Source organism: Taurulus bubalis, assembly GCF_910589615.1.
Source record: "Taurulus bubalis genome assembly, chromosome: 17".
In the NCBI taxonomy this organism is placed as follows: domain Eukaryota; kingdom Metazoa; phylum Chordata; class Actinopteri; order Perciformes; family Cottidae; genus Taurulus; species Taurulus bubalis.
In genome coordinates this window covers 17,126,758-17,198,846 of record NC_136605.1, presented here as the reverse complement: position 1 = coordinate 17,198,846, position 72,089 = coordinate 17,126,758, and the positions used below count along the sequence as shown (strand labels likewise).

Below are 72,089 nucleotides of genomic sequence, written 5' to 3'. Positions count from 1 at the left end.
AGGTGCGGATATCCGTCCTGCACGATGGCACACTCAACTTCACGAATGTCACTCTGCGAGATACGGGCCAGTATACCTGTATGGTCACCAATGCTGCTGGCAATACCACAGCAACTGCTGTCCTTAATGTCACCGCTGCTGATTCCAGTGTCAACTACACCTACTTCACAACAGTAACAGTGGAAACAGTGGAGACCCCAGGAGAAGAAGATTCTGCGTTGGTAGCCATCAACGAGACATTCATCGGTGTCCCTGGGCCCACGCCCTCAGGTCACTTGTGGCGAGGTGTCTCAACCACAGCCTCCTCTCTGTCAGCAGGCTGGCCCTCCTCTCCTCGGACCACCCGACCTTCGTTCACTGTGCCCATCACTGAGCCGGGCTTCTCGGGCCTGGATGACGTGATGAAGACCACCAAGATCATCATAGGCTGCTTTGTAGCAATTACCTTCATGGCAGCAGTGATGCTGGTGGTGTTCTACAAGCTGAGGAAGCAGCACCAGCTGCATAAACACCACGGCCCTGCTCGTGCCATCGAGATCATCAATGTGGAGGATGAGCTGGGGGCGGGGGCCAGTGGTCGGGGCAGCGGCATCTCAGGAGGCTCCACAGTGACGCAGAGCGGAAGCAGTGGATTAGGAGGGGGCCAGAGCCTCAGGCTGCACCACCCAGAGATAGTCAACCTGCCAAACCTGGCCCGATCGGAGCACCTCAACCACTACTACAAAACCCATCACTTCAACAACAACATGATGGGCCTGGGCATGGGAACAGGCTCTGGTGTGGGCCTCAACAACAACAACAACCCCTCACTTTGCTCTCAGTCTCAGAACACGTCCATATCCTGTTCCCAGGTTCCAACCAGTGGAGGAATGGCCACAGGTGGCACCCTGTCCTCTTCTGGGCCCCTGCCCCAGTTGGGTCTCCACAGTTCTCTGAAAGGCTTTATGGGGAAAAGCCAGAAAGAGCCCCTGCTTTTTAAGAGCAGCTCCAAGGAAAATGTGCAAGAGACTCAAATTTGAGTAAAAGTGAGAGCGAAAGTAATAGGTAAGAAGGAAGAGATGCTAGTAGAGAGGGTGAGACAGAAAGAGCCTGTGAGACCGGGTGTATGAGACTGATTGTAGCCTCCTGTCTTCATGGACAGATTTCAGAGAGGATTATATTTCACATAGACACTGCTTTGTGTTGTCAATCTGTTGACAAAGAGAAGCAGATACGAAGGAGGCAGAGTTTGATATCTGATCAGCACTAGTCACACCAACAGCATTCACACGTCATTTTAAACTTACTCAGACACAAACATATACGATGTAAGCCACAAACATCCGAAGCATTCAGTTTACTGTGCATCCTGCTATAGTCTTTGCCAAAGTCAAGATCAAGAACTCTTTTCATTTGCATCCACAATCAAAGTGGAAAGCTATGAAATGAGCGATGAGCATCTCTAGGTTTTCTCCTGATTGCTTCGTATATTTCCAGACACATTCAGTGTATATATTTGGAGGGAGACACAACATTGTCCATTGAACATGTTGTCAGATTAGTGTTTGGCACAGACACTGAACAGCAAACAATGGTTTGGGTGAGTGGTACGGTCCCAGGTTTCCAGGAAGCACTAAAACAAAACAGAGAAAGCTAAATTAGAGCCGGGTAGCAATTCGGTCCGAGACACACGCGTCAAACTAATATTTCGCAGGGAGACAGAACAACAACTATTGTTTTTTTTCAGAGCGGTTTCACTCTCACTTTCTCACTTTTTCCCCCTTTTACACCTTACTGTCTTCTTTGAAGGAGGAGAGAAACAGAGTGGTCATCATGGGAGGAAAAACATCCCATGGTATATGAAAGGACAATGAGAGATATGAAAAGGACCGAAAGTACATATTATATATACCGTAAATATATTTTCATTCAAAGAAATAAATTATAAAGAATCTTTATCAGGCTTCTGACTGAAAACTACAACGTCTGAAGAATATATATATATATAAAAAAATAAAAAAAGAAGTACACACAGCTGTTGTAGTGGCCCTCCCGAACAACTTTCCAAACTTGGAACAAGATGGCCGCTCTGACTGTGCTGCATAAGGACACGGGTAGGACAGTGGCATCTGTTGAGAGGGAGCTAAAACAAAAAAACCTGGCAAAATGTTTGAGTGAATTTATTTTGGTCTCGACTTTTTTTGTAGCCACACAAAGTGTTTCCCCTCTCCTGTCGCATTCACATGAACAGGGTCTTTGGAGGAGGGAGAGCTCTGACGCGAAAATATGAAATACGACTATAGCTCTTCATCATTTGGTATACAGCATAGCTATAGCATTAATAATAATGAACATAATGGTAATAATGATAACAAGCTTAAGCTTTATTTGGCATTATGGTAATTTATTGATTGACACAGTGAATGATCAATGTTACAATATTTTACTGTACTAAAAAGTAGCACATGCTAGTTCAGCATGCTCTTGAAAAAAACATTCGGTTTCGACATATAATGTTTCACAATAATGATATGGCACACTATTGTTATAATGTTATAATGTTATCATTATTATCATTCATGTGACTATTATTATTACTACTTGTGCCTACAAATAGCTGAGAAGTACTGTTTTTTCATTTGTATATGCCACTGAAGTAGTTTTGTGACTGATCCTGTTGGACTTTGGCTAATGAATGGTGGTGGGACGGACTCAGCGTGACACTAAATGAACTCCACATGCATTAACAGGAAATAACCTGGCCCTCAAAATGGATTCCTCAGTCCGGCCCTCGCTGACTCGTCTGCTCTGATGTCTCAAGCAGACAGGACCCCTCATGTTATCATGCATTAAAGACAGGACATGGACCTTTGATGAAGACTGCTCCTTTGCAGGGGATTATTTCACAACTGTATCTCAGTGTTATCGTGTATGAGTGGATTTCATGGCAGCAGGGAGCTAAATGGACGCCAGGCATTGCCAAGCATTTTTAAAGGTAAGCGAAGCTCGTTAGTGAAAGAGAAGGTGGCATACAGTGCAGTATATAGTGGTGGGTGGATTTTTTTCTAAAGAAAAAGGACAATTAAATGAAAAAATATAGAACCTTATAGATCTTTTTTGAAAAAAAAAAAATATTATGATAAGTGTTTTTCATTTTGGGTTTTTATCTAGTTTGATTATTTCAGTTTTTTTAAATCAAGTGATATCTTTATTGTAATATTGTTATTGTTATTATAATTAGCTAATTACACTGGTTATAATTATGAGAGATGTTCTGTTAGCAGAGGTCACTTTGAAAATTAAAAAAACCTGGCACATAAAATGGCAGTTGAAGTCTGTGAAACACGATGGTTATTTTTTTTTTCCCTTCCTTTTTGTTATGATCAACTTTAATTGTAGCATCACTGTTTGTCTCCCTTTGGCTTGAGAGGAGACGGAGCGGATGTGGAGTGGTCGGCACTGGGTCCTTCTTTCTCTGCACAGGGGGACAGGAAAGGCCCTGCTCTGGTTTACAAGCTCACCCACACTCCCTCCTGTGCTTTCCTGAATGTCATCGCCATCACAGTGTTCAGAATGCGATTGCGCTATGTCAACACCTCGTTGCCATGACGACACACTCAGACAAATGCGGCAAACGGCGTCACCGGCAGGCGCCTCTCTCGCCGGGCGCCCCGTTGCCCCCTTGGCTGTCACGTTCCTTTTAGGTTCGCCATATCTCGACGAGCCGGGCCAGTGTTCCTTCAATGGTAGCAAATCAATCAACCTGAGCATTGTACCATGTCCTCACATAAACCCCAAAACACACACACACACACACACACAAAACCTCAACATCCTGCCATCAGGTTTCCCTGGCAACTGTTGCCTCTGCGACAGCCCTTATCACAGCGTCTTGCTTTGGGTTTCAAATGCTAAACAGACGGGAGCACACAGTATAGAGTTTCCTCCATGTGTGCACGTCCACCTCAAAGATCTGTTCCTTGTTTACTCGTCAATGTATTTCATTTGTTTACACCGGCAACTATATTTTGCACCACTGACTTTCTGCCAGTGAATCGTACAATTCACATGCCACCATCCCCTCTGCATTTAATTTGCAAAGACCCCACACCACTGCTAAACGCATTTATGCACCCTACACTTGTGATTACCACTCATACCCTGCATCAGTCATTAACATATTCCTTTCCCAGCACAAGGGATCCATATTCCCCTCACAAGTTATTTCCATATTCATCTGCCTCTGTGTGTGCAAATAACGGAGAAATTATAATGTGGGGATGCTGGTGTGTGTGTGTGTGTGTGTGTGTGTGTGTGTGTGTGTGTGTGTGTGTGTGTGTGTGTGTGTGTGTGTGTGTGTGTGTGTGTGTGTGTGTGTGTACATCAACGACTGAAAGCAAGGACTGTTACAAAAAGCTATTTCCCCCCTAATTCCTCAGATACTGCGTTCCCTGCCTACCGGCTGTAGTAGCTCATCACATTGGGAAGCATTGTGTAGCCCCTATAGCACCTGTGAAGTGGCACAAACCAGAGGCCATGTGATTGAGGCTCGGTGGTAGAGAGAACAGCGGTTGAGCCGGAGACACGCAGTCACAGTGCTGCAGTGTCTGAGTCACAGAGCAATGAACACACTCCCAACACTCTAATGGAAATGCTGTGTTTACTGTGCAGGAAGGGACCCGCTCGTTCACCCATTCAGGGAATAGGTGAAAAACACCAGAATGTGTGTGTGTGTGTGTGTGTGTGCATGTGTGTGTGCGCGTGTGTAATGTCTTCTTGGGTTCTGGATTACTAAATGCCTGTTGTACTGTTGAATAAGGCAAGGAAATGGCAACAGATACACCATTGTTGATGCAATGCTGCTCAGTGTGTGTTTGAGCATGTGTGTGTGTATGTGCGTGTTCAGGTGGGCTCACGCTAGCTAGGTTGTGTAAGGAGGGGAGGAGAGAGGAGGGGCGGTCAGACCTCCATTTTAAATCCCCAGTTTAAACCAGCTCTGTCTGTCTCCCTCTGCTCGAGGCTACTTTTATGATCCTCTCACTGACAGTTAAGTAAAAACAGGATTTTTGTTTCTCTCTCTCTCTGCTTATTGGGATAAACCAAACTGATGAAAGGTCGGTCTCCTTTCAAGCGAACATCCCCAACCTCGTTTTGTTATCTCTTTGTCAATCTGCAACAACTAATCTCGGGTCAAGGGTCAAGTCGAGTGGCAGTTTCTGTCTCGCGCACAACCTCAGCTAGCTAATTAAGGTTAGCGTTCGCATTTTGAATTGTGCCATTTGTTTTTATTGTTTTGCCCCGGCTCAGCTGTATACGGGAGTAACACCTGTTGGTGAAGCTAAAGTGATTTTTAATGTGCATTTTCAGTGGCTGTATTTATGGTTAATCGCCTTGACAGTGATGTGACTTTTAGTCATAATCATAACGATGCACATGAAATGATTTGTTGCTACTCTCTCATGGCGCGTGAGGTTTTGCGTTAGCACAGATATCAGGGCGATCCGGGTTCAGCCTGCCGCTGATTGCGGCCCCACTTGCTCCCCCCCCCCCCCCCCCGAGGGGCGGTGTCGCACACATGTTAACCTCAGCGCTACAAGGCTGTGCGAGCTCCACACGTCTACATTTCTTTTCCATCACCCCCCCTCCCCCTTTTAAAAATAGCAGCGAAGCGACAGTAGAGCTCAATGCATTATTGATACACATGGTGTCAATGATGCATGGCACTCGTGCTAATTTTCTCCCCGTAGCAGAGGCCAAGAAGATCAAACCGCTGTGAAAAGATGTGCATCTTTATTGCTATTATTTCTCACGCGGCCATCAAGACGATGCGTGAGAGCCGAGCCAAACGTTGCAGCTTGTCTCCTCGCATGATGGCTGCTGTGATTCTGTTAAGTGCAGCAGTGTTTTATGCGCCACTGTGTCACCGAGCTCCCCCCCCCCTCCCCCCACCCACACCCCCATCAGCCATGTCTCACTACTGGCTGTGCTTGTGCTGTCAGGGGCTGGTTTCATCACCATTATGCTGGTCTGAAGGCCGATTTGATGGCACCAGTTTTTAGACGCCCGGGTCATTCTGTTATGAGAAAAAAGAAGAGTTTTTTTTCTTCTTTTTGTCACTGTAATGTTGCTTCTGCTGGGGCTTGAGATGAGATGTGAACAGACATTTTTCTGTGTCATCACTGTGAAAACCCTGCCCTGAAGCCACTTATCAAAGCTTACCACACACACAAGCATGTGCATGTGTAAGAAGCACACACACACACATGCACACACACACCGACACTGACTGACTGAGTGATTTATTGATCGAGGTGGTGCTTTCTTAAACAATTTGCAGCTGAGTGCATTGGAGGTTAACACAAACCTCTCAACCGCTGCCACCGTGCTTCAGTTTTATGCGTGTGTGCTTTATATCCTGTGAAGGTGTCCTTAATTTGAGAACGGCCGGAACATTAGCACATGGCTTATTTCCTTGTTGCCTTGGCAACCATGTTGTTGGTCACAAGATGTCCGTTGTGGCCGTCCCGCGAACTTTTGCGCTGCGTGGCGTCGGAGGAGGTTCGTTAGCGTGTGTGTGACGTAAGACTGATGAGTGGAGTCTCATCCCAGATGACTATCTCCTCTGTGTCACTCAGTCGTGGGTCAGCGAGCCTGTGAGCTGCTGCTCTGAAGAAAACGGAGAAAAATCCACACACAGTCATTGAAATAGTCAAATGGGGCACGCTCACAGTGTGCCATCAGTGTAAGTGTAAAGTACCGATTAATGGGAATAGTAAAGCCGGAGCGCTGCTAAACAGGAAGCTTCTCATATTGGAGGATATCAGTGTCGTCGTGTGAAAACTTTGTCACTGATTACATTTCATATTTGGGCTGAGAAGCTCTTACAAACCCTTTTGCGGGAGGCTGTTTTTCTTCGGTCCCTGAAAAGCTGACATTTGGGTACGATGCAAGGTTTTCACCCGGCAGCGACCATATTGCGCTTTCAAATACAGATTTGTGTTTTGAGAACAACCTGGGATGTCGCGGCTCACGTTGTGGGAGTCGGAGACACTCGTCTGGAGCAACCTCATGCACCAAAGCACTTTGGAAAACTCCCCTCCAGTTTGGTGATGTGATGCGGACTCGGGGACTTGTATCGGGATGTCCTGAGCCATTCGTAACTATTAAAGGATGTGCTGACCCAGCAGCTGCGCTCTTCTCAGAGGACAGGCTCACAGTTAAGTTTCCAAAGGCACATCCCATCCTATCCACAGAGGCCCGGCTCCCAGATTTACTGTTTATGGGCACCTTGGCTCAGCATCATAATCACACTCTGCTGTGTCTGATGTTTGTTTGAAGCTGGGCGGGGGCCATGGAGTACATTTCAGTGCTTTGAAGTGTAAATTCAGGTCTGGTTGGAGCACCGTATGGAGGGCAGCGGGGAGATAGCGACAGCCATATGGATATAAGCTGGTGGTTTGACAATAGAGCGGTCTAACCCTTATCTGTCTACTGAGGTGGCAGATGCCTGGGAGGACGTGAGGTCGAAACCCAGAGAGGACGTCAACAGCGAGGGTCAGAAGTCGCCTGGGCTCAGAGAGGTGAAATCAGCCCTGACCTAGATACGCCTCCCCAGCTGAGCCGTGAACCAGACCTGCAAAATTCTCCCTGTGAAAGAAGTTTTTAAAAAGCAGGAAACAGTTGTAAATAGTCATCAATATGAAATACATTTTTACTGGAAGATATTGATTTTTCTTTACCCTTTTTTGTCTCCACCCCCTCATGTCAGCCAGTGAGGCATGCCGCTTTTCTCATCTGTGCTGATTTATTTATCCGTTCTGGCCCTTAGTACCCTCATTTCATGTCTGCTCTCGTTTCTGCTCCCGGCCTATGTGACACCAACCTTAAAGTTTTATTTTTACCCTTGATGCTCATGAACGACGTTCAGCCGGCGTGACAGCGGCCTCCGTCGCGCTCGAGCTGCAGCGTTCCTGCGCGTCCCGTCGCGGCGGGGCCACGCTCACCCGGCTCAGCCGGCAGTAGGAGCCCGCTTTTCCACGCAACAGCTTCAGTCGCCTCAGGCCTCTCCACCCTCTGAGCCCAAAGGAAATAGAGTGACAAGGGAGGACAGGGCGGACAGAAATAGAGAAAGAAAAAGAAGAGATAGATTGAAAAGAGACAAGGATGACAGGAGGAATGAAAGATGACACATCCTGTCACTCCATATCTGTGTAGGTCTTAGTCTGGGTGTATTTGCATGTGTGTGCATGGATGCAATATGGCTTACACACAGAGGGCCCCGGCTCTGTGCGCTCAGTGTGTGTTTGTGTGGTATCTGCATGAGTGGTATAAGTATGCATATTTATGCATACGTCCGAGTGGGTTGCGTGCGTACTTGTGTGCACTCGAGTGCGCACGGTATCCGTGTTTGTGTATCTGTGTGCAGCCGAGATAAAGACATGAAGGAGGAAGGGCCGCCATGGTGCTTATATGTCACCCAGCGCTGGAGGGGAAATGACTCCTCTCTGTCCCCGACACAGGGGAGGCAGAGGAGGAGCACAGCTGACTTCTCCTGCTTCTCTGCCTTTTTCTCACTCTCTCCTTCAGAAATGTAGCTACAGCTTCTCCCTCTCTCTCTGACTCACAGTCACACACACACACACATACACACATGTTCGCTCGCTCATGGGGGTGCGTCTCGCATTATCCCCCTTTCCTCCACTTGTGCTTCTCATCCCGTTAAACCTCCTGTTCCCCTCCTCTGCTCTTCTCTATCTACCTCATGCTTCCTGGTTCACCCCTCCCACCTCCTTCTTCTGCCATTTTTCACCCCCCTGCAGCTAGATGTCAACTTGTGATTCTGTATTAACCCCTTGATCCCTACTAATACACACACACACAGACACACACACACACACACGCACACACACGTTATCCCACGCTGTTAGCCCCCTGCACTCCGATCCCCTCTCAGGAAAATGGAAAATAAACCCAACAACAAACCAAGGCTTCTGATATTTCCTTCCCTCTGTTCAATTAAACATGGCCTCCATCTGCTACTTTGTTTCACTTCAGCTTTTCTTCTGCAATATTGACTATGGTTGTTCTTGTAATTGTTTCTTAAGAATGTGTTTTAACCTGTTATAACCACAGATGTACGTGTTAACACTGGAGGAACATGTCATGGGAGTGTGTGTGTATGTGTGTGTATGTGTGTGTATGCGTGGAGTAGGGTGGATTTGTTCTGCTTCAAGGTTCTGTGCCAAAACTTTTTCAGAACATTCAATCTTTGTTCATGTGCCATACTGAGAAATTTATGAAATAAAAATAACCTTTTTCACAAAATTCAAAGTGCAATTGGGGTGCTTGTTTTTTTTCTACTGTAGGTCTGTTAACTTAAACCCGTGTGTGTCAAATCACTGGAGCACAACAGCAGCAATCCTGCAGGTCATTGTGCCTGCATGTGTGTGTGTGTGTGTGAATTCATTTACGTGAATTTGTTATGTGCATGTTCTTCTCCAATCACGTTATTTTCCCGGAGAGCCTCCCCTTCCTTTAGTCAGCATCGGTTTGTCCCTCAGTGTGCCGCAGCAGTGTTGCAGTGTGTGTGTGTGTGCGTGTGTGTGTGTGTGTGTGTGTGTGTGTGCGTGTGAAGGCATTGTGTCAGTGTGTTAAAGCTGATTTGACACTGACGCTGTGGACCGGCAGGCTGCAGGGTGTGTGTTGTGACCCAAGAACGCCTGCGCCCCACGTCTGCCCATATGCGTGTGTGTCTTTGTGTTCATGTGGGTGCTTGTTTGTGTGTGTCAGTGTGTGTGTGTGTGTGTTGTTCGTGGGATGCTGTTTAGCCTGCGGTGAACACTTAGCTTGTGCTGGCTGGGGCTTTGCCAAGAGGTCAGCTTCTGAATGCTACTGACTCAGGGTTACAATTATTGGCTTGTGTGTGTTTATATATATGTATATTTATACACGTGTGTGTGTGTAAGCAGGGATAGAGCTGCAGGTTAGGGTCAGTTGAGGGGGGGTGACATGGATTCATTGTATTTTATTCTTCTGTAATGTTTGGGGCATGAATTGTTTCATTCAACTATTTTAATATCTCAGCTCTGCAACAAAGGCATTACGCTCTAAAAGTGTTCAACGTTATTTCAAGGAACCTTTCCAAACCCATCACTAAACTTTACTGCAAACCTGCTGACGGATGAGCACAATTTATGATAGAAAGATTGAATTTGTGTGTGTGTGTGTGTGTGTGTGTGTGTGCATGTGCGCGTGTGAGCTCAGTGTCCTTTTTGAGACAATGCATAATATAAAAAATACCCGGGTTTAAACTGTTCAATAATGTAATCTGGAATGAAACATAATCAATGACATAAAGTACGACTTTGCTGTGAGACTCGATTTACTAAAGAGTTGACTGACTAAACTCTAAAAATGTTCAAGTCTTAATTAATGGTTTTTGTTTTGAATATCATATTGTTTGGTCTAAACAGTGAAAGGACTCTAGGATTATAACTACAAAAGGACCTTCCCATACAGATAAACTGAACTCTCACTTAGGTTTCTATTTTTAAACACATGGTTCGCCGCCTTTCATGTTGACTTCCAATCAGGGCTGACGGTAAATGTAGTCCACTGAGGAAATAAATTCCCCAGTGTGTGAGCCGTGGCACCAGGATGCTTTACATGTAAGCGGCAATTTTGCTACGTCTGACAGATTAACCAAATCAACTCATAAAACATCAATGGAGATAATACTTAGCAACTCTGGTTTTGGTCGAAGAAAATATTAAATTAACCGAGTATAATGTGGAAATATGCCGACTCTACGTGCTTTTTTTTGTGCTCAGCTTCCCGCTGCAGCAGCTCGTTAGCGGCTCTCACTCTTCGCTGCTTCAGAGGAGACCATTAAATAAATAAAAAAGACACAATTTCTCTGTCGGTCTTGGTTGTCTCTTCCAGATTATTTTTGGGATCCTGAAAAAAAAACGTTCATGCAATGCACACACACGTCTCTCTCTCTCTCTCTCTCTCTCTCTCTCTCTCTCTCTCTCTCTGTCGTGGTTGTCGACGGTGACAGAATCCAACAAAAACTGCACACGCTGACATTCATTCCAGCAGAATGTCTCCGTTTCTGTTGGCATCGGAGGCCGAGTCGGTGTTTGCTCTCAGCAGCTCAGATTCTGGACGCTCCCCGCCGTCCGTATCTTCCCAGCTGCAGCCTCGAGTGGCCTCTCTGCGGCTGAATACGGCCGAAATCTCAGTGACAGCCAAAACATCGTCAAGTCTACAGAGAGAAAGAAAATCCTCGTCCATAACATCGCCCACACTGTTGCGGTTGGAAACGTAACACAACCGATGACAACTGGGATGAGGAAGAGCACAGACACATTGGAGATCGGTCACGGTTGAACATAATTGACTTTTCCTTTCCTGAAACAAAACAAACCAAAAACAGAGATGAAACACTTGTTCATGTTCGGTAAAAACATCGTAGTTTGGCTTAAAATATGTTATTTAACTAACAGTGTTGTGTTAGTGCAGTGTCTCGGTTTGGGAACCGAAGGGTTGCTGGGACATTTATTTATAGATGTAAATCAAAATAAGTACTTATAGTTTTAACTTTTGGTTTCCCGTGGGACACAAATAACACCTGGGTCATCTGGGTGAAACATATTTGTTTTAGGTCTAACTAGCATCATTTGGGAGAAAATAAGTACGTATCCTTGCATGAAAACGTAACTTGGATGAAATCAGGCTGGTTTAACAGACTAAGACTCAAGCATCCAAACCCAAATAGGTTGCATTAAAACCTGAGAGTCCGGATTTCTTGAGGTTTTGACACTTGACCCCCAAAAACAACTCTGCTCTTACTTGCATGTGTGATCTGTTGTGATAGTCAGTTTGTATGGGACAATGCAATTTACAACAATCACACCGCACATCGCACACCAATAGGGAGAAAGAATCCAAGCCATGATGTTTCATCATTACAAACCAGTTATCCTACATTTATAAACTGTAAATGTTAACACTAATGCGATACAAAATCTCCTGCATAAACTCTCCAGCTTTTACATGTAAACCAGGATGCATTTATAATGTTTTTCCCAAGCTGGTATTCTAGCAATTTAGCTTTCTTTTTTTTTTCTCTCTCCGAAAAATTCTGTAAATTCTGTAATCAGATTATTGTAATCCAGTTACACATTATGTATCACTCCTCCAGCCTTTGTGTGGGTGTGAGCATGAGAAGCAGCAGCAAAAAAAAAATTAAAAAAAGAGAGCGCAAACAAACACTGTCCTGTTTTGCATGAAGTCTGCGCACAACCCATGTTAATGCAAACAGGTTTGAAATGCATAAACATCACATCATTTGCATTACTGTATATATTTATTAAAGTCTTACATATTCTCTTGCATGGCTGCATAAGCTGGAAGGTTGTCAGTGAGCGGGAAATATAAGTGCTCTTTCTCCAGGAGTCATGTGACGGAACTTTAAAACCGCTGATGCGACACCACCTCCGTTCGCACACGTGCTATCCAGTCTACGCTCACGCTGAATAGATTATGCAAAACCACCTAACAATTCTCACTTTCACCTCACCGACACGAGTATCTACACGACTCAAGGGTAGAGCAGCGAGCACGTACTTAAGATTGGAACAGACTGCATGAAATCCAGGGCAATTTATATGTGACAAAACAGTGAGGCTAAAGCATGCAGCTCAATCACAAGGCTCTATTTCTCTCTCAGCTCTAGTTAGGTCAAAATAGTGGTGATGGAAGGTGGGGGGGAGATGTCAGGGGGGGAATACAAGCTGATGGAAGGACAGCGGGATCTGAGGAGGAGGAAGAGGAGGAGGAAGAGAGTCCTAATGATGAGTGGCAAACAAGTTTCCATTTTCTCCCCCGCCCCCCTGCTCATGAAAAGGCCAATTCTTTCAGTTGGCTGAAATCTAAGTGATTTCTCCCTCTGCTTTCCCCTTCTGGGGCCTGTCGCATGTCAGTCTTCCCCTCGCTGCCATTTGTCTCTGCTTTTCCGCTCCGGCGCTCACGCGACGTTGGCGTCGCGGTTACTCTGGTGAGGTGAGCTTCGTCTGGAGGTCAGGGCTGGCATTATAGTCCTGGATGTGAAGGTCAGAGCCAGAAAAAAAGGAGCTTCTTGTCGTCTTTAATTCGGCCCTGTGTGATGAACGGTCCATGTCACCCCCTTCCACAGCCCCCACACACTCTTCTTCTCGCCACTCTGCCGTTCTGCGGTGATACAGTTGTAAAGTGTAACCTTGGAGACAGGAGCTAATCATCCATCCCATAGCTACCCTTTCAATCCTTCTCCCTCCACCTCTCTGTCTCTTTACACCTCTCCTCCTTGCTTTCCCTTCTCACCTCCTCTGCACCTTTCCGCTCCTCTTCATCTGCAACAGGCTATTTAGGTATTTCATTGGGTTTACAGTATTTTCTCAATTATCTGCCTCCCTCGTTACCTCCTCCCTCCTTCTCCCCCCTCATCCTCCCCTCTATGTTTGTCCTGTGGAAGGACGTTTGTTTTCCTGTGGGGGTAGAGGGGAATCGACATCGAGAGATGAGTTATTGATTAGAAAGGAGGTTGCAGGGGAGAGGTAATGCGGCTCAGAGAGAGAGAGAGAGAGAGAGAGAGAGAAGACAGGATGACACGTACAACCTATGACAGATCCTGCATACTGTATCAAGGCAGCATACCCACGCATGCTGATGTAACACATATATAACATGTGTGCAATGTGGTGATTAAAGGTGACACAAATTGTCACTGAAAATGTGCAATTAATCAATGTTTAACAGATTAAGAGATACATGGTTATCTCTGGGTGGAAATCAGCATCCCATCAGATTCTTAAAAACACTCACTGTTAATGCGTCCCGTACTGTGTCATGACTACAAACCCTTCATTTTGATGAGCTTATTTATTTAGATTAGTACTTCATTATCAGTGGGAGCAGACCAACATGACGTTGCAGGTGATTGGATCACCCTTTGAACGAACCAACTGGTGATTGACACGCAGACGTTAGAGTTTGTGAGAACAAGTTGTATGAACACGCCACTCATTGGCTCATCCTCACGTTTTTTTTAATTTTTTTATCGGATTTTAAAACTGGAAATCATGACAGCTAATCAGGAAACTATTTCATTCAAATCATTTCTGAACGGATTTGAGTTGACAAACAGGATGCACAGAAGATACATCCCGCTTTATTCTAGATCTGCACTGCTCAGGACTTGAGATGCAGTGAGTTGGCGCTCAGTTCAAATTGCTGCTGGTTGTTGTTATAAACCACTTTCCATAATTTGTTGATTTGCTCGACTCTTAGCTGCCAGAAATGGATTCTCAGTGGATGTTTTCCAGACTAGTATCACAAGACCCAGGGTAGCTTTGCATGTTGGTCAAGCTCAAAACGAGGCCGTTTATCTCCATTCTTTAACGGCAACACACAGGGGACATCATTTTCCACCTGACTGTGACACATTTTAACTGCGCCGTTAAGCTCGCCATAACATAATGAAAAACCTACACGCTTTGGGCCACATGTGGCTCACATACAAGGGCAGGTATGACACCAGCAGATTTGCCATTAGACGGCACAGAAAATATGTCATCCCAGGAGAAGGTCGAAAAAATACAGCAAACAACACAAGATGTAATTTATAACAAGGATTCACCCAGGGACACTATTTCATGCACAGTTATCCATGAAGAGATGTCTTTTTTTTTCCTCCTAAGAGCAAGCATATGTTCTGTCAGACACCGGTGGAGGCATCAACATAACACCAGTCTACCAGCCAACGTGTATGTGTGTGTGTGTGTGTGTGTGTGTGTGTGTGTATGTGTGTATGTGTGCAGCAGAAACAGCTCTTTAAAGAAGGTGCCAGAGCCGTCTCTGTGGTGCTGCACAGTGTTTGCAGCATGTCGACTTGTGATTCGACGCTATCGCAGACTCCAGTCTGGACCCTGCGATGGGCTGGCGTCCACGCATCCGCTTTCCGTAGAGCTCCTCAAATCCTGACATCCGACAGGCCTCTGACAGAGGAGATGAGAGCGGCCCGATTGCAGCCCGCTATCTCAGATAATTATCTCTGATATTCGGCATTCCAGACTACAGCAGAACAACCCGGGAGGGTAACTGTACAAACAAACACGATGCGATTATGAACGCATTAGCATCCAGCAGACAGGCAATCAACACGCAATGTCTTGTCGCGCAACCCTGCAGAATCCTGAGTCTCCTCCGGTTTCTAACCCACTAGAGATGATTGACATGCAAACAGACGCCGCTTGTGTCGGTTGGCCTCACCCCTCCCACCATCGCCCTTTCACTCTGACTCTATGTGTCTCCTGTTTACATAGAAGGTGCTGTGTATGTTTCCCAAGGTGAATCGGCCGGCTTGATGGTGCACGGCGAGACGTGATTGTGCACTAGCAGTATATTTTAAGATCCGTGTGTACTGTGCAGCGGTGCAACCTTCGCTTGTGCACATGGTCACTGCTGCCACCACTCCCTTCCATCCCTGTGCTGCAGCGCTAAACGATTCAAGTAGTTGCAGTAATGACTCGAGGCGAAGGAGGCAATAGTTGAGGTGGATCTCTCTCTCTCTCTCTCTGTCTCTCTCTCTCTCTCTCTCTCTCTCAGCGTCTTAAATCCATCGATTAGCTACAGAGGAGTACTGACAGGCAGCAGCCACTGCGGTCCTGCAGGGTTGCCTCTCTGTATGTGTGTGTGTGTGTGTGTGTGTGTGTGTGTGTGTGTGCGTTGGCCAGCGAGTGTGAACAACAGATAGGGATGCAGACAGCAGACACGGGGGCAGAGCCTGCAGTTGTACACACCTATGTGAGGGAGTGCGAGAGCCTTATTTACTCCACTAGCTGGTTTATTGAGTCTGGCTCTGCTGCAGCTGCCTGCCTGCCGGCCTCTGCCGCCTCGGCCCAGTCAGCAGTCACCGGCGTCAGCAGCGTTTGTGGCCCCCTGCAGTCCAACGCAGCCACAGAAAAACACTTTCCTGTGCACACGCGAGTGCCATTGACCATGCATAGGCACGCCACCTGTGCGCCCGCACACGCCGGACCCGTTAAAGCTCGGCAGCGATGGTGTCTAATGAGACGGCATTATTTATAGTCCGGCGTGACAGAAGCGGCCTCGCCATTAGACTGGTAATGAGTCACTGGGATATTGATGGATTCTCGTCTATATTGGTATTCACCAAGGAACCAGTGCCACTTCTCCGGGTTGCCGTGGATACCAACGTCGCCTGCTAAATGACCCAATAATAATAATGATAACAATGACTGCACTGTGTGGAGATTGAGTTTTTAAACCACAGGGAGAAGGACGCCGGCCAGAGCGTGAGAGTAATGAGGATGGAAAGAGAGTGATACAAATGGGAAAAGGGATATAAATGTGGGGAGGAGGGGGTGATGGAGGGAGGGGGTGGGTTGGGGGGGGGGGGGGGGGGGGGGGCACACACAATCGATGATCAGTGAAGTAGCATTAGCATTGTTCACACCACCCCTTCCTCTTGCGGCCTCTCTGTCTTTCTTGCTGCAGTAGCGTTGCTATGGCGACCGAGAAATGTGGGAATACCTCTGTCCTTCAGAGAGAGAGAGAGAGAGAAAGAGAGAGAGAGAGAGAGAGAGAGAGAGAGAAGGAAGAGATGGAATAAGACAAAGGGAGCGAGGAAGGAAGGAAGGAAGGAAGGAAGGAAGGAAGGAGAACCTCTGTCCTTTAGAGAGAGAGAAAGAGATAGTGAAGGAAGATATGGAATGAGACAAAGGGAGCGAGGAAGGAAGGAAGGAAGAAATCAGGATCAGAATCATTTATTTGCCAGGTATGTATGAGAGAGAGAGAGAGAAGGAAGGAAGAGATGGAATGAGACAAAGGGAGCGAGGAAGGAAGGAAGGGAGCGAGGAAGGAAGGAAGGAAGGAAGGAAGGAAGGAAGGATGAAACCAGAATCAGAACCATTTATTTTCCAGGTATGTTACACATACGAGGAATTTTCCTTGGCGGGTGGTGCATACATAGACAAACAACAACAATCAACACAGTGCAAGAAATAGATAATACATAATTTACAATTGAATATAAAAGATAAAAGGGAGGGGACAGAAGATGCAGGGTGCTCGGGGGTCGTGGAGCAGACGTTAAGAGCCTCGTTTGGCCCTTGAAGGAGCAGCGAGAGTGAAACATTGTGATCTTAAACACTCGTGTACACACATAAACAAATGTGCGTCAGAGTCGGCGCCGCACTAATGCATTCAGCTCCCCTCCGCTACCATGAAGGAGAGTTAGTGGAAAGTGTTTTGAGTGAGTTTGTGTATGTAAACACACACAAATGCACACACACACACACACACACACACACACACACACACACACACACACACACACACACACACACACACACACACACACACACACACACACACACACAGACAAGCATGTTTGTGATCACACACATGTTAATCAGTTCCAGGCTCCTGTATTCACCTGCTCTGTGTTGTGAAGCCATGGTTACTATGACAACACATTTAGTCTACGTGCCTTCTGCGTGGCATGTTCCCCTCTTCCTGTTCTCCTCTTCCTGTTCTCCTCTTCCTGTTTCCCTCTTCATGTTTCTCTCTCCCTGTTTCTCTCTTCCTGTTCCCCTCTTCCTGTTCCCCTCTTCCTGTTCTCCTCTTCCTGTTCTCCTCTTCCTGTTCTCCTCTTCCTGTTCTCCTCTTCCTGTTTCCCTCTTCATGTTTCTCTCTTCCTGTTTCTCTCTTCCTGTTCCCCTCTTCCTGTTCCCCTTTTCCTGTTCTCCTCTTCCTGTTTCCCTCTTCCTGTTTCCCTCTTCCTGCTCCCCTTTTCCTGTTCCTCTCTTCCTGTTTCTCTCTTCCTGTTTCTCTCTTCCTGTTCTCCTCTTCCTGTTCTCCTCTTCCTGTTTCCCTCTTCCTGTTCTCCTCTTCATGTTCCTCTCTTCCTGTTCCCCTCTTCCTGTTCCCCTTTTCCTGTTCTCCTCTTCTCCTCTTCCTGTTTCCCTCTTCCTGCTCCCCTTTTCCTGTTCCTCTCTTCCTGTTCCCCTCTTCCTGTTCTCCTCTTCATGTTTCTTTCTACCTGTTCCCCTCTTCCTGTTCCTCTCTTCCTGTTCCCCTCTTCCTGTTCCCCTTTTCCTGTTCTCCTCTTCTCCTCTTCCTGTTTCCCTCTTCCTGCTCCCCTTTTCCTGTTCCTCTCTTCCTGTTCCCCTCTTCCTGTTCTCCTCTTCATGTTTCTTTCTACCTGTTCCCCTCTTCCTGTTCCTCTCTTCCTGTTCCCCTCTTCCTGTTCCCCTTTTCCTGTTCTCCTCTTCCCCTCTTCCTGTTTCCCTCTTCCTGCTCCCCTTTTCCTGTTCCTCTCTTCCTGTTCCCCTCTTCCTGTTCCCCTTTTCCTGTTTCCCTCTTCCTGCTCCTCTTTTCCTGTTCTCCTCTTCCTGTTCCCCTCTTCTTGTTTCCCTCTTCCTGCTCCTCTTTTCCTGTTCTCCTCTTCCTGTTCCTCTCTTCCTGTTCCCCTCTTCCTGCTCCCCTTTTCCTGTTCTCCTCTTCCCCTCTTCCTGTTTCCCTCTTCCTGCTCCTCTTTTCCTGTTCTCCTCTTCCTGTTTCCCTCCTTCTGTTCCCCTCTTCCTGTTTCTCTCTTCCTGTTCCCCTCTTCCTCTTCCCCTTTTCATGTTTCTCTCTTCCTGTTCTCCTCTTCCTGTTCCCCTCTTCATATTTCTCTCTTCCTGTTCTCCTCTTCCTGTTTCCCTCTTTCTGTTTCTCTCTTCCTGTTCCCTTCTTCCTGTTCCCCGCTTCCTGTTCCCCTCTTCCTGTTTCTCTCTTCATGTTCCCTTCTTCATGTTTCTCCTCATTTCTCCCCCTGACCTCCTCATGGCCGTCTGTCCATGCAGGTGTCTCTCCTGTTGTTCCCTCCTCCCGCATCGCTCTCACCTGACCGCCGACCTGCTGCACAGATCCTCCTCCAATTCATTTTATTGGCAGCTAGCATTTCCATGGAAACATCTCGAAACCATGGCAACTATTTGACTGGAGCCAAACGCTTTCAAAACCCGCTGCACTCGTCCCCCTGCTCTACCTCTTTTCTCCCTCTCCCTCATGTTATCTTCACTCGCTCATTTTTTCTCCTCTTCAGTTGAGACAATGTTGCTGTTGCAGTCAACCTGCACGAGTGTATGCACATGTGTGTGTGTGTGTGTGTGTGTGTGTGTGTGTGTGTGTGTCAGTGTGTGTGATAAAGTACACATTCAATGTTTAATGCAACACAGCATACTAGTGCTGCCTCTGTGTGCTTCATTGTCCTCATGCATGGATCTGAGCTTTGATGGGTTTTGGCCGTGTGGCTGTGTGAGCCGATTGTCTTCAACACACGCGTGTGTGTATGTCCATGCATGTTGCTCCTCTGCTTGTGCACTCTCTGCAGGAACCAAGCATGATTATGGACGAGTGCCTAATGCCTAAGCCTCCTCTCCTCCTCTCCTCTTCTCCTCCTCCACTACTTACCTTGAGCTTGTCCTTCCAAGTGTTTCAGTAGCATGCCTGTCTGTCAAACTTCTGACTCCTCCCCTGGGATGCAGCCTGATGATGTGAATCGGAGTCAGACTGGATTGACCGGCTGCCTGGGAGTCGAGTCTCAGCCGCCCTCTCCTGCCTCGGCCCGGCAGCGGCTCCTGTGGTGGCGGACAAACATCCAGCCAGACCGAGGTTTGATTTCAGAGCTGCAGCAGATCACGCTACTTCAAATCAAGTGCGACACAACAGATTTGCCGTATTTGAAATATTTTTTTTATTTGCATTTTAAAGATTTATTTGTAAGTGAAACAGTACAACATATGTATATGTTATGATAGCCAATATACACATTCATTTCTTTATTTAAATCTTTTTTAGTGATTTTGCAAACATTTTATACAGGAATGAAGAGCAGTACCAAGGAAGTAGGGGTATACAGAACATTACAGTGCTTGGAGTGTAACTGTAGCACACTGTCACTATATACAGAGATTGCAAATACAACGAACAAACAACCACGATAACAGTAACTTAAAACACATTTAAATATAGTATAAATTAAGACTTGGTACATGCAGAGCGATAGGGGAGTTAATGAAAGGTTTCCAGGTCTCTTCGAAGGATTCACTGGAATCTCTGAGTGCGAATCAGATTTTTTTCTGAGTTTTATATGATTTAGGATCACGCATTTATTTTTTTGTTCAGGCACACCTATCAAAAACAATGCTACAGTCCTGCAATTAATCCTCCTTTCATGAAGGCTATAATGTTTAGTTGTAAAAATGTTGCGACAGGTGTTGATTGAACCATATGATGATTTTGAAGGATGTAGTTTATAGACCTATTGAATTGTTTTGCATTAAACACAGCGGTTTTTCTGTTATTGAGCCTCCTCTCACTGTTATGAATGGGGTGGACAAAATATTTTAATAATTTATAACCAACCATATATAACTTTTCCTACAGGACTGTAGTATTGGACTGGCAAGGTGTCTAATATACTATATCAGAAAGTTGAGGAAATATGTGAATGTAATTAAGCAAATATATGTAATTTAAAGAAAGAATGCTAAGAAAGATATACAAAACAAAGTTGGATGTCAGTGCCATGGATGGATTACTGTACGGGTCCAGACCCAGGGGCCCAGGGTGTCAGGAGCACCTTTGACCTTCATCCACAAAATGTTGCTCAAAGAGACAAGTACCAACCAGGAAGAGACTTAAAACAAGGAAACAAAAAAACAATTACAAAGAGATTTAAAATAGCTGCAAAGAGACTTTGAAACTGGTCAAAACAACCACGAGCAACATAAGACGACTACAGAGAGACACAAAAAGACTACAAAGAGACATAATGCTACTCTAAAGAGACACACAATTACTACAGAGACAGCCAGCGACTACAAAGAGACACAAAAGACTACAAAGAGCCAGAAAGCTACTACAAAGAGACACAAAAAGACTACAAAGAGCCAGAAAGCTATTACAAAGAGACACAAAAGACTACAAAGAGCCAGAAAGCTACTACAAAAAGACACACAAAGACTACAAAGAGACAGAAAGCTACTACAAAGAGACACAAAAGACTACAAAGAGCCAGAAAGCTATTACAAAGAGACACAAAAGACTACAAAGAGACACAAAAGACTACAAAGAGCCAGAAAGCTATTACAAAGAGACACAAAAAGACTACAAAAAGACACACAAAGACTACAAAGAGACAGAAAGCTACTACAAAAAGACACACAAAGACTACAAAGAGACAGAAAGCTACTAAAAAGAGACACACAAAGACTACAAAGAGCCAGAAAGCTACTACAAAATGACACACAAAGACTACAAAGAGCCAGAAAGCTACTACACAAAGACACACAAAGACTACAAAGAGCCAGCAAGTGACTACAAAGAGACACAAACGTACTACAAAGTAACACACAAAGACTACAAAGAGACAGAAAATGACTACAAAGAGACACACAAAGACTACAAAGACACATAAAGCTGCTACAAAGATATATAATAAAATAATAAATAAATAATATAAACTATAAAGTCTATGTATCTAGCCCCTATAGAGGTGGTGGGGCCCATCGTCTTATAATCTGTCTCTGGTAAATGCCTGTAGGTGGATCCGAATGATGTTCTGATCCGGTGAAGTCATACTTTGCGCATGGAGAGTGCGCCAATGTCAACATGACGGTGCCATGTGCGCTTATAGACAATGTGCTGCATGATTCCCAGGTCGCTGAAACGGATCAAAACCTGAACCATTCGTTATCCTTTGGATCTGTCAATGCGCCAATGTGTACCTTAAAAGCCAAAGCTGCAGCAGTTGGCATGAGAACCAGAATATGTTGTTCCAGTGAAAGGCAATGCTCACTTCATGACACTAGAAATGTCTTTCACTTCGATTCAAACATATTTATGAACCAACTCCTCTTCAGAGGAGACAGGGATGTAGAGTATATAGCACGTCCAACAGCATAACTATGTATGTAGCTGGAGGTTGTATGCAATGACGTACTGGAGCTTTTCCAAAAGAAGTTTAACAACAGACGTCACAGCTTGACTGGACTGCACGACTACAGTGAGCTGGATCTGTCTTATCATTTGAGAGCCGTTGAAAGTTGTTTATTTCAATTTTTTTGAGGAACATATCAGAGCAGTTCCATTAACACAGGGGGCTTTGAATGCGACAGTACTGACTAAAACAAGAGATGTGAGGAAAACATTTACACAGGATTGCAACCAACAATGCGTTGTATGCCAAAAAGGGAAAAGGAGAAAAAAAGGTGCCATAACTGTGAAATTTAATCTGTCCTATTTTAGACCCGTCTGTAATAATTGATATCTCACCACAGCTCTGATGCGACAGAAGGCTTTGATTGTTATCTGAAGGATCTAATTGTAAGGCTGTGGTCATACAAGTACAGGGAAGCTAATAACATCACTCTCAACACGAAACTTGCCGATAAAATAATTCCCATCCTTAATGAGTGCAGATATGTGGAGAGCAATCTCTCTGCATCCCTTTAATGTTGAGCTGCCCTTATTGTCTTATTGAATTACGCCGTGCAACATATATATAAAGCTTCACTATTCTGCTTGAATCGGGACAATCTAAGAGTTGTGCCTCAGCTTGTCTTCTTTCTCACCTTCCTTTTCATGTACATTTTTTTCTTTGCTTGCAATTTTTTACCGACCCTGGGTTCCTTAAAATAAAACATTTCAATTTTTTTTTCCTCAGCGAGTGAAGTGAAATTAGCGTAATTGTTTTAATGAAAAGACCTCAAGGCATTTCTTTCTCCAACCTGTGATAGCAGATGAGTCCCTCTCACCTAAAGCACAGCGCTGTCCCCAAAAACCAGAGAAGAAGCAGAAAACAAAAACCACGGTAGCAGCAAAAAAAATATATAACAAATAGTGGAAATTTTTTTTTACCAAAAACAATACCTTCAAATAATAATACTATTACTAAACATAATGCAGATGAAAGCACAGCCATATACACAAGTATTCCCCAAAGACCTGCTCAGGATTTGCTCAGTGGGGGGAAAAAAACAATTACAGTGGCATGAAATGAATAAAAGGTATATTCAGTTATCTGAGTCCTTTGAAGATGGGTGAGGACGAGTAAGCAAATCTAATTCAACAGCGAGACACTTCCATTGCAGAGAAGCACGAGGGGGGGAAAAAACTCCCAAAATGCAGAGATTAGTTGGTACCAGTTTCTTCTTCTCTGGGGAGTCTGGGTTTAGGGAGGGGGTCTGTGACACAATGAGGAGGAAAACTTCAACAGTTGCAGTTGAGTTAATGATGAGGAGCCAGCAGAGGTGAGGACATTATGATCAAACACATGCAGAGAGAACAAAATGAACACATTCGGGGGGGGGGGGGGGGGGGGGGGCAATATGTGACAATATGTGAATATCAAGCAGCTAATAAGGAGGACGGCCACCCTTTGCTGCCGTTCAGAACAGCTCCAGTCCTCACTGGGGAGCTTTCATGTGCTTTCCTGGACTGCGTGTGGTGGCATCTTGGAGTTTCTTTCAAGGGGGGAAGTAAAGGACGAGGGAAGGGGAAATCCGCTGATGAAAGTTCAGTGATGTTTCTGGATGAGGCAACTGCTGCTGTTTGCGAGTTTCTGTTCAAAACATGCTGTTTCCTGTAACAAAAGTGTTTATGAGCCATTTTTTTTTCCTGGGAAGGAACGGGAAATGTTTTACAAGTGTCCTGCAGTGTTTCGCTCGCTGTCTGGCCTCCAATGGGTAATCAGGCCTTCTAAGTTTTTGCAGTCAGACAAAGTACCATGAACTCTTTCTGGGCCTTTTTTTTTAATTATTGCAATCTGTGTACAGCAGTAGTTCCCAACCATTTTGGCTGATGTACTTACAAATGATCAAGTACCCTTCGGTACACTGAAAATATTGTGTTTTTCGTATCTTTCTAAGCCATTACTGTTAGCTAACTATCTAAAGTGGTTTAAACATTTAGCCATTACTTTTAGTTAACTATTTCAACTGTAAATGAATCATATGGATTTTTTTTTCTTACCCATTCAGTCATTACTTTAACATGACAGTGTTCAGGATTTGGTGCAATCTCGCAATGGTTGCAGATTACAACCAACTGAATACCCTTCCGCTCACTAAAAAAATACTTCTAACGAAAACATACTTTTGATATTATATATTTCTGCTACTAGATTACGGTTTTAGTTAACTATTTCATTACTGTTACCAAAATGCAGTACTGTAACCATTGAGCCATTCTTTTCTGCTCACTGGCTATGGGCCACGTTTAAACACTCTTAATTAAAACACTGGCCAGGCGGCGGGGGATCGTTTTAAATTAATAATCTCCATTGTTCAAATGAGTTGAGCTCTACCACAATCTCTGCCTGTAGGTAAACCTCTGCTGGTAACTGCAGTAGGCCCTGGTTGGGAATCACTGGTGTTATAGCATCATGTTTTACACACCTGAGCCTCCACATTGGGATGCAGAAGACAGAGACTCTATGATATATGACCACAGATTGGGTCACTGTTTATATACTGTTTATGTCCTCTGACCCAATCTGTGATGATACATTATGACAGGTTGGGTCACAATATATTTACAAAGTCTCGCCCTGCATTTGTCTGGTGCAGCCGTTTGCAGTGCGGAGGCATCATGATGGAGCAGTGTTTGTACCCGAGGCGGCATCTGCCATTTCAAATGGCCTCATAGTCCTTGTCTGTTACATGACCGTGCATATCAATCATCAGACGTTTATAATGCCAGTGCATGACTGACCGTAGTTGCTACAGATCCACCATCATGTCCCACGGTGGTCAACTGAGACTGGAGAAAAAGAGAAATGACAACCAACTGGATTCTTTTTTTGATGTATTGATTCTTACGATAGCCATCTTTCTTTTCCATTTTTGAAGTTTTGTAAAGCTCAATGTGTCGCTTCATTGAGATGCGGTCATTCGGGAGTTGACTGTATGGTCATTTTTGTAGTTTTGCCCCATTGCGCAACATTCCTTTGAAGTGTCTCCGTCAGTATATGTTTGTCAGTGTTTTGCATATGTTTTCAACATTCTCCAGACCGTTTTCTTTCACACTTTGCAGATGGATTTACATACACAATATGTGGCTCATTTGTGTGTGCCAACACGTTAAACACCTACACATGCATGTGTACGAGTGTTTGTGTGTGTGTGTGTGTGTGTGTGTGTGTGTGTGTGTGTGTGTGTGTGTGTGTGTGTGTGTGTGTGCGCACCCACACACGTTGCTAATGAGAACCTTCTGTCGGCTATATTCATTCCCTAAAATGGTATTCTCACCGCTAGTTAGCAATTTAATACTACAAAGGGTTAACGCACTTTAATTTCTGAATCCAGTCCGAACCCTAACATTCTTTTCTGCCCTTTTCTATCATATTAATCAATTCTGAACCAAATTTCCAATTCAGCAGACATGTTCATTACAGTGGGAGCAATCAATATACTGGATGAGACATTTTTGAGAGCAGCCTGTAAAGACTGAGGAGCGAGGAGCGATATCTCCAATCTGCTGGTGAGACTTTGGTAAGAATAGTCCGACATCAATCTCTCTTACTTTTCATGCAGTGTCCAGTTTGGTGATTTCTCCCCAACACTTGCTTTTATAGGAATCTCTATAAGGCCAGTATGGATTACCGCAGTAACCATTTAAATATTAAAATCAATGTGTTAATAATGTTTTAAGACATACTTAAACGATGTGAATCTGTCCTTTAAGATGAGCACCCTCACCTCCAAGATATAATTTTTTCTGTATCTGCTGAGAAAAAACTAAATATAAAAAAATGGATTGCTTCCTTCTAGTTTGGTCAGTAAAGACATTTTTGTGTCTCAGGCTTTTGTTCATAAGCGATCAGTATGAATGGCATCGTACTTGACGGTCATAAAGAAGAGGGAACTGACACAAAAAGCAAAGGTGGAGTCAAAGTCAAACTCTCCCCTTCGATCACGACTAGAAAATAAGAACATTGTGGATATATGGTTTATATGGGTTGAAAAAAAAGTTTGATATATAATGCTAACGTTTCGGGGCTCATTCTCGTGTCAAAGTTGAATAAAGCTGAAACAAACCCAAATTCTAAATTAACTGCTTTGCGGTATCCTACTTGAATTCCATAAACTTGCACCAAAAAAAGTATAATTTTCTTGTTCTTAATTTGACTCCATCTTCTGTTCTTGTTGTATACCAAAAAGTCAACAGTAGTCTAAAAAAAATCAAACACACACTAAATGAATGATTTACGACTATATTTAATGTGATTTTGCTGACTTTGTGCCGCTTACTTACCACCGTAACCCAAACCGGCCCAACTGTCCTCCCTTTGGAGGATTCTCCTTCATAGAGACACAAGCTCCGTGTAGACAAGGCTGTCTGTTTCTGCCCGCCGCATGAGGCCATGAAGTTGTCATTATTCCTGTGAAATGTGAGGGCAGCTCTCTCCTTTAACGCCGCCACCCCCCAGATACATTGTGCTCATTATATGGGTCGTGAGCTCAGGGAGGGTTTGGGCTCTTTAATCATTGAACACGATGACACGGGGCATAAGTCACACTGGTATTCAATAGAGCATAGCATGGGCAACAGAAGATGAAGACAAAAAGCCTGTGTGCGTACAGTACGGTGGTCAGGAGGGGACATTGTGTGCGCTGCAGAAAAAAAAACACATGGACGGTCCTATATGATACATGTGTGTTCTCCCTCTGTTTCGTTTAGTTATACTGTAATTACATGGATGAGACTCACTGCAAGGCTCACTCGCTCCAGTGCTCTTCCCCCCTCTCTCTCTCTCTCTGTCTATCTCTTCCTCGCTCACTCCAAGTCTGTGATTTCATGTATAATTACTTGCACAATTATAGTTCCCTCCATCCTACTGTTTCAGGAGGTCTGTTTCTGTCTCTGTGGCATCTCTTGTCTTTCTTTTTCCTTCAACACACATCCGCACACACAGACACAACGGCGCTCGCACCACCGATGCTTCCGCCCTCTCGCCTGGTGGTGTGGCTCGTCTTGTCACTCTCTTTTGTTTCGTCTTCGCCGTCTGAGGCAGGCCTGTTCTAATATTGGAAAGACAGCAAAGCAGATACAGTGTGCAGGAAGAAGCTGGCAGTTTACTTCTGGGCTGCCATGCTTCCTCATGAATTATTCATCCAGACATCATACATTTAAAGAGCCTTAAGGTGTGTCATAGGGAATGAGGGGGAAACAAAATGCTCTACTTTTTTTTCTCGCTTACAACTTAAAGCTTTCTGTGTGAGAAGGCGGAGGCAGTAGCATCGTAAACCATGCAGCTTCTCATGTTTGTGAAAGTTTCGTAAGGCTCGCGGATGATGCCAGTAGATACAATTAGTTTGATTGCTTAGCAACTAGGCATCACTTTTTGAGAGCGGCAACAGAGGGTAGAGCTCAGGTGGAGTATCGAGGTTACACGCTGTTTTTCAGAAGAATCTGTTTTCCCCAAAACTTCCATGCGGTGCATCTTCAGCGGCGCTTTCATGTGTCAATCAGCAGAGTAACACACCACACTGTGTCTCAGGTTAACTGACAATAAGATCATATCAACACCACGCATAATCCACACACACTCACACACACACACACACGCGCTTGCAGAGTCATTTACTGCTCGACAGGGTTCAGAATTTAAGCTTAGCGCTGCACTGCAGGTCTACTGTGCAACCAATCGTGGCCTACTTTCAGGTATCTGGAGGATTTCCCCTGCTTCATCTGGGCTGTTATGCTTCTACCCTGTTTCAACTCACCTCTAACAACATGCTGCAATGTAAAGGAGGAAACGCCATCTATTGTGTGCAGCAGTGTTGAATGTTTTAAAGTGAGTGCCAAGAGTCAGGACTAGGCCGGCGTGTTTCGGAAGGCGTGTTTGCAGCGTCTGTCAGAGATGCACTGGTAATGTAATAGTTCTTATTAATAACCTGTCACTCACGATTACCCCTCAGACCCTGACGATGGTCATCGTGGTCTTTGTCATTGTGCTCTTACCCCCTCTGCTGGACAGACAGGAGACCGGGACCTCATGCAGTCGGTGGTGGGACAGACCTGGAGCGTTAAGTACCCTCACATCTCCAGAGGAGGGTGATGTATTTATTCTGCAGTGAGCACTTCCACAAACTGTTTTATCTGTCGCCATGTTGATCTTCCTTCATCTGTCAGATGGTGGAATTAGGGGTGCGTGTTGTGTGTGTGTGTGTGTGTAGGGGAGGGTGGGGTCACTTGGGACGGTGGTCTGGGCCGCAGCACATCGGCGAGGCTTTAATTTGGTGTGCGAGGCGAGCCGCGGCGGACTCTCCCAACAGAGACGGTGCCGTGTTTGTTTTGCGGGTGTGTAAATTAGCGGTAATTCGTTTGCTCAATAATGACGTGGGAGAGCTAATTAGGGCAGTGTTGATGGGTGCATTAATTAGTCTCTAGTGTGTGATGCTAATGAGACCCTGATTCGGAGTGTGTGTTTGTGTTTGCATGTGCGTGAGTGTAAGCCATGTATCTGGTGAGGCCTACCACTATAGGTCATGCCATGAAGGATGTAGTGAGACAGCATGTGGGAATGAGCGGAGGGCCTTCCTCATTTACTTTCAAACTCCTTGTGTGCTCGCTCCTCACTCCTCCGGCTTGTGACTAGGAACTTGTTTCTCAGCTCTCCATCTTTTAGGACGTCCCAAATCTTAAAATGCATCTTGGAGGGACCAGGTGGCTCGCCGGAGGAGCAGCGAGTGAGGAAACACCGGTGCATCCTGATAATATAAATCGTTATATTCTGTAGATATTCTTCATTTCATTATTCTTATGTCTATTAGAGTTCAGGTTGTGCAAGGTCAGTTTAACAAATCTCACATTTCTGTGAGAACAGTCCGGTTGTCTGTTCCACGCTTTGCACCACAACACTCACACCTGTTTATCAGTATATTGACATTAGAGAAGCAGACTGGTCGTTGCACGTTCCAGCCTTGTGAGAAAAGATGAGGACACGATTCTCCTCCTCTTAGACAAGTTAGAGCCAATAGAAATGTTAGATGTTCATGACGGAAAACCGTGTATTAAAGAGCCAACCTTCCGGCTGTTCGGGTGTTTTTTTTTTTTTTAAACCTGCGTTTTGACTGGACGACTCCCTGCTGTCGTGATTGCAGTACTTGCTACCTTACTTGTGACCAAGGAAAATAAATTCCGAGAACGAAAGAAGTTGTTTGACTAAGTTCTTCCGGACGCTATACCAGGCACCCAATAATTAGCACGCATTAACAATCCTTTGCGAAAGTCTATTTAGCCGCCCATCAATCTTTATAAATATCTATATGTGAAAATCATCAAACTGAAATCATTATGTACAGCGGTATAACAAAACAACGGACAGATGATGCGGCTGTGCCACACGTCATATTTAAATGACCACTCATTAAAATGATGAGGCTCTGTGGCAACGATGTCTCATTTGTTGAATGCATGTTGCCTTGGCTCCTCTCCTCGTGTCTCTTCCTTGATCCTCCGTTCCCAACTCCCATGGGCTGGACCAATGCTGTGTTCACCTAACAAGAAAGCCCAAAAAGCCGCATGCGAATCGGCATGGAAGTGTTGCGACAATTGCTCTTTGACGTAGTTATGTCGTTAAATAGCACAGAGAGCGGGATAGTTTTGAGACCAAATGGAACATGGTGAAACAAAAATGTATTATTGGTTGACGCTGCACTTCCCTTCAATGGAGCGCTGAAAAAAGCAACTTCACTGTCTGTGTCTGGCTTCAGTTTATTGCTTCATGTCACCAGCCTCCATTGTACATGACTTGTAGCCTGTTGCTCTTTTGCTCATAGGCATAAGAATCATGAGCAATGATTATAAGGAATCAAGGATATTCAAAAGTGGGAGAGGAGAAAGGCCAAGTGACTCTGACTCAACGTGTGTGTGTGTGTGTGTGTGTGTGTGTGTGTGTGTGTGTGTGTGTGTGTGTGTTAATCAGCATGAAGGACGCAGCAGGTCTATATCTATATCTGTGTATAAGAACCCCTTTAATCCCAGTGGCTCCATGATGTCGGCCATGCCTGGCTGAATAGTGATCCCTCCACTCAACCATCACAGGGCCGCTCGCACGCCGAGCACCGGGAGGCGTGCAGCCGGTCGGTCACACTGCGGAGGTTTCGGAGCTACCGCTGCATCCCAATCATAAATTCATCCCACCCTATAAAAAAACATCCCGGGCACACAACAGACAACACAGGGAGCCGTAATGGATGGAAGGCTGTTTTATAAGTGCGTTTAGTGACAGGTCCACTTCACAGATAAGAAGGATCCGTCTGTGTGTGGTCACAGCGGGGCAGTGCTACTACGCTATACTCAGTCAGGATGTGACAAGGTGGCGGCTTGCTGTAAGAATTTATGGCATATTACTGATGTGGCATTCGTCACAGCAGCGGTGAGAGGCAAGTGTATAGGAGGAGGTGGGGTGGGGGGGTGATCTATTTTAATCATATTTATTCATGACTATCCCATTATACATAATCCATTACTATTCCTGTTCGACTGTATCCTCTGCTGTTTCGCACTGTCGCTCATTTCTTCGCCTCCACTCCTTTCTCATGTACAACTGGGGAGAAAAAAAGAGACATTTAAATCAGCATGAGAGGCCAGTAGATCATCCTGTTTAAAGAAACTACAGCACAGAGTCATCTGTATGTAACTCCCAAACTTTAACTGACAAATGCAATAAGGTGATTTATTTTTAGCGCGAGCGGCTCAAATTTTCAACTGAAGTTTCACAAGAAGAGATCAGTCAAAGGACCGAGGAGCTGGAGATTTGTCACGCTGAGCTTTATTGAAGAGCCGGCACTTTGAAAGTGGTGTTATAGAATTGAAGTTCAGCGTACCTCGAACCTCGAGCTTGCACTCCACCTCGTCTTGCCCGAGATCATTGACGGCCCTGCAGGAGTATTTTCCCCCGTCGAACGTGCTCGGCTTGCGGATATTCAGAGTCAACACGCCCTGGTTGTTCTGCATCAGAAACTTGGGGTCTTCACCGATGATCATGTTGTTCTTCATCCAAATGATCTTTGGCTGAAGCACAGCGAGGATGAGGAGGAGGAGGAGGAGGCAAAATTGTCGGGATAGAGGAGAGGAGGAGGGAGCACATGAACAGAGCGAGGCATGTGGGGAGGGGAGGAGAGCAGAGGGAGAGGTGAAATTAGGTCAACATTTGGGCTTGACAAATCTTTGCCGATTCCGAGGGATAAAAAAAAGAAAAAGAAAAAAGAAGTGCGAAAGATCTTTCTGCTCCACCTTCTGTTCTTGCTTCCGACATAAAAATACATTCCTGCTGCAAAGGCATCAAAAGCCTGTCTGACTGTTCTACACTAGCTGCTTGACACTCAAGACTTGTGCTCCCTCTGGAAGCACAAAGCTCGAGATCTATCAGCGGCCAACACAGCGGGATGGTGGTGCAGCAGCGCTATAATGTATAGTGTGCTCATTCGCAAGATACAGTAGACACATTGCCTATATTCCACAGGTTTCTATGCTAAACGACAGTCAATGGTGATAAAAGAGTAGGTTTTAGCTTACAAACCACCCACACTGTCTGTGTAGGCTGGAAACTGACGTTCTTGGGTTTTACGACTGACTGGGAAGTTGGTGGGAGGTATAGACAGCAACAGAACTAAATTACTCTGATGCATGTGATGGGAATATATTAGGAAGTTGTCGAAAAGAGGAAGGATAGTCAAGTGAGTGACTAGTAACCAGTATTGCTGATGAAACAGCAGCTTGTTGGACTCAGTGGACGTGATGAGACGGTCAGCTAAAGGCGGTGACGTCACCCATTAGTTTGTTGACTGCTGTTAAGAAGTGACACGAGAGGGTGGAGGAAACCCAACGCTGAAAAATAAATGTTCATGCAGCAAGATTGTGATGTGAAAACACACTGTGAACGAATGAAAGTCCCAGACCGGAGTTAGTCTCGCCCTAAAACATACACTGCTTTATCGTCTATTTTACTCAAAATGGGTTAGATAGATAGATAGATAGATAGATAGATAGATAGATAGATAGATAGATAGATAGATAGATAGATAGATACTTTATTCATCCCTAGGGGGGAATTTGTTTGTGGCAGCAGCAAGCACGTTACATAGTAAACATAACAATATTATGGGAAATACTCAATTTATACAATACAATAAAATAGTAGAGCAGAACATATTCATTTAAGAAAGTTAAATAATAAAGAACATTCAAGTATATACAGTGAGTTAGAAGTATATACAGTGAAAGTGGTGCTAGGGTTATTGATGATTTAATTGAGAGAGGATCTGGCCAGAGGTGATTTATTATAAAGTCTTATAGCAGTTGGGTTCATCATTTATTAAATGAGCATCATGCTCTATTGAAGAAGAAGTTTACTGAGGTAATAAATCTAGTGAGAAGTTGATTAATTTACTTTTAGACTTCCATACAATCAACCGGAGGAGTCGCCCCCTGATGGCCATTAGAAAGAGCACTAGCTTCACTTTCAGTCCGCTAAAGTCTAAATTCCAACACTAACGGATGGTGGTAGTTGCACAAACTACGCTGAGAGCAAAATAAAAGAGAAGTGTCTGAGCTGAAGTCCTGCTGCTGAACCTCAGCTTTGACCATCTCCAACTGATTAATATGTCATTCAAAAAAAGTTGCAGTGACACACACTTGTTTACGGTAGCGTTGTAAATACCTTCGGGTAGCCACGGACAGCACAGCTGATGGCTGCAGAATAACCTGCAACCAGACTCCTGTCCACCAGGGGCGCTGTGAACTTGGGGGAATGGTTCACCCCCATCTCTTTGAACGGTGGCCGGTTATGGGACAGACCTGGACAGGTGGAGAAGTGCAACATGCCTCGATTTATGTCTTACTTTGAAATCGCACATCGGCAAAAAACAGACCCGTGTGAGCTCCAGGTCCATTATAATTAAAACGCTCTCCAGCCCAGAATGCATTATTCACCTGCGGTCGGCTTGCCTTCATTAAGGAGGCGTCGGAGGACGTTTCTAATTTCCTTACATGAGGTGAATTTGTTCACTGTTATTAAAAATGGATATTCAACTATTTTACCTATTGATGGGTTCAGTTGAAAGATTGTATTCGCTCAAGAATATTCTGATAATACGATAGTAATATTCTTTTGTATTTATAGTTACTGTCTTGTTGTATAAGAGTAATGTTAATATCTATATTTGATGATTATCAGTCGCATCACTGATCAATGAACAACATAGAAGGTCACCTCAAGTATAGCCTCAGGCAGCACGCTGATGAAGGACACATAACTAACGTTTGTGGTGAATAAATTATGGGGCTTTTCTCATTTCCCAATGTTGTACATCCTTGAACCCTTCCTCGCCGATAGTGGCTTAATCTCGGCCAACGGAGATGCGGGTGGAGGAGGCGAGGAAGAGTCGCAAGGTCAGAGGAGTCGAGGCAGAAGGTGTTTAACAAATGAGACGTATTTAAAATGTCATTTTAAAGTATGAAGGTGGAACGGCGGCATCATCTGTCCATTAACAGTGTTCATATATTATATATTTACAGTATATATAACTACACCTTATGATTATAAAAGGAACAGTTACATTTGTCCTCAAAAATATTTATTATGGACATGTCTCAATTTAACCCCATAACAAACAACGTGGCTCGTTGGTGTTTTTCTTTTGAGGTCAAATCCGTTGAAGGATTTGTGTAAAACCGACTGGTGTGTCTTTCCACTGCTTTGGGATTGTTTTGCCTTTCATACCACATGCTGACACGCGAGCAAATTTCAATTAGCAGATTACTGACTTGTGTTTCATTTTGATGTCAGGTGGGTACTATAATCAACGATCCTCGCAATTTTATAGGCCAGACTAGCGCTTGGAACACAAAAGAGTTGCGTCTGGTTGGCTGCCACATTTTCTGTTGGAGTAAGCAAAAGGCAGCAGCACAACAGCAGCAGAAGCATTTGGCTGGTGGCAGGTGTTCATTTTCCCAGCCTCGTTGCTTTCATAATCCGCGGCCAGTATTAACCGTTATATAACACTCTGTCAAAGAATATTTCTGTTAAATATAATCAGCGTGAATTAATTTTCCTCTAAATTATGTCCAAGTAATTAATCACAGCTAAAAACTGCTCTAAAGTTATTACTGTGTTCTATAGTTTGTATTCATATTTGCACGTGTAATTTGGATCACAATACCGTCCTCTTTTCTGCATTATAGGCCCTTTACGGATCACAATGCTCGCTTTGTGTGTGAACTTCACATCAGAAGCGATGCTATCCCGTTAGCGAGTGCGTTGCTCCGCGGGGATGACGCTACCTTCTTTCCCAACGATGGCGGTGTTCTCGCTGATGCCCGGATTGACGCTGAGGCCGCAGATGTTTTCGCTGAACACTCGAAATAAATACTCGTTCCCCATGACCAGATCAGAGACAGTGCAGCTGGGCCTGCGGTTGTGCTCGTAGACTGTGAACCATTCCTGGGAGACAGAGGGAGAGAGAGGAGAAGCAGAGGTTGAAAGAGGCTTATAGCTGAGGTTGAGAACTTTATAAGCTGAAGAATGTCCTATCCCCGGCATCCTTGTTCTTCTGGTCCAACTTCCTGTCCATTCATACAACATAAAGACCATGACGGTAGAGTGAGGCTTTGCAGTTTGTGACTAAATCGCTAGCAGCCATGATTACGAAGGTCCACTGGATGCGTTCTGGTCCAAAAACACGGCATCAATCTGTGCCACAACGACATGGCGCTCACTCATGTGTGTCTTGTAAAGATTGCAGTTGTAAAGGGTAACTTTGGTATTATATCAACCTGTTGGACCCTATTTCCCCATGTTTTTTTCTCGCCCTGACTAATAACTGCAACAACTTGGTCCAGTATTGTGGGAGAACTCTGTCGCTACTCAAATGCTGTAACGTAATTTATACCGAGCTAGCACCGTCATTCACGTCCACTAGAAGTTCTTCTTTTTGCCATGACAGGCTCTGATTCTTATCATAGGTATGTGATATTATGGAAAGGGTCTCGCTGAAGGAGAAGTCTCATTCTGAAATCTCGCGAGGTTTCCCAGAAGACAACGGAGGAAACGAGAGTGCCGGCCAGCCTGGGTTTGTTGGAGTGAATAAAACATAGTTTAGTGTGAGAGATTTTTTAATGACATGGCTGAATATTTAGACGATTTCAACAATGTGGATAAGGTCTTTGATGGCCGTCCGTCACCTATTTATATGAGCAGATATTCACAATAAGACTTGTCCTTGAGCGGGTCTCGGCCACATTATCAAACAGACTCATTTTGTTTCTTCCTTTCCATAATATCAGACATTTATAACACAAATCAGAGCCGATCAGCATTTTTAGAGGATGTAATGTTACATCCACGCCGGGGACGACATGGACAAATAGGGTCCAGGTTGAAAAATACCTCAATACCAATTTTTTTATTCCTGAACAATTGTCATTCTTGTTAATGCAAAACGTAGTAAACTAGCATGTCATGCTGAGCAGATAATCGTGACCTCAAAACCATTTGAGAAGTAATGTGAGAAAGCGTTTTGGATTCGCCACCGAAGACAGAAACATCATGGATAAAAGGTGAAGCAGAAAAGGAACTGCCTCACTGTAACGTAATCTTGTAGAGATTATGTTAATTCTAGTTAAGGATTAGCCTTTGAACAACTTGATTTCTTCAGTGACATACCTTGCTGTCGGTCATGAAGCAGACGTTAGCCGAACACTATTTACTGGTTACAACCTCTTGCATCCCTGAAACCTCTCTGTACGCTCCTCCACTCTTCTCCCCCCACCATGCGTACCTTAGTCTTCATGTCGGCCTTCTGAATAGTGTAGCCGATAATCTCACTGTTGCCGTCGTCTTTGGGCGGCTTCCACTCCAACGCAGCATTGAATCCCCACACATCCACGACATGCACAGCAATGGGAGGCCCGGGCTTTTCTGGTGGGATTCGTGAGAGGAGACGGAGATAAAGTTGGAGGATTTGGTTACGTGTAGCTCGTTGAGATAACTAACTGTCTTCCTTTCCTGTGTCGACACGGAGGCGAGCTTTTAGATGGAGAGAGATTGATAACGTGAAACAGGAAAGTCCCACAGAGAGAAATAAATCAACATTCGCAGTGGAAGAGACTTGGCAAAGATTGACAGATTAGCAGAGCAAAAGACAAAGGTTCAAGGAAAGGTGGGGATGCACACGTTATGAGAAAAAACTGTGTTGGTACAGAACTGCCAAACTGAGAAATAGTCCAGAGCAGAAGGATGCATTGTGCTTATCATTGCTCTTTCTGTGTGGGCTGCGCAGTGCAGAACGACTGTACAACATGGGAGTGTGTTTGCCATTAATCTCCTCTGCGGAGTACAGTAGGGAAAGTGAGCAGCGCGACTGTTTCTGCCCGGTAATCCTTCCTGTTCTGTCTCCTGCCGAAACAGTGCAGTGACAGATCAGCTGAGAGGGTGCCGATCAGAGGAGTGCAGCCTCTCATTAGCTCAACCTTCTCGGCAGAGGAAGTGACAGAGTAGCCCTCAAAATCCAAACCTAATCCCAGTCTACGCGCACATAATCCCAGTGGAGCCCCGCCAAATAATCCGCCCGACACCCTGACCCGGGGAGACGAGCCCTGAGATGAGGAATGAGCTGGCGGCCGCGGTGGCAGTGCAGGAGCCAGGATTAAACCGGAGAGAGGAATCAGAGCTTTGATGATTTGCTACTTTGAGCCACAGATCCCTGGGAGTATGAAATTAGGAATTATCATCAAATTTGAAGGGGAAAAAAGATTTGGGCTCAAGCCATCATCCCCTTCCAAACAGGTTATTAATCGGGTGACTTGTGAAGTATGAAGCGCACGGCGTCCTGATCTAAAAGAGGGAACAGGCAGCACCCGCGGGTGGAGCTGGGATCGGTGCCCGTGACGGGACTGACCTACAACCTGGATGTGCACGTCAGCGCTGGCCGTCATGTTCTCGATCTGAACGGACAGCGTGTACTTCCCAGAGTGGCTTCTCTCTGACGAGCGGATGAAGAGGATGGTGTCCACTTCACTGGTGCGAGTTCCCACTGTGTTGTCCTCCAGGAGAACGCCATCTTTGGACCAGGTCACGACTGGGTGAGGCTTACCCTGCAGTCAGAGGTATGGAAAGGGAATCAAATGAAAGTACTGGACAGAATGGACAGAATAGCATGGCGCTAAAGGTTTGTCAGTTGGCTTGTGATCATTGAAGTAACATTGATATGATGTATGACTGGTGTATGAAGGAAGAAACCTAACAGGAAGTAAACATTCCTAAATGTTTTTATTAGGTCAATACACAACCTCATGTATTGATTGATGTATTTTACACATATTACTGTTTGTTTATTTCTTTACAATATTGAAATCTAATTATTTGTCCCTCGATATATTTCGTTTTCATTGATCTACTAAATACACTTATTTTGTGTACCACAAGATAACATGCGATCCGATCTCAGAGAACCTTTCCAAGTCTTTCTTTATTAGTCAGATGTCTTTCAAGTTTTGGCATTGAAATTGTTTGGGGCATCCTTTTCCAGGTCTTTCAGCTTTAGTTCAACCACATATTGCTTCAGTGTGAAAGCAGCAGTTGGAACATTCTTCGTCCAGCTCTTGGATAAGATGACAGAGCTGTGGGTGCTCTTTTCTCCCAGGGGAGCGTCACGTAGCCACGTCCTCCGTCTCAGAACAGCTTTTCATCTGCTTCTTCAAAGTGGAGCCGTGGCTCCGTTTTTCTTGTCTGTTTTTATTTGTAACAATGCTTTCCCCTTTGCTACTTATGGTTAGCTTCTTTTTGTTACCAATGTCATGTTGCAGGTTGCTTTCAAAAAGCTGTCATGCTCCCTGAGGCCTCTCTGTTCCTACGAAGTTTAAAGATCTGGGTTTCATTTTACAAGAAGAAGAAAAATGCCCCGTCACATTGCAGCTATGTGGTTAAGCATTTGGTTATTTCACCTCTCCAACACATACAAATAAAGTGCATGTGGACATGATATACAGAAATGAGCAACCGCATATCTGCTGCTGATATCTCTTGCCTGTGGTTTTGGTCCATTTTAATTTTTTTACTTGACTTTTTTAGGTATTTTTAGGCTGATTAGTTCTAATCGAAGTTTAGCAAAACTAGGTTGAAAATGAGTAAATACTGTTTATTTTTTTTAATGAAGCAAAACTGTTCCAAGAAAAATCACAATACTGTATATACATTTGCATGCATGTTACTTCCTGTTTTGGGTTCAGCCTGTTTTGGCTGTTGGGTTTAAATTAGATCTTTCTTAATGTTAAGACAAGTTTGGTGCAACGTGATTTAAAGTGAAACCATGGTTTAAAAAAAGGATCTTTGTTGGTGCGACCAAGACTTTCTTAGAAATGCTTCAGTCTGAAATAGCCATTTAGTAAAAGTGTGAACCTAGTAATCTTTAAGCACCTCATATTTTGCCACTCTTGGCGTAACCGGTTGTTCTCTGCTTTTGCAAATAGAACAAGAAAACCAAGAGCTTGGCCAGACTCAGACTAACCTGAAAGGGGATGACCAAGTTCACCTTCTCCCCCACAAGCTTGATGAGTTTGGACCTCAGATTGCGAGGCACGCGGATCTTTGGATTCTCTGGGTAGTCGACACATGAGAGACGGAGAAGGAAAAGATAAGTAGAATGTGAGTGGGTGGCGTGGGGGGAATGTACATGTAAGATGTACCGCATGTGCATCTTTTACATGTGTAATACTAGGAAGATTAGAAAGCACACAGTGGAATTTTTCCTTTTTGGATGCAGGATGTGGTTAAGAAGTAATCCATGTACTAAGACCCAACGCTAAGCATGATAATTAGATGTTGTTTTTTGGCAGATCGTCGTTACTGACTGGTACCAAAGCTGGGAAATGTTCAAGCTTCATCGTTCAGTTGAATTTCTATAAAACATGACGGCTTGTTCTCTTACCCACGATCTCCCTGATAGTGACGGCCTGGGCGAGAGTGGCGGGAGGGCTGCGCCCGGCGATGTTGATGGCCACCACTCTGAACAGCATCTTCTCCCCCACTGGGAGACCCTTCACCCTGTACTGGTTCTTCTCCACTGGTTCTTCGTTGGCTTGCACCCACTGATCGCCTGAGGAAGGAGCCGTCAAGGAACAGGTCAGAAAACCAGAAGCAATCCAGAGATCTCTGGATGATGTAGAGAAACTGCTCAGGGATCAGGCGTGTCTAATTGACCATTTTTACGTTGCACATTATGCTGATTGCATTGAAAGCCACGGGAGATTTATTGCACAGAAATTAAAAGTGATTTCTGAAATAATGGGTCCTTACATTCAGATGGAAGTAGACAAAAGTAGACTTATTTATAGTTTACAGATTTTACCAGCTTTGGTTGAAAACACTGCATATCAGACTTTTCACTTCCAGCCGACTGGTTATAGAATGAAAATCTTGAAAAAGTGTCTAGGACATGGAGACGACCCAAAGACTGAGCAATACCGTACTACAGTGGAGATAGTCAAGAATGGGGCTTTTTTTACAACATGACCTCACAAACTAATTAGTTAATGATGATCTTTGGTAGTGAACGTAATGCCTGGTTGCTTTTGCTCTTGTGACGTTAGGGCTGCTATGATTTGACAGTCGCTAGTTGGGGGAGGAGTTTAGCTAACGTTGCCAGGTTTACTTTGGCTGGTGTATCCTTCTTTAGCATGACTTTGTCTTGTTAGCTAGCAACAGAGACAAAGACAGTTACGCTGGAGGAGGATGAACATCAACCAAAACCTAGAAACCCAAAAGCTGTCCTTAATAATACAGGTCTTTTGAGCATTGTCAGCCTTAATACCCAATTTATTTTTACATTAGTTACAGCGTATAAACTCTCTAAAATGCTTTTTTTTTTAACATTAGTTACAGCGTATACACAAACATTTGAAATACTACGATGCCAATATTTCACATCAAAACAATTCACACCAGTAATGATGTGAATTTGCAGCAATTTTTCAATAAAAGGTTTGAATAAATGTAACTGTTGTATAACAAGTTACTGTAATCAACTGTCTATTTGAGTTTCCTGTTAGTGAAATGCTCTGAGTGTATTTTCTTTTGGTAAACAGTTACAGTGTAAATGTCTCGGGCTTTTACAGTGTAAAGTAAGAATGGAAGGAGTGGAACTGATCTGTTCTTCCTTTGCCAAAGTCGAAACAAGTAATAAAGTTTGCCGTCTTTGTTTGGACTGCGTGGCCTCTTTGTTGTTGTAGTTCATTCCGGAGAACTTCATTGGTCGATGCTTTAATTAGCGGTGCAATACCCCGGAAAACTCAACCCTGCTTCGTAAGAAATAACGCAATCGTCCCATTCTGTGTGAAAGTACTCATGACAAAAAAGAATAGTTCAAAAACAACATATTGATGTAATCTTACAAATTAAACGTTCACTGTGTGTACAGGCCTTTACTATGAAGTGCCAAAACATTTTGTGTGTACTTACTTCCTTCTATGCAGTACTCAATGATGTAACCGTCGATGCCGCCTGCTCCGATTTTCTCTGGAGGACGCCACTTGAGAGCACAGGTAGTGTCTGTCACATCATCCACTATGAGACGGGTGGGCTCACCGGTGGGGGCTGAGAGAGACAGGAGCTAATTAATACGTTAATACCCAGTGTAAATGGGATGGGAGGTAGGTAAAGCTGCCTCAAAATGAGCATTGTGTGAAAAGCCTCTGTTAATTAACCATTCTACTAATGATAAATGGCAACGCACCAATGGGCATGAAGGGCTGCGAGTTTTCGCTGGCCTGAGAGATGCCAATGGCGTTGACTGCAAAAACTCTCATCTCATAAAGTACACCTTCAATCATCTTCTTAGCCTCATATGTGGTGGACTCATACACATCAAAGTTGAGCTTAGTCCATCTGGCTGAGCCGACCTTCCTCCTCTCCAGCAGGTACCCTGGAGGAAGAACATACGGGAGTCATTAGAAATATCCTTGTTCTGCAGAAAGACGTTCACATGTGGTAAACAGAGTGGATACTGAACTGCTTTCTCCAGGGAGGTAGACACAGGACCTGAACATTAGCCGCTGTCTACGTTTCAGGGGTACCTTTAATGGGAACTCCGCCGTCAAATGCAGGAGGGTCCCATGTGATCGTGCCAAAGTCCTCGCCAACTGATGTGCATTTGACATTCTCAGGAGGGTTGGGCATATCTGGAGAGGCGGGTTAGATTTGTAAATGGAAAGAGAGGAAAGATAAACAGATGGAGACAAGAGAGAAAGCATGATTATGGCATAAGTGTTTTTTTCAGGTGAACATCACATCCTTAGCTTTGCTTTGACCCTAATTCAATTATTCAGATTTGTCTTTCACAGCAGTGGTCATACCCACTTCCCTGTCAAATAACGTTGTAGTGTCATGTAAGTGATTTTGCAGCAGCACATATGTAGCCAGTTGCAACAAATCCAGTGTACGTTCACATTACACTGCTTATCGTAGAGAACGGCATAGTTTCTCAAACTTAAACAAATGTAATGATTCAATACACATGGATATGTAAATTGTAGTGAGCTGGCTTTGGGATAGACCTAAAATTCCGATGATTTATGGGTTTAAAAGATGGCACCAACTGTAACAATTTTTCATTAATGTCATGATCAAATCTCATTTCAAGAGCGCTGTGCCGAGTCGCAGGAAAAGTAGAATAGGAGCACAGAGAACAGAACATAGGTGAAAAAAAAGCAAAAGTGAGCAAAAGCCACTGACCCACAATCTTGACCGTGAGTTCAACCTTGTCCTCTCCGACGGGGTTAGTCACGGTGATGGAGTAGCGGCCCTCGTCGCCTTTCTCCGCCCCCTCAATCACAAAGGTGCTCAGGGTCTCCGTGGACTCTACGCGGACCCGTCCCTCGGCCGCGGACAGCACCTACCGCACAGGGCGGGACAGGCGAGAGACACGGACAGAGCGAACCAGACTGCTGAAGACAGTGGCCACATGACAGGTGATTAAACCTCTCTTCATGTTTCATTCTTCTTTTGTGCTGCTCAGTGACTAACGTCGGCATGCTCTGATTGACGCACAAAGGTGGAGAGTATCTGACGTGTGTGTGTGTGTGTGTGTGTGTGTGTGTGTATGAGGTGAACGGTCAGAATCCTCTCTGTTCGTCCTCACTTCGTCTCCTTTCATCCAGCACACAGTGGGCACCGGCTCTCCTGTGATCTCAACGTCGAGGCGAAGTTTGTTTCCAGCCACCACGATGATGGTGTTCTTGCTGCCGATGCCACTGGTGTCCAGGTGTATTTTGGGAGGGTCTTTCATCGTGAGCGCGAGAGGAGAAGACAGGCAGAGGGAGGTCAACCAGGTGAGAAGCGTCACATACTGTACAACCTGTACCTGATCGTGCCACTTGCAGTGTCCCGAATCAAACATACTTATTTTATGTAACAAACACACTTATTTTATGTAACAAACACACTTATTGTATGTAACAAACACACTTATTGTATGTAACAAACACACTTATTTCATGTAACAAACACACTCATTTTATATAACAAACACACTTCTTTTATGTAACAAACACACCTATTTTATGCAACAAACACACTTATTTCATGTAACAAACACACTTATTGTATGTAACAAACACACCTATTTTATGCAACAAACACACTTATTTTTATGTAACAAACACACTTATTGTATGTAACAAACATACTTATTGTATGTAACAAACACACTTATGTTATGTAACAAACACACTTATTGTATGTAACAAACACACTTATGTTATGTAACAAACACACTCATTTTATGTAAGAAACACACCTATTTTATGTAACAAACACACTTATTTTATGTAACAAACACACCTATTTCATGTAACAAACACACTTATGTTATGTAACAAACACACTTATGTTATGTAACAAACACACTCATTTTATATAACAAACACACTTCTTTTATGTAACAAACACACCTATTTTATGCAACAAACACACTTATTTCATGTAACAAACACACTTATTGTATGTAACAAACACACCTATTTTATGCAACAAACACACTTATTTCATGTAACAAACACACTTATTGTATGTAACAAACATACTTATTGTATGTAACAAACACACTTATGTTATGTAACAAACACACTTATTTCATGTAACAAACACACCTATTTCATGTAACAAACACACTTATTGTATGTAACAAACACACTTATGTTATGTAACAAACACACTCATTTTATGTAAGAAACACACCTATTTTATGTAACAAACACACTTATTTTATGTAACAAACACACCTATTTCATGTAACAAACACACTTATTGTATGTAACAAACACACTTATGTTATGTAACAAACACACTCATTTTATGTAAGAAACACACTTATTTCATGTAACAAACATACTTATTTTCGACCCCAACCCAGTTTTTGGTGTTCATATATTGAACTAGTCCCTGTGTTTCTGTGAGCACCCTCGAGCAGCACTACTTGTTTTCTGCACTTTTCTACTTTAAGACTAAGTGTAAATTATACCTTTACTTTGAAAACTGCGACATTTCTATTTCTCTCATAGATCTAGCATACTCTGTAAAGATAATGTGGTTCAAAACAACAATGCTCACCTTCTCTGGGAACATATTCAATCTTGATTTCTGTGGGTGTAAAACATATGAATGAGTCTTATTCAGATACGCTCAGCTCATCAGATGCTTCATGTGTTGGTTTTGCGTGTCGCTCTCACCGAGGAAGTTAAGCTTAGCGGAGAGAGAAAACGCGTAGCCGTCGGGGACAAACGTGTAATCTCCAGCGTCCGAAGGCTCCACTTCATCAATCATCAGCTTGTGGGTCCTGGGGGCATGTTACCAGATGTTACCAAGGAGACGACACTCGTTGTGACCAGCAATTATGCGTCAGACTGTTGCCGTAGCAACATACTCCACGAGGCGATATCGCAGACTGAGAAACACACTAAATGGCTTTCACCTTGTGTGACCGCTGTTGTCTTGGCCTATCTCCTGATGGAGGGATTACTGAGAGAAACCCCAGACCCTAGGGGGGGGAGGGGTGTGCAGATGAGAGTGTGTGTGTGTGTGTGTGTGTGTGTGTGTGTGTGTGTGTGTGTGTGTGTGTGTGTGTGTGTGTGTGTGTGTGTGTTTGTGTGTGTGTGTGTGTGATGGCTCTGACAGTGAGCCCCAAACAACAGCCTTTTTTGACATTCAGACATTGATTCAATACCTTCCAATGTGTGTGATTTTGATGCGATCACTGGACAGGACTTCCACGCCGTCCTTGAACCATTTCCCCGTCACTTTCTCGTCAGACACTTCACACTTGAACACGGCCTGTTCGGCAGCCTTCACTGTCAGGTCGGCGATGCTCTGAAGAATCTCCAGCTCCTTATCTGAAGCAAAGACGTCGACATAGATCAGTAGCACGCAGACGTTTGTTTACGCAGACAATTGGTCCGGCCGGTGTTAAGACAGCGTTGTGTATCTATGGGTTAGAAATGCATTGCAGTCTTGTTATTACATGGCAAAGTCCAGCAAGGTTGTATTTCTTCTTTATCAAGAAAAGGGAATAGTTTGATATTTTGAGGAATTAGCATTATATCGCTTGTGTTTAAAGTAATACTCTTGAAGATTTTCAGTAAAATGAATGTCCCAGCAATGGTTGGTCATTAAGAGAAGTGGGATATTGATTTTTAGCGAACAAAGAAAAACGATAGATGATGAATAATCTGATGTCACACTGTTTGGATCTCTGGGAAGTGAGATCCCAAAACACACCTGCAATTACTGTTTATCGCCATAGGGGCCGCAAAACAGACCAAAAGAGTCCAAAAGAGACCAAAAGAGACCAAAAGAGAGATCTTCCAGATCGTACAAACAAAAAAAGTGTAAAAACGATACATTGCTGGTCGATTACTTTGCCGGGGGGATAACTTCCTGAAATCTAGCGAGCTGTTCTTACTGTTCAGTCTTTAAGATCAGCACAACAGCTGCTGGTTGCAGCTTCATACTTAACAAACACACATGACTAACAACTGAATTATCACCCAAAGTCTCGAAACAGTCCTTTAAAATGAATTTAATACCTTGTGGGACATCTTGGTGTGCACCTTATTCACAAAGTCTATGTCTACCTCGTCTATCAGGTTGCAACACCACGTTCATATTGATCAGCTTGTGTACTTTGCCTGGAGTGTCCACTGAGGACGGACATTTTCTCACGCTCTAATCAATTCGAGAGACTCGTCTGGCTCTTACTGTAGCGATTTCGATAGCCTGATGTCTGAGGGGTAAGGTAAGACCCAACCATCAATCTGGGAGGCGTAGAAGAAAATTAGCATGACGAATAATGTGATGAACTACTGATAACAGGGGATTAATGGAGTAATATCAATCATGGGATGAGTAATGGCTAATTTATTGCTTCCCATGCTTGTCAGGATGCAAAACATCAACATGTGCTGATGTGTAAATGTCCTAATGTTCCTAATTAAACAGCCGTGTCTGAAATACGTGTTAGCGAACTTTATACAGCAGCTGATGCTCCGCAAATATGTATTCTCACTTTAACAGAGAAACCAGTACCTTCAACCTCCAGTTCTGCCTTCGACTCGCCGCCGTTGGTGAACGCGTGATACATTCCAATATCCTCCTTCGTAGCTTCATTTATGATCAAAATGTGTCTTATCCCATCCTTTTTAAACCTGTACTTTGAACCTGCGGTATCCCTGTTCAGCTCAACTCCATCCTTCATCCTGAGGAGACACACACACACACACACACACACACACACACACACACAGACACACACACGCTTCAGTGACACTTAAACACACAGAGGAGGGAGGGAGAGCTGATTGACATGTCGGCAATGTTCTACATGGCTAGAGCCTTCAGGGATCACGAGGCTTTGGTATATTTTTCAAAGCGGTGCAGAAGGTGAACATTTTCACAGATATACTTTTGGGTTTTAGGAGCTGAGTTATAAGAAATGTAAAAGTAATTTTTCAAAAAACATAATATGTATTTTTTCAACCATATTGACTGAATGTTTGTGAATGGATTCATTAAATCCTGCTGAGAACAAGCGCTTATTCAGTGAAGACAAGCTACTGCATACTGGCTTTTTATTTCCTCTATTTTTTCATGTTTTGTTTATGTTTATAAACTAGAAACTAGATTAACATGGGCTTGTCAAATTGATGAAGATTGTAACACTCAAGTGCAGATTGGAGGTTCCCCCCACTTTTCCTGGATCATTTTGCAGATAGGAGGTTTTTCACTTTGGCCATCATTATGCATTTACCACTCACCATTTGACGTTGGCTCCTTCCTCGGACACCTCCACCTCAAACTCCACCTTCTCTCCCACCACGGTGTGAACGTCATCCAGCAGCTTGGTGATGGTGACCGGAGGCTCTGAAGACAAACGCAAAGCTTTGACTCAAACTCTGGAAACAGCAGCGTGACACTGAGTCATAAACATAATCACCAGAGAAATACTGAGGAGGACGAAACATGTGCTGGATGAACAGCGCTGGTGTTTGAGTAGAGTGAGTCAGGCTTTTATGTTGTACAGTGAGTGAAAACATACATCAATCATTGCTGGAGTCCTAAATACTACTAAATTCTACTACATGCAAAGTCTTGATTTCCAATGAAGTATCGGCTGGGTATTCAGTTCAAATCAAGCACAACAGAAGAACTTTACCTTACTAATATGGGAAGTGAATCCTCATTATTGTTTATTATATGGATTTGTCATGACACTATTACTTATGTTATGTTTAGTTGTGGATGTAGATCATTTTGTTTAATTTATGACTTAATGTGCAATTAAAAAATAACAAAATGAGACATTAATTAGAGTGTTTGTTTCACAGGTGTGAAGAGTTTTGTCTGATTTTGAATTCACTGTATATCAATCAGAACTTCATTAATTAATTAATCGGAAGCTCAAGTTAATTATTTAATCAGAAAATGAGTTATTGATTTGAAACATAAAATCCAGATCTAGACAAAACAACTTTAGTTTTTACTTTGTTGACGAAACTCATCTTGGAGTAAACGTCAGCTGTAATTTGGGTATTTTTGCATCTTGCCTCCTCTGGATGGGTGGAAGGTGGCATGTATATGAGTGTTCTCCATAAGTAGGACAGACAGCACACAGAGCACAACGTACTCCTACAATCTTTATCAGTGCCACAGAGCACAGCCGTCTTGCAGAGGTGGAAGGTGCCTCGAGTCTCCTGAGGTGGTGGGAGTCCCATTGTGTAACCACACGGTGTGACGCTCGGCGCTTTGCTAGCCTCGGCTATTTGTCATCGTCAGCATCCAGTCCTCCCTCCGGGCATCTCAATTCTCTTCAACCTCAGCTCAAAAGAGAGCCATAGAAACATGTACGATGTGACTGTGGGCCTCACAAAACGTTCAATGAGCTCAATGTCTTCAGCGTAATTTGTGGTTTATTTGTGTAAAAAGATAAATACTTTTTCCCTCTATTGAAATATGGAGAAGACCCAACTAGAAAAAATACGAGAAAACGTGGACTGCACAAATGGTTTAAATGAGCAAATAATGGGAGGAGATCATTCTCGTAGTTCTCTGTCTGAAAACAGCCTGGGCTCAACAAATGGTGTATGAATAACACCCCAAGTTTAATTCATAGTATGACTGCAGGAAGTGCTCTGAAAGTCAGCTGAAAGAGTAGAAAGAGCGCATATGGAGGTCGGGATGGACGGATAGACGGGTCAAACAAACACAGGACTGTAACGCAGGAGACGGCTGTTTGTGTGAAACCAAAAGTCAACCGTTGAATTATTTACATTGACTACTTCTGCCGTACGCAATTTCATTTATGTAGTAAATGATCTTTTCCGAAAAAATAACATAAAATTGGTTTGAATTCCCAATGTTGTTTGAGACTGCAACAGTGCATCCGTATGTGACGAGTTGGGAGTGAGAACGGTGCGTTTAATGACTCGCGGAGAAATGTAAATGCGAATGTTCCCATGAGATCATGTTGCTGAAAACACCTTCAGGAGTCACTTTCTGTAAAGACTTACTTAGTAACTACTTACCATTTAGGAAAAGTGAAGCAAAGCGACTACTTAAATAACTTAGTGTAAGAACATTTACATAGAGATTTGTGAGAGTTGAATTTGATGTCATTCACTTCACACAACACGACACAAGACAGAGTACTTTTCTTTAGTAATATGAATACTAGTTTATGGTGTTGACTAGTTGTCATCTACTGAACTCCCCACTGCCTTTAGTGATATCAAGATGAGTCAACAGCGAGGTGCTGATGTAGATGTTTGCAAACAGTGACATGAATGATGTTTTTTATCGACACAAACACTGAAATGAAGTGGACACACACACACGGACACACACTGCTGTAGCTGCATGTCTGTGGTGAAGAGCTTACCCTTTCGTATGGCCTCTGATAATGTAAAAGCAGGATGGGCAGCGGCGAGCACACAAAGTAAAGCATGGGATTAACGTAGAAGCAGTTGACCTAATTACATCTATTAAAACCTCTCATACTCACACACACAAAGGACAGAGAAGAGGCCACTGAGATATACAGTAAACCTATATAATTGGTTTACTGTATATCTCAATGCATCTCATACAATATAATATAAAATAATATAATATAGTATAATATAAAATACAAATAATTTAATATAGTATAATATCATATAAAACAATGTAAATAGTATTATATAAAATAATATAATATAAAATCAAATCAAATAATAGCATAAAATAGAATGCTTGTCTATTAAAACCAAGAGATTTTTATCATTATCATTATCAACAATACAAGAAACATTGAATACTTGTACTTGAATATTTTGGTATAAAATATAAATATACCTTATATTACCACATCATATTAATATTTAAATTGAACACCAATCACAGTGACCTTCAAATATTCACATATCATTCAACCTCTGATAAATGTGACAGCACATGAATATGTAAAGCACGACAGCAGTGATACATGACAATAACAAAAGCAAGAGTTGCACTCATTAAGGATGAGTGAGCCGACAACCGGCTGCAGCGGCGTGCTACTGTGTGGCAATAAAAGCATCGAAATAAACAGATGACAAACAGACACACGAAGGGAACGGAGCTGTCGAGCGTCTCTACGCTCAAATGACAGCATTTGCTAAACCGAGCGGAAATAAACCGTCTTCCGGCTGAAAGCAGGATTCCTCCAAAGACAGTGACTCATATACCTTTGACAAAAACCTCCGTGAAGCACTTCTCCTCCCCGACCACGCACTCGTAGGCTGCGTCATCAGACAGGTTGCACTTGTTGATAGTGAGTGTCCGCTTGTTGCCCACGCTCTCAAACACATACCTGGATGATGGGGGAAGATTATACGAGGAGGATCGAGAACAGACGCGGGGGGAGAGAGAGACAAAAAAAAGAGAGAGAGAGAGAGTGAGTGAAAATAATGAGTAAGTGCTTTCAATAAATCAGATGCATGGAGGCCTGAAGACGACGAGAGTGATTCAGTCACAGACCGAAACAAAGAGTCCACACATTCTTGATCAGACCTTCAGTATATGCTCCCACACACACACACACACACACACACACACACACACACGCACATTTAGGCTGCTGTATGCATGGTGACATAAATCAAAGCACTACCTACAGTGACGCCACAGGCTCACCATCATCGCACACAACAGAAGGTGTGATGGGAAATATTTCCATGGTTACAAGTGTTCACATCCCTGGACAACATAAGGTGGCAACTGCTATTCACAGGAAGTTTAACTTGAATAGCAAAAAATGAGGCAGTAAACTAAAGTGGGAATCATTTTAAATAGCATTCAATTTGAACTTGTCTTTTCGCGTTTATGCTTTTCGTACACATGTAGGTCTTCAGAAAAGAAGAGTACTAAGCACCATGGCACCTATATAGGGTGAGACAGACCTGACACTTCTATTTTTGCTGTGTTTCAATCTTTATTTACTCTTGACCAGTAACATATATACTGATATTTACACATATGAACACAATCTCACACGTGTACCTTTTATTATAATACCAGAATTATTCCACTAGCCCTAGTGGTTGCAGAGATACACCCTTTTTAGTTTGGGTATGTTATTTCGAGCAGAATCCTAAAGAATACCTCGATTTTTAAAAGGTTAATTAATTCAGGCTGTTCCCAGACAACATGTATAGATATACAAGTAAAGAAGTATAATTTGCCTCACGTTATGGTGAGCCAGGAACGGTACGATAAAGAGTGACAGAGACTGCATCGAGAGGAGGTTGCTGTGGATGGATGGGTCCACAAACTTTCACTCTGAAGACCGCTGTTCGTGTCCAGTGTGCAACCAGAATTTAACAATCTGTAACATCCACACTGAAGTAACATCACTTACGTATCCGTTTCAACCCAAACATTGATTTGAACTTCTATACTTATGTGACACTTCTTTCTAAGTATGGAAGTTACATACTAATAACGTCACTTTCATAAGTACTGTAACCCCAACGTTGATTTATTTGTTGCGTAACCTCCGTACTTAAATAACGTCACTTTCATACGTGTTTTAACCCAAAATACGGTCTTTTCCGAAACGCAGCAAAGTCATTTTGTCCCATAAACATAAGGTTTTGCTCTTGCACTGTTCGAAAGAAAAGAAATGCGACACGTATGTGCCTCAAGTTTATCCTCAGTGTTCCCCGTCTGTAACTTGTTCTGTGGCGGCTCTCCATGCAGGTACTGAAGGTGGGCGTGGCAGAGGCCGGGTGAAGCGCCTGGGAGGCTTTGTTCAGGAATAAATAAGTCCCCTCTCTCAGAGTAACTGTTTAATCAAACAGGAAGAGGTCTGCCTTACACTCAATGAACAGCATTAAGCGACTCAAAATGGCAGCTGGTGGAGCCATTGAAAAAATACCACTCGCAACAGCTGTAGCCTCTTGAATAGAACAGCAAAAGAAGCCTTTGAAGGAGAAGAAAAAGCAAAGTGGAGGGCGAGAGACTCTGAGGAGAGCGCTGCAGGCTTAAGATGCTCAGAACTAACATGTATATCTGATGTGAGTCAGAAAGTTTGTTCCTAAAGATTTTTAATAAAAACAATTGTGACTCATCTCGGTCGGTTTCCAGTCCATGTGCAATGCCAATGTGGAATATTCCTGAACAGCTCAGCTGTGTGTGTATGTTGCTCTGGACTCTCACTGTAACATCAGCCTAGCACTCCGGTGAACATGTGACGGTACTGGCAGCTTTACAGGAAACACACATGAATTGTGGAAATGCACTTCACTGTGAAACAACCTTTAACTTGGATAAAGTGCATTTTGTCCACAAGATATAAATGATGAATCTGAAGCACTTACTTATTCATCATTATAAATAAAAAAAATGTATACATACATATGTTTTCATGTATAATATTTTTTATAAAAAAATGAGGAAAAGGTCACTTGTAGGAACCCTTAGATAATGTACAACCAACAGTGCAGTTCCAGTGATGTCCAGAGTGTTTACTGGCTCTGAGTTTCTGTCATGGCCGTGATCCCAATGTCCTCCTTAAGGCCCTAAACCCTGAACCCTCAGGGACCTAACTGATGTCACCTGTTAAAGGGTTGAGTGTGAGAGGCTGCAAAAGGCTTGAAATGTGGTAAATACTAATGTGACAGCGCTTTGCTGCGACATATACCAACACCCTCAAATGTCATGCGCAATTGTGGTTATTTAATTTATAACTTGTACTCCCTGATTTGAACGTCTTCCAGGCTTGCCTCACAAGGCGAGCGTTTCCACGTTTGCACGGCTAACACTGGTAATGTCATATTACTAAGAATTGTGGGTAATTCCCTTGGGCAATGTGTGTAGAAGTGCAGACTTCCGGAAAGTGTTTATAAATGGCTCAAAATGTCTGTGAGAAACCCCTCAACATTTGACAGGACAGTTTGAGACGGGTATCTCTCGTGTCTCCAGCTCTCCCCTTTCTGCCTGGCTCCTCCACGACTTGACTCATTGATTGCTGCCCAGCTGATTCACCTGTTCCAATCCTGCAACCCATCTACTACTCAATGTGCATCAAACCTGGTTCTTCGCTCATAATCCTCCAGATGATTGGACCTCATGCAAGAACATTTTGATATTCTTATCTTAACTTTCTCTTGCATTTCTTCGTCTCGGACCAGTGTGCCACGTCAGATTCAGCAAACACTCTTAAGTTTGGATTACTCAGTAAATGACCAGCGTAAACATGATGAATGTCACCTGTGTGTAAATGAGTGTGGGTTCATGCAAATTGGTAATTTGGCATATAATATAAAATAGCAATATTGCAGTTGATTATGTTCATTTAATTGTGGGAACCCAACATTTGAATAATTTAGCAGCCCTGAGCTCCAACCAGTCTCACTGCTATTTGCCTAATTTTGTTTTTCTGGCTGCACCAATTACCTAGACAATACATGTTCATATAACATTAAAGTATAGTAAAGTATTGTTTCGTAGAATTTCTTGTATAGCATGACTTCATGGAGCAGCAAGAGTCTCAAGGTACTGTCAGTCACCTGAGTTTAAATGTTACAGTTTTACTGTTAACAACTTTTTACTACAACTTTGGTCACTTGGTGTCCTAGTATACCCCTTCAACATATACATACTGCTCAGTGTGCATAGTGGTAATTTGCTTACTTGGCCGACGGTTTGATTTCCTGTCCGTTTTTGAGCCACTTGATTGGAGCGTTGAAGTCGGCCAGCTCCACCGCGAGATGGATCTTCTTGCCCTTCTCCACTGAGTAGGCTGCTTCCAGCTTCTTCAGGAAAGCTGACAAGAAAGAATCCGGTAGAGTTCATCCACTGCTTTAACGGCCAAATAATCCATAAGCGCCAACCAACAGTGAGCATATGCTAACACACATTCCACCTGTTGTCCCCCCCCCCCCTCCCCCGAGGCCTTTAAACGGTGCTGGTATTTACAGCCTGCCGCATTAAACAGCTCTTGTTTCCCGGCTGCCGCCTCGCTCTTCGTGCACAGTCTTCTCTTGCCATATAACACCTCTCCTGTCTCTTCCCTCGCTCCTCACCGTCACTCTTCTTGGGCTCCACCTTCTTCATCTTCTTCAGCCTCTTGAGCAAGCCCCTCAGGTCTGTGATGCCATACTCAAAGGCGATCTTCTCGTAGTCGCAGGGCTTGGCGTCCTTCAGGATTTCCCACACGTCCACATCCACTTCTTCTACGACCTTTTGCTTCTTCTCCCTGAGGAAAAGAACCAAATGTAAGAGATCCAAATTCAGTTTATTGTGTATGTCTGTGGCTGAAGTAGATGGTCGTACCTTTTCTTGAGCAGGGCACTGAAGTCTAGCTCACCAGCATCCTCACCTGCATCTCCACTGGAATTCGAAGAACAGAAATCGAGGGTGATCATCTTGGCGCGTTACTAAATCTGAGCTATTTACAACACTGCTGAATTGGCTAGCAAAAAAAGAGCATTGGGAAAATATACATTCATTATAATACTCTCATCCCACATTACACAGAGCTATAAATACACAGAAATGACATGAACGTTATAAAGCAAACAAAGCAAACAACACAACAGCACATGGTGGAGTTCTAATGAATTGAATTAGTGGCTGTAGTTCAATCTTACCCTTTATTCATCCTGTGTTCAGAGGGTTGCAAAAATAGGATGAGTGAGAACATAGAGCAGAGCGTTTGATGAGGACTACAAGCTACCATCATGCCCTGAATTCAAGTGACAGACAGAAATCACAATAGACAAGCACATGTAAGCAGGAGACATGACACAACTAAGCTGTAAGCAAAATACTCTTGTTCAAACCCAAACATATTGTAGTCTAAATCAGCACAAGTGAGCGATTCATGTGACGGCATGGCTGAAGTAGCTGTTTCTATAATGGAAGTCTGAGAAATAATCAACGCACTCGAGATTCAACATCAAACTTTTTCCATGCAGAATCATGAGAACTTTCGAGGGGCATAAACCCTTCCACACGCACATCTCCAAGTGATAAGAAGATGCCACGTGTTTTTGTGTCATCAGTCTCCCTCTTGTGCTCAACTAGGTGACGAGAACTGTGTGTGGCACACGCCAATAAATGCCTCCAGGCTCGAGTGCTTGTTGTTTTCCACAGTGAACAGTTTTTTCTGGCTTTGTCGAGGCTCACTGAGCCCGTCGGAGAGCAAGATAAATGCCAATAAATTCTAAGCAATTCCGAGTGATCATGTTCGTCGTATGGGTGAGCGGTTCATCCAAGGATAACATCCATCCATGTTGCCCTTGCCAAATCCCGTAAGCAAGTAAATTCTCCCAAGGTGATAATGCCCTCGTTCTCCGAGTGGTCGGGCGAGCATGAAAGCGATGCGAGCCGTCTACTGCGGCCACGGCGACTGCTAGGTTTCAACCTACTTGAGCACTTTTGAGAGATTCTCGAGCGCTGCATCAGACAGCGTAAGATAACGTATACACTAAATGTGTTTAACTGCAGTATTTCTTTCTGAATCCACACTGAAGCTCAAAAAAAAAACACATTTTCCAAAGCTGTTGTGTTGGAGTTCACATGAAAATGGGAATCAGGGGATTACTATAATGAGCTTTTTTTTTTATGGTGTGAGCATGTGCAGTGAGAGCAAAGCACAACATGCTCATCTCTCTCTCTCTCTCTCTCTCTCTCTCTCTCTCTCTCTCTCTCTCTCTCTCTCATACATATTATTAGAAACACTTCACCGAAGCTCTCTCTGCAGGAACTGGATGCTCATCATGAAAACAACAAAAAAAATGAAATGCAAACAGTGTTTTCCTCCAAGTGTCAGTGCAGAGTGATAAACACACGCACCATGATTTAGATATGTGTTGATGCAGAGCCTAAAGGAGCAATATATGACAACCAGAACATTGTTATAGCAGCAAAGGATATTGGGGAGTAACATCTACCTGAGCAGAGAATTACTGTCCCTCTGTGTGTCTTGTAATCTGAATGTCTGAATTTCTTTTTTTCTATTTCTATACAGTGTTCATACGTCATTTTGGCTAGCTTTAACTACTCTGGCCGGGATTGTCTAGGTTCCAAGGTGGGTGTCCCTTGTCCCGACAAATACCGTTAAACATAAAATGTCCCTATATGTATTGCTCCCTGTGAAGGCTTTTCAGCTGGCCACCCAGTCTCTGAAGCAACAATGCAATGAAGAAGAGAACAAAGCCTGTTACTTCAGATATGAAAGACACATTTAAAGGCATTAGGAGTCAATAGGAGTGAGTATCCTAAATATTGGAGGCAGACTACATGTATTTGCTATTGTAATACATGTTCAGAGAAACACACAGATGAGGAATCCCTCGCTTACCTTTCGAAGGTTGAGCTGCATGGCGTTAAGAACATTCATTATCTCCCCAGCAACATACTTACGTTTTGACAAACTTTTTTGCTTTTTTATTTATCAAACCAACATCCCCACCCCCGCCCCATTCGCCCTCTCTCACTTGCATATCAGCATTCTGCAAATAAGCACACTAACATCCTGTCTCAACTAAATACGATGCTGCCTTTTTGCCTGTAGTGTCTCTCATCTTACCTGTGCGTCTCTGCTCGCGCTCTAACGAGTGAAGGAAATTATATTTTTAAACACAGATTACAAACATGGAGGCTCAAGATCTCAGTGTGAAGGTGTCGGCTGATTTACGATCACACAGGACGTGTACTTACAGCCCGAGCAGCTGAAATAAATAATGAAACACTCATTAAAAAAAGCTACACAGTCACAGGATCCACAGATACACTTCACACAAGGCAGAGACAGAAATAGACAGTTTTTTTCTTCTTTTTTAACTCTCTTGAGAAACTGTCACCGAGACATGTGACGAAATAAATGAGATGCTAAACCATGAGGGACTCCAGGTGAACCAAAACACCCAGGCAAGCAGACGCATTGAGACGTGACAGAGCGGGCGAGAAGACAGACAGACAGACAGACGGACGGACAGACTTGTACAAAGTCGCCGATAACTGAGGGATAGACAGACACACAGCCGGAGACACTCGTTGAGACTGACAGATGCCCACAGGCAGCGATCTACAGAGCCGCATATGGGAGACAGTGTGACGGCGGGTGACACGTTGAGTAGACCCTCGCCGGCACTGACACTCACGATCGCTTAAACGACTCCAAGATGTTGTCCTGCTGCTCTTCTTGTACGGCTGAAAGCAGACAGAAGGAGAGAGGCTGGTGAGAGCCCGGCTAGGTTAATTCATTACACAGCAGGCTTGAGCGGCAAAGGAATAATGGACTGATGACCTCGCTAGGCCACTAAATGATAGGCCCTAATGTGTATCACACTCACTGAGTTATTGGCTGACAAAGCCAGTTACATAGTGCCGGTGGATACGCTGAATGGAAGATGACAATAATGAGATTTTCTGTCTGCAGACCTACCCTGCACGGAGACTTCGAATGTGCAGCTGTCGCACTTGTCTTTGGAGGTGACCTCGCAGCGGTAGCCACCTGCGTCTCCATCCACCACTTTGATGATGCTCATCTCGTAAGTGTAGATCTGACAGAGAGAGAGAGGGATGATGTGCTAGGAAGACACACAGTTAAATGAGCACACACTCAAACACACACACACACACGTACATGCACAGATCTGCGGTACGTGCTCACAAACACGAGCTCAGAATATACAGACAACACACTTTGACCAATATAGTTTCACCATCTGGATGATTGTATCTCTAATTAAGCCCCATTTTCACCCAGAAAGGCCTGGTTATTCTCATCCCGGGACAACTTTTCAAGGACCTTAAAGGTTCCCGTTGCGATGATGGGGCAAATATGTTGTATGAAAAGGCAACATGACATGTAAACACACTCTGCAGTTCAGTGTGCTCGCCTGTTTCTATTAAAAAATAGATTGTGTCTCACTGCACTGACATTTACTGCTGCATTGTATTTGCTGATGCATGGTGTAATTAATAAAATGTAGGGAACTGAGTCTGTTACCAGGGTAAATCATCTGTTGAGTGAGGAAGTAACAGGAAAATAACTTGTATTATTCTCTCTTTCACAGCTCTGCCACGCTGTCCTTAGCTCTCTTTCTCAAGAGCAGAGAGAAGCAACAGCAAAGACTAATTTTACTTTTCATGTTATGAAACAAAGACAAATGCTCTTCCCTCGTCCTTTAAAGGTCCTAAATCAATAAACGAGCACTTCCTTGTTTTAAGTATACGAAGCGGTACACTAGTTGAAGCCGAGGCGCTCTCCGTGTTCAATCCATCATGGTCATCCCTGCAAACCCCATCCCGAGAGTTCATGTACTTTGAGAAAGTACAACACAGTTATTAGAGGGATAATGTAACTTAATATAACGTCATTAAGACGCTGGTCTCTGCGGTCGAAGCGCACAAGTTCCTCGTCCTGAGAAAAGTTCCTGTGGCCAAAAAGGGGCTTTAGTCAGCTGGTTGATCGATACCATTTGTTTGATTAAACACTCACTCAAGACTTTTTTTTTTGCAATTCGAAATGATTTAAAAGTCTACAGTTTATTTTTGTGGAATACTAAATGCGCCCATCTTGTGCATAACTTGCAGTGTATTTGTGTCATGGAAGTGGAAAATTCTATTAATGGGGAAGTTGTTAAAATAATAAGTGATAGGTTAGTAATAGTTTGCATACCGACAGTCTTTTACTCTCACAACTTAATTTAAAAGTTGAGAGTAGCGTGAGACACACGGGCTCAGTGACGCTGTGCCGAGGCACAAGGTCTGTGCAAAGTACAGATGATCCTCTGGGGACCATGAATATCTCAAGCACACAAAAGATTCATGGAAATCCAGTTGAGTTATTTTAGTCTGAACCAAAGTGGTTCACAACAATGACATTGTGTGTGTATTAACACATACACACCTTGGTGTTCCTGTCGTAGACCTCTTTGAACTGCAGGTGCTTCCCAGCTTTGCTGCCCAGGTCGAGCCACTTCCCCTTCAGCCATTTCATGTTCGGCTTCCTCGTTAGGTTTGAGGAGTCAACCTTCGCCACAAATTTAATGTCCTTTCCTGCGAGGGAACAAGAGTGAGACACAGTAATTAATTCAAATAGATTAGCTGACTGTATTCCAACAGGAATCCGGCACTAAGTGGGCAAATCGTTTAATTTTGGATATAATTCAGGACTTTTATGGCGGATCCTCTTGCCAGACCTTTTGTTGCTGTGGCACTCTCAGGCCTCTCCACGAAAATGCTGCTCTGCTCGGACAGCTGATGATCCTCCCCTGGTACATTCTCTGTGAAGGGTGGTTAATAGATGGATCACAAAGGGCATATTAAAGCTAGAAATCATGTTCTAGATACCACACAACAAACAGATTGTAGACAACAACAGAAGACCAAGCAAACCACCGAACCAGTCGTCTTAGTCGTGATGCTTTCACAGGGAAATCTATTTGCAGATGATTTGGGAAGACCTCATACGAATCATTCTCAAGTCTCAAACCACTAAATTCCCCCCGCTGAGCTCAGGGATCTATTCTGTCTGTACGGTTGTTAAGCACTACAGCTGAGCAACAGTCTTTCCATAAGTCAAAAGCATTCAGCGAGTAATTCCTTTGCTGTTACACTGCGTAAACCATTTGGGAACCTCTGATAAATGACAGGCGACCAAGGAGCCCCCTGTAACAGACTGGCCCCAGGGAATAAAGGAACTCCTCACATCCCCGCTAAAGACATCACATTAGGGTCGACTCTCTGCAATCGTTCTGCCACCCTGACAGAACATAAGCTGAGGCTGTACACTCTTATCTCAACGATAAAAAACCAGAGAGTCTTTTATCCGTTCACTTGTTTCTTTTGCAAGTAAATTGATGCAACCTCTGTCAGGTGTTTGCTTGTCAGTTGATACGCTCGCACAGACGCCAACGTATTCATTTCTCTTACCATCAGGAGGCAACTCTGCGCCAGAGGGGGGGGGAGAAGAAGAAGAGAGAGAGCGGGGAACATGTCAGGCTGTGCAGTATCTGTGCTGTGCTGTTCAACACAAGCGTTAATTGGCCCAATGATACTGTTGACTTCAGGTGAAGAACACTCACACGTTAAATCAACGTGCTCTCACACTCCAAAAAACACATCTTTCTTTCTCAGAGTCGAATTAACAAATCCAGTTTTTTTTCTTTGACAAAAAAACAACAACACACAGACACATAACTGTTAACAAGTTATGTCTTCAGCAATGCAATTAAACAATCTATTTAATTGTGCTGAAGTCAGTTAACTGTACATAATCTGCATTGTTTCTCACGTACTCTTCGCGTTACAGGAAGAGACGGTTTATGGGCAAGCAGCAGGTAAAGAGAAACCACCAATCAAGCAGAGTGAGTAGGGCCCTGGGTGGACATCCATTGGACGAGAGCTGTTGCTGAGAGAATGGATCCAGGGTCCCGTGTCAGGTAAGGTCATGCGCCTCCATAAATTCAGAGAGCCACACAGTCGGCACCTCTCTCTCTCTCTCTCTCTCTCTCTCTCTCTCTCTCTCTCTCTCGCTCTCTCTCTCTCTCTCTCTTTTTCTGCTTTTTATGGGCTCAGTTAATTTGATCTTTTAATCAAAAGTGCCCCCGAGGACAGATCCAAGTTCAGATGTTCAGGATGATTTAAAAGGTTTTGGTTAGAATGCTAAGTGGAGGAAGCTGATCCTGGAATGGTACCCAGGGGACACTTTGATTGTTTACACTCGTGCACTGTTACTTTGGACAGTTGCTGTGTTTGGGATGAGGTTTGCATAGTCAACTAACTCCAGACACTGTCCTGGACCCTCGGAAGGTACTTTGGAGATTACTTGATGAGAAAAAAATCCTGCAGATTCATATTCGGGATAATGAAAGCCACCACTAAAGTATTATGTAGCGCTTAATTTTATGGGCCCGGTATTGCCTCATAACCTCCTCATCATTTCTCGCATCTATAGTTTCAGACTGTCCTCCCATGAAGAACAACATATGCTCCCGTTAAAGTAAGAAAACCCCAAAGTGACTCTTGTCCATTGGGAAAAAACCAGATTAAATTATTGCAGCGGCAAAAGAGGAGTTTGAGGTGTATAGTTGGCCCAACAAAGCAGTGGACTTTAATGCTTTGTTTCCTGTTTCAGCGTTGGCTTCTTTAAACCCAGCCGCATAGCCACGGGTGTCTGTCTGTGCCCTGTAAATCTCAAGCTGGCACACTCACCATAATCATAAAAAATGAAGGAAAAAAAGCTTTCCATAAGCGCCAGATGCCGGCCAGCCGATCTACTCACATTAAGTCCAGCCGGCTCCTTTATAATATTATTATTTTATGTTTGAATAAAGTTGTTTTGATTAACAAGTTGTGATTCACTATATGCGTGTACATTTCATGATCACGAGCCTCCAATTCAAAACAATGCTGATAAAGAAACACATCTATCTATATATACAAATATTAGCAAAATAACTGATGACAAAACACAGTAAGAATTGATCGGACAGGAAGGGGACATCCTCAGTACAGTCAATATAATATTATAAAAAGGGGAAATTATTTGTCATTACAAAAGTTCTGATCATCAGCAATAGGCTTGGTTTTAAATATTAAGACGCACAAGATGCCTAATTCTCCTTTACAATAATTCACTCAATATGGAGACAGGAAAACTATATAAATATAAATTAGCAATAATTAAGATCAGTAATAAGATGGAATAGTGGCATTAAAATATTAGATCCCTAAATAGGCCTATCTAAGTTAATATGTCCAGCTATGTGACTGTTTCAACCTGATCTCAACAGTGTTCATTGATGTAACCATGACAATCCTTCATATGTCGTATCACATGTGAGCTTTACTGATTAAAATAATTACATTTTAATTGATTACTTAGCTGTTTACCAACTGAACGCTGTCTGTATTTTACTTATAATTAGTCTTTCTAGGAACCTTCCTATATAATTATTAAGAAATGATTAGGAATTTATGGATCTCTATAATAAAAGGTTATACAATATTCTATCCCAGACTGGGTATTACAACACTAAAATAGTCACATATCAATCCATCCCATCCATAAAATGTCCTACTATACAGAGAATATATAGTACTGTATTACTTATTCAGCATATCATCCATTTGTCATCAGAGAACCTCACCGTGTGACACACAGTACCTCAAACATGTCACACATACATGTAAAGAAATGAACGACTGTATTACCGGTGTGGTTACTATAAATCAGTAGTATATTGTAGTATGTCCACATATCACACACACACACACACACACACACACACACACACACACACACACACACACACACACACACACACACACACACACACACACACGTGATATATACCCAAAATAAATACAGGCAGGATATATCACTCTTTATAAACCAGACCTCAATAGTTAATTTCACATCGAAACATTCTCAAAATGTTCTTTCGGATGCTTAGGTGGATTCATTCTTTTAATCACTTTTTTTTTATTGCTGTCATGGACTTCTCTGTTATGTTTGTATTTTATTTCATTGTTTCATCTGACAGTTTATCTGATGTGTCTTGAGCTGCTTTTAAGTTGTGTCTTTGCACAGTTGTCATCCTATTATTTTACGTCCCTTTATTTGCTGTGATGCACTTTGTCACTTTTGCAACATAAATAAAGATATATCTTGTTATTATTATTACATAGTATATGTCCATAAATCTTCAAGGCTATATTGCAAACTGCAACACAATCATAAGTTGTAATGAATCCATCTGCTGTATGAAAACATTTGATCTTGAACACATTTGACGGCCGCCACCAGAGCAGTCCCGGGCTTCTGGGAGAAACATCGTCAGTCTGTCACACTGGGTAAGAGATACGCATGTCCACTAACACACAGTGGTCGATGCAAAACAAGCACATGAACAGACAACACAAGCAGGCTGGGCAATAATACATTGTGTCTTTTCCTTACCATCCATAGGCTCATTGTTATCTGAATGAAAAGAAGCAGTTGGTACATGGAAATTAGTCATGTGGACAACAAAAAGGTTAAAACACCTCCCACAGGACTGCTGTGTGTGTGTGTGTGTGTGTGTGTGTGTGTGTGTGTGTGTGTGTGTGTGTGTGTGTGTGTGTGTGTGTGTGTGTGTGTGTGTGTGTGCGTATCTGATTATGAATGAAAGAGCTGTTCAACAAAGATTGCATTAACGACAGGTGGAGTAAGGAATGAGTCCTAAAACCCTGTCAGCATTTGGTTTGATGCCTGAAATAAGATAGTGGATAACACCTGCTGAAGAGATTTACTATTTCTGTTTAACAACGTGTAATACGGCAGTAAAACCCCTCAAGGCACTATTAAAGCCTTAACATGTTTTAAAATAATGGCGGTTGCTAACAAGTGGCATAGCCTCGTTGTACTTGCAGTCATGTGACCAAGTAGTAGTTTAACATTAGCTTTTGTCTTCTGCTGATTGCGTTTACGCTTAAAAAAAACCTAAAAGTGATGTTCAATTTGGGTTTGCATCAGAGCTTTTTTTCTGCCATAATCCTTTTTGTCAAGGGAATCAGTGCGTTGGCCGATAGAAGTATGTCATCCTGCAGCGCTCTATTGCAGTGTCTTAATTCAAATACTTCCGTTAGTACACTTCCATGTAATACACTGTACTTACTTGCTTAGTGTGTACATTTTGACACGGTAGTTCCGTCTCAAAATTAAAATCATTGTTGTGAAATCAGCCGAAAAGATGAGTGCTGCTAGCTGGCTTAGCTAGCTTAGCTGCTAGCTTGTTTGTGTTACCAAATCATTACATATTGCTACATTAACCCAGTAAACAATATTGATGGCTTGTATCCGACAACAGTATAATTAACTATCAGTTGTATAGTGTGGTGTTCACTGGAGCAACCACTGCTGAACCATCTTCCGCTACTTAGCCAAAATGGCGAACGTTGCTAGTGGGAAGTGTCCAGCGCTCCGCACTCAACCTTATGCCCACAATGAGTTCACCATCCAGGAACCCTCAGTGCACTGCACTTTGTGTGTGAACACCCTGATGCACTCAAAAGAGCAGGTTTAAGTACAGATGTATACAAATTGAGACGCAGTGAGCCTGTACTCACAGAGACAACTCCTTTATCTTCAGACAGGCTGGAGCGAGACACACACTTACACACAGGCAAACAAACTAATGCAAAGCAAAGCTCTTACCTAAAGCAGGCTGGACATCTGTTAATGAAGAATAAGCACAGGTTAAGCAAATGAACATGACCAAATGCGTGGGAAGACAGATGTAATGCAAGTATTTCCTATGCAGACTGTACAGCCATACACCAGTATGACATCATAATGCTTCCCTAAGTTTCTGAGTTATATTGGCCATTTTAGAGATAAATCAATGTGTTTAATTTAACAGATGAGTGAAGCCACAAAGAACACACACACACACACGTATGCAGGACAGAGCACACTCTCAACAGCAGGCTGCTTCTCCCTAATGAGCATGACATAATAACAGGATGCATTGCATAATACTGTAAAGCGGAACAGCAGCCATTTTGACCAATAATTCCAAGTCAAAACAACATAATGAGCCCTTGAAAATCACTACAAATTAAGTTGTTTTTTTGTGTCAAAATGTAATAATAACTCTATGTCTGTTCATGCTTGGCAAAGCCACTGTTCTCTTGAGGTATGAGCAGCTTATGATCCTTAACCTTGCTTGCATAATTCATTTTGAGGACTTTGGATATGTGTTTATTTATATTGTATATTATATATGTTTTATATTTGCACCCTTTCCTATTCCGGACTGTAAATGCTGCACAACCATTTCCATCCGGATGAATACAATTTAATGTTCTCGTATTTTTGCTTGAGACAGTTGGTTATTGTCCAATACTTAATGTAGGAACCTGAGTAACACTTTGAATAAGCTTTGTCAGTTTAAACAAAGTCAAATTGTCAGCGTTCCCCTTCAAAGACGGTGAGACGACTGAGTAAAAATGAGTAGCATTAATAGTACAACTTATTTATCTACCTCGTCATTGCACCGTAATTCATCTCGAATGATAGCATCTGCACATAGATACTAAAACGCACACACACAAACACACAAACACGTGTACAACTATCTTGCTCGCATCCTCTGTTGCACTTGCTCCATAATATGAATTGACATTTTATCCAACGAGGTGAGCGGAAACAGTGCATAAATAGACTCTACACATAAATGTACAACAAAGTATGTTTTACTCTCTCAGGGGACTCATTACTTATTACTGAATGCGTGCCACTGGCAGAGGAAATCTCCATAAACATGCATTAGACACTCTGGAGCCTATAAAACTGTGTAGTGTTGCAGCTGCCCCACAGTACATGATTCTACCTGATCTATACATGCAGTACACATCCCTCGCATCTCATAGCTGCTCTGCTGTGGGGTATTGCACCCACACACAATTAGTTCACACATTTTACTGAATGCATTACCCTCAACTATGGATTGAACTTGAAAGGTCAGGATGTTCAGGCGAACAGGGAAGTGAAAGGAGAGGAGCAGTCTGCCATTCCGAATATCTCTCAGGATTTGTTCTCACACATATGAAACGGTTTCATCGTGCGACCCGTGGCAGGTTGGGTGACTATGATGAAGTGACCGCAGAGAGAAACACAGAACAAACAACTCTCTGGAAAATGTCACACACAACTATACAGTATTTCCACTCATAGCAGGATCATTTTAAATGCTGTGTGGTCCCACGTTTCACTTTAAAATAAATGTTTGTGATCTGTAATTTCTTGATATTGTAATTTCTAGGGACATTCAGATAAAGCTAAATACGGACATTGCAATTTAATTTTAAATTCAGTTTTAAAAGTAATGATTAAAATGTATTTTTGCAGGTTTCATGCATCAGTTTGATGCAAACTATAATTTTCATCGTAAAGGAAACTGAATATGTGATAAATAAACAATGTGTTTTTCCCTCCAGTGCATAACACGATGCCTCAACGTAATGACTACTTTTTATTTTAAATTGCAAACCAAGAATTGACCAAACGCCTGTCAGATTTAAATGAGGAATGCTAACAATGTTAACAAGACACTTTTACAATGGTAGCTGGAGGACAAATGTGAAAGATGAATTTGCATGTATGTGAAGATTTAAGTATACCAAAGCTAAAATAGGAAATTCAAATGCACACACACACACACACACACACACACACCGATACAGTATATACATATATATATATATGTGATGCTTATCCATAAATTAAACACCTTCTATTTCGCTCCCACACCAAATTTAATTAGCATCTCTGGTGCTCTAAATAAACTCCTGTCCTCAGCGCTAATAAAAGAATATCGTTGGAACACTGAGCAGTGATTTCTTGAGTGTGTGTGTGTGTGTGTGTGTGTGTGTGTGTGTGTGTGTGTGTGTGTGTGTGTGTGTGTGTGTGTGTGTCGCATCATGCATATCTCCACACTCAGTCCCATCACCACAGAAGTTCACTGCTTCTGTGTTTGTTCCATCTGCAAGTCTTACCCTCCTCCTCCTCTGGGTTCTCTGAATGAGGGGAAACACACATGATCTTGTGGATGAGGAAGATGAGGATGATGATGAGGGTGCAAATGAATGATTGACAGACAGTTACATGGGACACAGACATTGGATGCATTGGAGTGTTTTTCTTACCCTTCTTGTCTGAAAAAGAGAGACAGAAGAGGAATTTATGAGAACATTAAACAATCTTTATCAGACGCTTATATTAAAATATTAGTTTTCAGTGGTTATTGTAGTTTGTATAATTGCTGACTATTTTTTTATTATTTCTGGAGCACAGCTTGTGGGCTCAGATTCAATGTCGTTAAGGCACTTACCAGCAGAGGCTGCTGCAGTCTCATCGCCCTTGGCTGCTGCAATTAAACACAAATTATGTAAAATAATTTGTACCTCCTAATTATTTCATATCATACAACACAGCGCAGTGTTTGGATAGTCACGGCTTCCAAAGATGAGACTCTGTAAACTGTTTAGAGAGTTGCATCTTGTGATCTGAATCCTCAGGAGACAGTTACTAATAATGCTTTATATACATAACTGAGGGCGCTTATTCGTCGCTCTGTTTATCAGCAACAATATGCATCATGTTTAGGAATCAGGCGCCTTTATAAACTACACTTTTAAATGAACAGGTTGATTCAGTGACACAATGACACAGGGACTAGATGCAGGCCACCTTGCTTAATGCACCTCTTCTTAATTTCTGTAAGGTTTGCTTCTGGCAAAAGAGAGAATATTGGATTTCAGCAGGGGAACAGCGCATGCTTCAAATGAGAAATGGTTTACAGAAACAGTGAGGCTGAGATAAATATAAGTACGTTTTTCAGAGATCATGAGGAATAATTGGGCTTAAAAAATACTGAAACGGGCGGCCTCAAGACAAAAAATGCTTTTGATAGGATAAGTACATCAAAGTTCCAGGATCCCAGATCTAGGTTACTTTAGAAGCTCAAGGGCGTCTAATGAGATGGCAGATTAGGCAGGAGCTTCTGTCTGCCAGACAAACTAAAGCACACAGCTGCAGAGTCATAATTCAACTCTGGCAGCATTCACATCTCAGCCATCTATTTCAATCATTCCACAGGTTTGCGCCCTCATTAGGGCGCCCACTGTTTAAATGTTTAAAAAAAGGTTTCCGGGGCTCACTCAGCCACGTTCTGTCGACGCAGCGAAGCGTACATGAAATGGGCCGAGCCACAGGAATGAGTGAAGACTTCGTGTTGACGTCTATCATCTCCCCAAACCTGCCAGCAACCAGCCACAACCAGCCACAACAGCCATGTCACAGGGTGTCCCGCGGGACTATTTAACAGTGGGTTTAAGATATCAGGTCAGGCCCGGCCTTGGCATCCTGCTTGTGCTCCAGGCTGGCACACTGTATCTGGCATGCTGGTGGGAGGGAGGGAGGGGGGAGGGAGTAACACCTCTATTTTGGATAAGGTTTGTTTTCCAGGCAGCAATCTTTTAATGCCGCTCTCAGCACTTCGATCCAAGAAGGGACTCATGACACATCAGGCAATAAAAACTTTCTTTAGGTCCCAGCCGAAGCATCGATCCCGCCCCTCTTACTGTAAATCAGAAAGTCCGTCGCTGAATTTCAGGTTAGGTAGTTTTTCACAACTGTTTCACGTTAATGTGAAGCCATTCACATTCGACCAATGTTGATTTCTGACCGGCATCACATAGCAGAAGACAGCAGGAGGGTTTGTTTTTTAGAAACAGCAGTTACCCCGGGAGACAATGGGGCAATAACTAAATGTCGTAAACTGGTTCTATGAAGCTTGTTTAGATGTAAAAGTCCCAATTGCCATTGTATGGATACCCAGTCAGTGCCTCATTTATTGTCAGTGGTGCGGCTGCACATCAATATTAGATCTCAAATGAGACTTTTGGTTTGTTGCCGTTGTGATTTGAGAGAATAATTGACCATCTTCCACCTTAGGAATGCTGTATGTGTAGAGGAACATTTGAAACTGTCAGTTTGGCTGATGCAAAATCCTGCAGGCTCAAAAAGCAGTGCTTGCTCTCACAAACAATCCATGAATATCACAAATATTTTGGTCACATGAGAAAAACACCTGAAAGAGCTTCAGAAGATTAGACTTGCTTATGTCTGATGGATGGGGGGCACAGGGGGAGGGAGGGGGGATAGCCTAATTCATATTCTACCTGATAACCTTTTTCTTTACATCCTAACTTTAAAAAAATATGATAAAAAAAAACATAAAAGGCTAGCTCTAACAAGATAAAAAGATCTTTGTTCTTTGCACGGGAGACTGTCTCACTGAAAGGAGGTAACATGTGAAGAGTCTCAGCGATCACTGTGCATTTTCCTTCATTACTTCTAGCAACATTTTGAGTACAGTAAATTGAGTTTCCACCAAATAATTTTCAGACCGTCTATGTCACTGCTACCTGCTCTGCGGATGATTACACAGGGATTTTGTAGATGTTATCAGGATCATCCTTTCATATCTAATTTAAAAGCTTTTCACTGCTCAGTTTTGCCCATTTTTTTCTCGTTTAAATACAGTGTGAGGTTCTCTATGTCCCAAGTGAAAGATTTTATGCAGATGATCAGAGGAAAAAAATGCGAAGCATTTCACAACATCAAAAATACCACACTGGGAAAATATTTAAAGCCATTCAAGGCACGTTTTATGGCAGTTTCAAGTGGCAATGAAAGGTAAGTGAGTGTGAAAAACTGACTTTGAATCAGAATGTGATATAAAAGCACACGTTTACAAAAGGATGGCAAAGGGTTAAAAGAGGTAGAATGGGGAACCCATCTTTCCCAGAACAGAACACTTGTTCTCTGCTGTGTAACAGAACATTTGTATTTTAAAATGTTTCACTTAGAACCACAAATCTAAACCTGCTGTTCAGAAGTCAGAGGATCATCACAGTCAGTAGGATTAATCCTCTGGGGAACATGAATGTTTATACAGAGTTCCACGACAATCCATCCAATAGTTGTCAAGATAGGTGATAGACCGACTGACTGATTTCCATCCAAGTTACTATAAATAACCAGTGCGATAGGAAAGGATGGACAGCTATGGTCAAAGGGCTGAAAGTAGTTTCATCACTTCCATACTCACCACTCATATTTATTTTGGGCTGATAGGGCAAATCTACAGTATTTCAATTAGTGAAGTTGTCACATTGTTCTCTAATGAAGCTCCACTTTGTGATTCAGGTTGATAAGATGGGGGAATTAAAAAATATATATTTTTTTTTCTTGTTAATTATCCGCAAGTGACCTGCGTCTCCTTCAGCCCACTTTATTCGGTCCTCTCTCTGCCTTCCTTCATCTGTCTGTCTGTCCTGCTTCGTGGGAAAAGCTGTGAGCAGAGCGTTAAGCCACAGCCAGGACAGCGGTGCCCCTTAAACCCCCGGCGCTGAGGGTAATGCACAGCTGATGAACACGCCGTCTGTGCGGCTCCATCTCCGCTCTCGTTACCGTCCACGCTTCATCGGCGGCCCTCCCTGGTCCAGATAATTCCACTCTACAGCTGTCGGTCTCCCTGTCTTCCAGGTATCTGCTAAATGGATAATGTCTCTTGCGATCTCCTTTCCTTCTTCCTCTTCACTTAATGCAAATCCCTACTCTCAGCACTTTTTCATCCCAACGTTTCTTTGTCCTACTTTAATCTGATTCCACTCTTCTTCTGTAGAGGAAAAAAAAAACGTTATGCAAGATGGTGAGCCCAAGAGGTGAAAACTAAAACAGGGAAGAGAGAAGAAGAATGAGCGAGGTCAACAGGGGTCAGGGTTGAGGGGTCAGGGGTGGCGTGAAGCCTCACGTTAAGAGCTGGAGGATTGGGTTCTCAGGGAGATGAGACGTTTATATTTAACAAATATCATGTGAGAGGATTTTGTTTACTCGTTTTTCGCTGACTCTGCCACAGTCATTATACTTAAATACACACATGACTTGATGCTCTCTGCATTTAAAACCGTTTTTATTTCCAAAGGCTTATCGCTAATATAATTTGAAACTCAAGGGCTTTAATGCTTTAAAATATGACTCTGGCATGAACTCATTCAAACTAAAGTTTGGATTTTTGTGTGTAAAGTAAGTATGTGTTGGTTTTCAAAGAGCAGCGCACTAAAACTGCTTTGGTTGGGGAATTGTTTCTGACCACGGATACTAAAAGATGTATGCTTTCTTAAATCTTATGATTTAAGCATCCACTAAATGGTATGGAAATATATATATATATATATATATATATATATATATATATATATATATATATATATATATATATATATATAGATTCCAAGGTTAGACATGTTTTATTTAAAATGGTGTGCTATAAAAACAGTGTATTCCAGTCTGATTCCTGAACAAGTAAAAATGTACATTTTCTTAAACCCACAATAAACTCTTTTTTTTTAACAATTTGAAGGCAGATATTATAATTAATTTGGAGACTTTGTGTTTAAGTCACCCGATTTATGGAAATCCAATTTTCTCTCTTTTTTAGCTCTATTTTTGGTGTCTACCGACTCCTGGTGGAAATGTCTGTCTCTTTAGCCTCTGAACGCTTCACTGTGTTCAGCAGCTAGTCTCACACTGCATCTCTCTGCGGTTTGCTGCTGAGCAGGTGGAGTACATTGAGTTGTTATAGCTTTTTGGCTACAACCAGCTGCATGCTGCAGCTTAAAGCAATATCAGTGAGAGGAAACCAAAACGATGAGCTGCAACACGTTCTCATCCCGACTCGTCACATGCTGACCCGTCACTTTTTAATGCACTGACTGACCCAGCATGTCTAGCTATGGCGCTCTACGGTCACAGTAAACAGTCTAGTGCTGTAGTGTAGTGGAAATTTTTTATATGTATTTTATATTCTCATATGGGTCAACTGTTTTATAGCTTGTTGTTGAGCAAACAAAAGGCCTGCATTGTGGGACATGTAGTTTATGCAGCAGCTGTCTAAATAGCAAACATCCTCTTCTCCTGTTGTGTATAAAAGTACATATGTTTGCATGTTCCACATGTTAGACTGTCCGGACGCAGACAAAGCCCTCCTTGCAGGATACATGTGTATATACTTATATATGTCTTGTGACCCCGCTGAGAAGTGCTCCTTTGTTTTTAAAGGCCAAAGCCGAATATTCCAATAGCAGCAGAGTAAGCTCACTTTATAGCGCTGTGCTGTATGGTTTTTCGATATTCGTCATTTCAGCTTCAACATACTTAACTTGGCATTAATCAGGTGGTTGAACACGTCCCAAACATCAATAACATAACAAAATAGCGTTTAATAAACACTAACACTGGTCTCCTGGGTGAAAATCCTGTGATGTCATGTAAAGGGCTAAGATAAGCTCTAGGATAACGAAACCACAATAAACTTAGTTTCAAGAGATTGCACAGTAATGAAAACATAGTTATGCCACGAAACATTACACAGTGGACATTTAACTTAAATACAGTTATTTCCAGCTGTGGCCTACGATAAAAAACACCATGATGTTATATATATATATATATATATATATATATAGTTTACACTATGCAGCTAAATTCATATTTATTAATGAATGTATTTAGCAGAGATTATTACAATGTGAACCAACAATGTATGATGTTCCTTGAGGATTATTTTATCACTTGTTGGAAAACAAACATCAGCAACTCTTTATACTGAAAAACAAAGAGTAGATTTACATTTCTGTGCTTATCCTCTCCACAGTCTCTCGCTCTCGCTCTCTCTCTCTCTTCCCGTTTTGCTTTTGAAGGGTAACCTCTGTGGAATGCGCTTCGTTAATCTCTCTTGACATTTCCCTGTCTTCCTTTGCTGCGTTCGTCTCCTGCTTGTTCAGTCGGTTAAGCCAAAGGAGTCAGGCCAAGCCCGACATTTGAATCCTGAGATATTTCTCTCTCATCGCTGAGCGAAGTCAAAAAGGGCACAATTCCTCATGTGCATTTGTTTGTTTGAAAGTGTGTTTTGATGCTGAGCGGCTGTTTCTTTAAGAGCCGTCTAATGCTGCTGCTGAGGAATGCACCATTAAGTGGTTTTGTTTCTACTGGAGCTTGATGGTGGAGGACTGCTGAATACATTAAGTCACTTAAGCGTGTCTACGACCGTGAGCTATGGCAGCAGCGAACGTGCCAGCTAGAGAGCGGGGCGGGTCTCCGGCTGAGCACAACCCCAATTGGTGGTAACTTATTCCCGCCACTCATCCTCTGATTCCGCAGTTGCACCCATAGACTGGACACACTTGCTCTCTGAGCTCATGTTACCACCATGTGGCGAAGGCGTGGCGGTATACATCCAGATCTAACAAGTAGCAGCTTGCAGTTTTTAAGGAGTCCAATATGCTCTGGAGGCTAAAATGTGCAGAGAGCCAAAGAACCAGAGGATATTTCATCCATGTTTCACTTGTAAATATTTCC

At 43.1% G+C, this 72,089-nt stretch overlaps 2 protein-coding genes across 2 annotated transcripts in view; one reads left to right on the top strand and one right to left on the bottom strand.

Annotated features, from left to right (window-relative positions):
- lrrc4ba (leucine rich repeat containing 4Ba) overlaps positions 1 to 1,019 on the top strand; it is a gene marked incomplete at its 3' end in the record, with an annotated part of 5,642 nt that extends 4,623 nt beyond the window's left edge. The window contains exon 2 of the mRNA XM_079233695.1: positions 1 to 1,019. This exon is cut by the window's left edge and continues 931 nt beyond it. Coding sequence (XP_079089821.1) covers positions 1 to 1,019 — 1,019 coding nt within the window.
- Positions 1,020 to 30,290: 29,271 nt separating this feature from the next.
- mybpc2a (myosin binding protein Ca) lies at positions 30,291 to 58,613 on the bottom strand. The gene is made up of 26 exons (XM_079233794.1): positions 58,318 to 58,613; positions 58,026 to 58,174; positions 56,556 to 56,673; positions 56,272 to 56,320; positions 53,438 to 53,494; positions 53,188 to 53,360; positions 52,796 to 52,928; positions 49,348 to 49,472; positions 46,402 to 46,507; positions 45,674 to 45,843; positions 44,316 to 44,481; positions 43,822 to 43,928; positions 43,703 to 43,732; positions 42,234 to 42,373; positions 41,828 to 41,987; positions 41,170 to 41,274; positions 40,830 to 41,018; positions 40,556 to 40,690; positions 39,027 to 39,194; positions 38,607 to 38,695; positions 36,999 to 37,194; positions 35,880 to 36,019; positions 34,384 to 34,543; positions 32,762 to 32,898; positions 30,927 to 31,113; positions 30,291 to 30,646 (listed from the first exon to the last, which is right to left on the bottom strand). Exons 2-26 carry the CDS (start codon positions 58,113 to 58,115, stop codon positions 30,612 to 30,614), a joined length of 3,165 nt encoding a protein of 1,054 aa, XP_079089920.1. The 5' UTR covers positions 58,116 to 58,174; positions 58,318 to 58,613; the 3' UTR covers positions 30,291 to 30,611.
- Between the last annotated feature and the right edge of the window lie 13,476 nt (positions 58,614 to 72,089).

What these genes read in the sequence shown, in the direction of transcription:
- mybpc2a (XM_079233794.1), bottom strand. Translation starts at nt 58,115, where the DNA reads ATGAAATGGCTGAAGGGGAAGTGGCTCGACCTGGGCAGCAAAGCTGGG. An exon ending in TGAATATGTTCCCAGAGAAG is followed by an intron (nt 42,374 to 43,702) that starts GTGAGCATTGTT and finishes TCACGATGAAAG; the next exon opens with ACCCTCCCAAAATACACCTG. An exon ending in AGGCCGACATGAAGACTAAG is followed by an intron (nt 34,544 to 35,879) that starts GTACGCATGGTG and finishes TCTGTCTCCCAG; the next exon opens with GAATGGTTCACAGTCTACGA.